Source organism: Peromyscus californicus, unplaced genomic scaffold (assembly GCF_007827085.1).
Source record: "Peromyscus californicus insignis strain IS unplaced genomic scaffold, ASM782708v3 Scaffold_15__1_contigs__length_86483966, whole genome shotgun sequence".
Lineage (NCBI taxonomy): Eukaryota > Metazoa > Chordata > Mammalia > Rodentia > Cricetidae > Peromyscus > Peromyscus californicus.
Genome location: NW_026294447.1, coordinates 151,197 through 222,012, shown reverse-complemented (window position 1 = coordinate 222,012; position 70,816 = coordinate 151,197).

Here is a 70,816-nt window from a genome sequence, read left to right as displayed (position 1 = left end):
CATGCAGTTTCTCGTCCTAGCAGCAAGAGTTGTTTTCTGGTAAGGAGAGTCGCTAGTGAGCTCCCATTGCCATACACAGTACAAATAGCACTCGAATCTGTTCCCACCAATTGCACTGTACTGGAGGAAAGAGAAGGTACTGTTCTTGTCAGTTTCCTAAGCAGAGTTGAACTAGATATCGCCCATGTGTGTAGGAAGCACAGTTCTTTTGTTCTGAGCAAGCTCACTGTTCTAGTCCTATAGGAAACACAGTAGAGTAGAAGAGTGCTCCTTTCTCAAAACCAGAGTGTGTTTCTGGTAAGGTGAGCTAGTCTTTGTTTCCCATTCATAAATGGACTTGAATCACATGCAGTTTCTGGTCCTAGCAGCAAGAGTTGTTTTCTGGTTAGGAGAGTCACTAGTGCGCTCCCATTGCCATACACAGTGAAAATAGCACTGGCGTCTGTTCCCACCAAGTGCAGTGTATTGGCGGGAAGAGAAGCTACTGTTCTTGTCAGTTTCCTAAGCAGAGTTGAACAAGATATGGCCGGTGTGTAGGAAGCACAGTTCTTTTGTTCTGAGCAAGCTCACTGTTCTGGCCCTATAGTAAACCCAGTAGAGTAGAAGAGTGCTCCTTTCTCAAAAGTAGAGTGTGTTTCTTGTAGGACGAGCTAGTGTTGCTTTTCCTTTCATAAAAGCAGTTGAATCACATGCATTTTCTGGTCCTCGCAGCAAGAGTTTTTTTCCTGTAAGGAGAGTCACTAGTGCGCTCCCATTGACATACACAGTGCAAATAGCACTTGCGTCTCTTCCCAACAAGGACAGTGTATTGGAGGGAAGAGAAGCTACTGTTCTTGTCAGTTTCCTAAGTAGAATTGACCTAGAAATGTCCCGTGTGTGTAGGAAGCACAGTTCTTTTGTTCTGAGGAAGCTCACTTTTCTGGACCAATAGTAAACCCAGTAGAGTAGAAGAGTGCTCCTTTCTCTAAATCAGAGTGTGTTTCTTGTAGATCGAGCTACTGTTGCTTTCCCCTTCATAAGCAGAGTTGAATGAAATGCAGATTCTGGTCCTAGTTGCAAGAGTTGTTTTCTGGTAAAGAGAGTCACTAGTGTGCTCCCATTTCCATACACAGTGCAAAAAGCACTCTCGTCTGTTCCCAGCAAGGACTGTTTATTGTAGGGAAGAAAAGCTTCTGTTCTTGTCAGTTTCCTAAGCAGAGTTGAACTAGGTATGGCCCATGTGTGTAGGAATCACAGTCCTTTTGTTCTGAGCAAGCTCACTGTTATGGTACTTTGGAAACCCAGTAGAGTAGAAGAGTTCTCCTTTTTCCAAAGAAGAGTGTGTTTCTTGTAAGGCGAGCTAGTTTTGCTTTCCCCCTTCATAAACGGAGTTGAATCACATGCAGTTTCTGGACCTAGCAGCAGGAGATGTTTTCTCATAAGGAGAGTCCCTAGTGTGCTCCCATTGCCATACACAGTGAAAATAGCACTCGTGTCTGTTCCCAGCAAGGACAGTGTATTGGAAGGAAAAGAAGCTACTGTTCTTGTGAGTTTCCTAAGCAGAGTTGAACTAGATATGGCCCGGGTGTGTAGGAAGCCCAGTTCTTTTGTTCTGAGCAAGCTCACTGTTCTGGCCCTATAGGAAACCCAGTAGAGTAGAAGAGTGCTCCTTTCTCAAAAGCAGAGTGTATCATGTAAGGCGATGTAGTGTTGCTTTCCCCCTCATCAATGGAGTTGAATCCCATGCAGATTCTGGCCCAAGCAGCAAGAGTTGTTTTCTGGTAAGGAGAGTTACTAGTGGGCTCCCATTACCAAACACAGTGCTTATAACACTCGTGTCTGTTCCCAGCAAGGACAGTGTTTTGGACGGAAGAGAAGCTACTGTTCTTGTCAGTTTCCTAAGCAAAGTTGAATTAAATATGGCCCATGTGTAGGAAGCACAATCCTTTTGTTCTGTGGAAGCTCACTGTTCTGGCCCTAAAGAAAACCTAGTAGAGTACAAGAGTGCTCCTCTCTCAAAAGCAGAGTGTGTTTCTTGTAAGGCGAGCTAGTGCTGCTTTGCGCTTCATAAAAGCAGTTGAATCACATGCAGTTTCTGTTCCTAGCAGCAAGTGTTGTTTTATTTAAGGAGATTCACTAGTGAGCTCCCATTGCCATGCACAGTGCAAATAGCACTCGTGTCTGTTAACCAGAAGTTCACTGTATTGGACAGAAGTGAAGCTACAGTTCTTTTCAGTTTCCTAAGCAGAGTTGAACTAGATATGGCCCGTGTGCTGTGGGATGATCTGTATGGCAAATGTGTTAGTAATTAGTCAATAAATAACACTCTGTTTGTCACTTGGCTAGGCAGGAAGTGTAGGCGTGACAAGGAGGAGAATAAAGCTGGCAAGTCGAAGGCTAAGTCACAGAGATATAGCCAGCCGCCAGGATGAAAAACAGCATGTGAAGATGCCGGTAAGCCACGAGCCATGTGGCAAGGTATAGATTAATGGAAATGGATTAATTTAAGCTGTAAGAACAGTTAGCAAGAAGCCTGCCACGGCCATACAGTTTGTAACCAATGTAAGTCTCTGTGTTTACTTGGTCGGGTATGAGCGGCTGTGGGACTGGCAGGTGAAAGTGATTTGTCCTGACTGTGAGACAGGAAAAAAACTCTAGCTACACCTGTGTGTAGGAAGCACAGTTCTTTTGTTCTGAGCAAGCTCACTGTTCTGTCACTCTAGGAAACACAGTAGAGTAGAAGAGTGCTCCTTTCTCCAAATCAGAGTGTGTTTCTTGTAAGGCGAGCTAGTGCTGCTTTCCCCTTCATAAACGGAGTTGAATCACATGCAGTGTTTGGACCTAGCAGCAAGAGTTGTTTTCTGGTAAGGAGAGTCACTAGTGTGCTCCCATTGCCATACACAGTAGAAATAGCACTCGAATCTGTTCCCAGCATGGACAGTGTATTGGAGGAAAAAGAAGCTACTGTTCTTGTCAGTTTCCAAGTCAGAGTAGAACTAGATATGGCCCGTTTGTGTAGGAAGCACAGTTTTTTCGTTCTGAGCAAGCTCACTATTCTGGCCCCATAAGAAACACAGTAGAGTAGAAGAATTCTCCTTTCTCAAAAGCAGAGTGAGTTTCTTATAAGGCGAGCTAGTGTTTGTTTCCCCTTCATAAACGGAGTTGAAGCAAATGCAGTTTCTAGTCCAAGCAGCAAGAGTTGTTTTCTGGTAAGGAGAGTCACTAGTGGCCTCCCATTGACATACACAGTATAATAGCAATCCTGTCTGTTCCAACAAAGTGCAGTGTATTGGAAGGAAGAGAAGCTACTGTTCTTGTCAGTTTCCTAAGCAGAGTTGAACAACATATGGCCCGTGCGTGTAGGAAGCACAGTTCTTTTGTTCTGAGCAAGCTCACTGATCTGGCCCTATAGGAAGCACAGTAGAGTAAAAGAGTCCTCCTTTCTCAAAAGCAGAGTGTGTTTCTGGTAAGGTGAGCTAGTCTTTGTTTCCAATTCATAAATGGAGTTGAATCACATGCAGTTTCTGGTCCTAGCAGCAAGAGTTGTTTTCTGGTTAGGAGAGTCACAAGTGCGCTCCCATTGCCATACACAGTACAAATAGCACTCGAATCTGTTCCCACCAATTGCACTGTACTGGAGGAAAGAGAAACTACTGTTCTTGTCAGTTTCCTAAGCAGAGTTTGAACTAGATATCGCCCATGTGTGTAGGAAGCACAGTTCTTTTGTTCTGAGCAAGCTCACTGTTCTAGTCCTATAGGAAACACAGTAGAATAGAAGAGTGCTCCTTTCTCAAAACCAGAGTGTGTTTCTGGTAAGGTGAGCTAGTCTTTGTTTCCAATTCATAAATGGAGTTGAATCACATGCAGTTTCTGGTCCTAGCAGCAAGAGTTGTTTTCTGGTTAGGAGAGTCACAAGTGAGCTCCCATTGCCATACACAGTGCAAATAGCACTGGCATCTGTTCCCACAAAGTCCAGTGTATTGGAGGGAAGAGAAGCTACTGTTCTTGTCAGTTTCCTAAGCAGAGTTGAACAAGATATGGCCCGTGTGTTTAGGAAGCACAGTTCTTTTGTTCTGAGCAAGCTCACTGTTCTGGCCCTATAGTAAACACCGTAGAGTAGAAGAGTGCTCCTTTCTCAAAAGCAGAGTGTGTTTCTTGTAATGTGAGCTAGTGTTGCTTTCCCCTTCATAAAAGCAGTTGAATCACATGCAGTTTCTGGTCCTCACAGCAAGAGTTCTTTTCTTGTATGGAGATTCACTAGTGAGCTCCCATTGCCATACACAGTGGAAATCGCCCTTGCATCTGTTAACAGCAAATTCAGTGTATTGGACAGAAGAGAAGCTCCTGTTTCTTTCAGTTACCTAAGCAGAGTTGAACTAGATATCGCCCGCGTGCTGTGGGATGTTCTGTATGGCAAATGTGTTGGTAATTAGTCAATAAATAAAACTCTCTTTTGCCATTGGCTATGCAGGAATTGTAGGAGGGACAAGGAGGAGAATAAAGCTCGCAAGGGGATGACTGAGTCACGGAGACACTGGCAGCTGACAGGATGACAAATAGCATGTGAAGTTGCCAGTAAGCAAGAGCCATGTGGCAAGGTATGGATTAATGGAAATGGATTAATTTAAGCTGTAAGAACAGTTAGCAAGAAGCCTGCCACGGCCATACAGTTTGTAACCAATGTAAGTCTCTGTGTTTACTTGGTCGGGTTTGAGCGGCTGTGGGACTGGCAGGTGAAAGTGATTTGTCCTGATTGTGGGACAGGAAAAAAACTCTAGCTAAATCTGTGTGTAGGAAGCACAGTTCTTTTGTTCTGAGCAAGCTCACTGTTCTGTCACTCTAGGAAACACAGTAGAGTAGAAGAGTGCTCCTTTCTCCAAATCGGAGTGTGTTTCTTGTAAGGCAAGCTAGTGTTGCTTTCCCCTTCATAAACGGTGTTGAAACACATGCAGTGTTTGGACCTAGCAGCAAGAGTTGATTTCTGGTAAGGAGAGTCACGAGTGTGCTCCCATTGCCATACACAGTGCAAATAGCACTCGTGTCTGTTCCCAGCAAGGACAGTGTATTGGAGGGAAGAGAAGCTACTGTTCTTGTCAGTTTCCTTAAGAGTTGAACTAGATATGGCCGTTGTGTGTTGGAAACACAGTTCTTTTGTTCTGAGCAAGCTCACAGTTCTGTCTTTCTAGGAAACACAGTAGAGTAATAGAGTGCTCCTTTCTCCAAAGCAGAGTGTGTTTCTTGTAAGGCGAGCTAGTGTTGCTTTCCCCGTCATAAACAGAGTTGAATCACATGCAGTTTCTGGTCCTAGCAGCAAGAGTTGTTTTCTGGTAAGGAGAGTCACTAGTGCGCTCCCATTGCATACACAGTACAAATAACACTCGCTTCTGTTCCCAGCAAGGACAGTAAATTTTAGGGAAGAGAAGCTACTGTTCTTGTCACTTTCCTAAGCAGAGTTGAACTAGATATCGCCCATGTGTGTAGGAAGCACAGTTCTTTTGTTCTGAGCAAATTCACTCAGTTCTGAGCAAGCTCACAGTTCTGTCTTTCTAGGAAAACAGTAGAGTAATAGAGTGCTCCTTTCTCCAAAGCAGAGTGTGTTTCTTGTAAGGCGAGCTAGTGTTGCTTTCCCCGTCATAAACAGAGTTGAATCACATGCAGTTTCTGGTCCTAGCAGCAAGAGTTGTTTTCTGGTAAGGAGAGTCACTAGTGCGCTCCCATTGCATACACAGTACAAATAACACTCGCTTCTGTTCCCAGCAAGGACAGTAGGGAAGAGAAGCTACTGTTCTTGTCACTTTCCTAAGCAGAGTTGAACTAGATATCGCCCATGTGTGTAGGAAGCACAGTTCTTTTGTTCTGAGCAAATTCACTCTTCTGCTATAGGAAAAACAGTAGAGTAGAAGAGTGCTCCTTTCTCAAAAGCAGATAAGGCGAGCTACTGTTGCTTTTCCCTTCATAAGCGGAGTTGAATGACATGCAGATTCTGGTCCTAGTTGCAAGAGTTGTTTTCTGGTAAGGAGAGTCACTAGCGTGCTCCCATTTCCATACACAGTGCAAAAAGCACTCTGGTCTGTTCCCAGCAAGGACTGTGTATTGTAGGGAAGTAAAGCTTCTGTTCTTGTCAGTTTCCTAAGCAGAGTTGAACTAGGTATGGCCCGTGTGTGTAGGAAGCACAGTCCTTTTGTTCTGAGCAAGCTCACTGTTATGGTCCTTTGGAAACCCAGTAGAGTAGAAGAGTGCTCCTTGTTCCAAAGAAGAGTGTGTTTCTTGTAAGGCGAGCTAGTTTTGCTTTCCCCTTCATAAAAGGAGTTGAATCACATGCAGTTTCTGGACCTAGCAGCAAGAGATGTTTTCTCATAAGGAGAGTCCCTAGTGTGCTCCCATTGCCATACACAGTGAAAATAGCACTCGTGTCTGTTCACAGCAAGGACAGTGTATTGGAGGGAAGAGAAGCTACTGTTCTTGTGAGTTTCCTAAGCAGAGTTTAACTCTATATGGCCCGTGTGTGTAGGAAGCCCAGTTCTTTTGTTCTGAGCAAGCTCACTGTTCTGGCCCTATAGGAAACCCAGTAGAGTAGAAGAGTGCTCCTTTCTCAAAAGCAGAGTGTATCATGTAAGGCGATCTAGTGTTGCTTTCACACTCATGAATGGAGTTGAATCCCATGCAGATTCTGGTCCTAGCAGCAAGAGTTGTTTTCTGGTAAGGAGAGTTACTAGTGCTCTCCCATTACCAAACACAGTGCTAATAGCACTCGTGTCTGTTCCCAGCAAGGACAGTGTATTGGACGGAAGAGAAGCTACTGTTCTTGTCAGTTTCCTAAGCAAAGTTGAATTAGATATGGCCCATGTGTAGGAAGTAGAGTCCTTTTGTTCTGTGGAAGCTCACTATTCTGTCCCTAAAGGAAACCTAGTAGAGTAGAAGAGTGCTCCTTTCTCAAAAGCAGAGTGTGTTTCTTGTAAGGCGAGCTAGTGCTGTTTTGCGCTTCATAAAAGCAGTTGAATCACATGCAGTTTCTGTTCCTAGCAGCAAGTGTTGTTTTCTTTTAAGGAGATTCACTAGTGAGCTCCCATTGCCATGCACAGTGCAAATAGCACTCGTGTCTGTTAACAGCATGTTCACTGTATTGGACAGAAATGAAGCTACAGTTCTTTTCAGTTTCCTAAGCAGAGTTGAACTAGATATGGCCCGTGTGCTGTGGGATGATCTGTATGGCAAATGTGTTAGTAATTAGTCAATAAATAACACTCTGTTTGTCACTTGGCTAGGCAGGAAGTGTAGGCGTGACAAGGAGGAGAATAAAGCTGGCAAGTCGAAGGCTAAGTCACAGAGACATAGCCAGCCGCCAGGATGAAAAACAGCATGTGAAGATGCCGGTAAGCCACGAGCCATGTGGCAAAGTATAGATAAATGGAAAGGGATTAATTTAAGCTGTAAGAACAGTTAGCAAGAAGCCTGCCACGGCCATACGGTTTGTAACCAATGTAAGTCTCTGTGTTTACTTGGTCGGGTATGAGCGGCTGTGGGACTGGCAGGTGAAAGTGATTTGTCCTGACTGTGGGACAGGAAAAAAACTCTAGCTACACCTGTGTGTAGGAAGCACAGTTCTTTTGTTCTGAGCAAGCTCACTGTTCTGTCACTCTAGGAAACACAGTAGAGTAGAAGAGTGCTCCTTTCTCCAAATCAGAGTGTGTTTCTTGTAAGGCGAGCTAGTGTTGCTTTCCCCTTCATAAACGGAGTTGAATCACATGCAGTTTCTGGTCCTAGCAGCAAGATTTGTTTTCAGGTTAGGAGAGACACTAGTGCGCTCCCATTGCCATACACAGTGCAAATAGCACTGTTGTCTGTTCCCACCAAGTGCAGTGTATTGGAGGGAAGAGAAGCTACTGTTCTTCTCAGTTTCCTAAGCAGAGTTGAACTAGATATGGCCCGTGTGTGGGAGGCACAGTTCTTTTTTTCTGAGCCAGCTCACTGTTTTGACCCTACAGGAAACCTAGTAGAGTAGAAGAGTGCTCCTTTTTCAAAAGCAGAGTATATTTCTTGTAGGTGAGCTAGTGTTGCTTTGCGCTTCATAAATGGAATTGAATCACAGGAAGTTTCTGGTCCTAGCAACAAGACTTGTTTTCTGTTAAGAAGAGTCAATTGTGCCCTCCCATTGACATACACAGTGCAAATAGCACTCGTGTCTGTTCCCAGCAAGGACAGTGTATTGGACGGAAGAGAAGCTACTGTTCTTGTCAGTTTCCTAAGCAAAGTTGAATTAGATATGGCCCATGTGTAGGAAGCACAGTCCTTTTGTTCTGTTTAAGCTCACTGTTCTGTCCCTAAAGGAAACCTAGTAGAGTAGAAGAGTGCTCCTTTCTCAAAAGCAGAGTGTGTTTCTTGTAAGGCGAGCTAGTGCTGCTTTGCGCTTCATAAAAGCAGTTGAATCACATGCAGTTTCTGTTCCTAGCAGCAAGTGTTGTTTTCTTTTAAGCAGATTCACTAGTGAGCTCCCATTGAAATACACAGTGCAAATAGCACTCGTGTCTGTTAACAGCAAGTTCACTGTATTGGACAGAAGTGAAGCTACAGTTCTTTTCAGTTTCCTAAGCAGAGTTGAACTAGATATGGCCCGTGTGCTGTGGGATGATCTGTATGGCAAATGTGTTAGTAATTAGTCAGTAAATGAAACTCTGTTTGTCACTTGGTTAGGCAGGAAGTGTAGGCGTGACAAGGAGGAGAATAAAGCTGGCAAGTCGAAGGCTAAGTCACAGAGACATAGCCAGCCGCCAGGATGAAAAACAGCATGTGAAGATGCCGGTAAGCCACGAGCCATGTGGCAAGGTATAGATTAATGGAAATGGATTAATTTAAGCTGTAAGAACAGTTAGCAAGAAGCCTGCCACGGCCATACGGTTTGTAACCAATGTAAGTCTCTGTGTTTACTTGGTCGGGTATGAGCGGCTGTTGGACTGGCAGGTGAAAGTGATTTGTCCTGACTGTGGGACAGGAAAAAAACTCTAGCTACACCTGTGTGTAGGAAGCACAGTTCTTTTGTTCTGAGCAAGCTCACTGTTCTGTCACTCTAGGAAACACAGTAGAGTAGAAGAGTGCTCCTTTCTCCAAATCAGAGTGTGTTTCTTGTAAGGCGAGCTAGTGTTGCTTTCCCCTTCATAAACGGAGTTGAATCACATGCAGTTTCTGGTCCTAGCAAGAAGATTTGTTTTCTGGTTAGGAGAGTCACTAGTGCGCTCCCATTGCCATACACAGTGCAAATAGCACTGGCGTCTGTTCCCACCAAGTGCAGTGTATTGGAGGGAAGAGAAGCTACTGTTCTTGTCAGTTTCCTAAGCAGAGTTGAACAAGATATGGCCGTGTGTTTAGGAAGCACAGTTCTTTTGTTCTGAGCAAGCTCACTGTTCTGGCCCTATAGTAAACACCTTAGAGTAGAAGAGTGCTCCTTTCTCAAAAGCAGAGTGTGTTTCTTGTAATGTGAGCTAGTGTTGCTTTCCCCTTCATAAAAGCAGTTGAATCACATGCAGTTTCTGGTCCTCGCAGCAAGAGTTGTTTTCTTGTATGGAGTTTCACTAGTGAGCTCCCATTGCCATACACAGTGGAAATCGCACTCGCATCTGTTCACAGCAAATTCAGTGTATTGGACAGAAGAGAAGCTCCTGTTCCTTTCAGTTACCTAAGCAGAGTTGAACGAGATATGGCCCGTGTGCTGTGGGATGTTCTGTATGGCAAATGTGTTGGTAATTAGTCAATAAATAAAACTCTCTTTGGCCATTGGCTAGGCAGGAAGTGTAGGCGGGACAAGTAGGAGAATGAAGCTGGCAAGGGGATGGCTGAGTCACAGAGACACTGGCAGCTGACAGGATGACAAATAGCATGTGAAGATGCCAGTAAGCAAGAGCCATGTGGCAAGGTATAGATTAATGGAAATGGATTAATTTTAGCTGTAAGAACAGTTAGCAAGAAGGCTGCCACGGCCATACAGTTTGTAACCAATGTAAGTCTCTGTGTTTACTTGGTCGGGTTTGAGCTGCTGTGGGACTGGCAAGTGAAAGTGATTTGTCCTTATTGTGGGACAGGAAAAAAACTCTAGCTAAACCTGTGTGTAGGAAGTACAGTTCTTTTGTTCTGAGCAAGCTCACTGTTCTGTCACTCTTGGAAACACAGTAGAGTAGAAGAGTGCTCCTTTCTCCAAATCAGAGTGTGTTTCTTGTAAGGCGAGCTAGAGTTGCTTTCCCCTTCATAAACGGTGTTGAATCACATGCAGTGTTTGGACCTAGCAGCAAGAGTTGTTTTCTGGTAAGGAGAGTCACTAGTGTGCTCCCATTGCCATACACAGTGCAAATAGCACTCGCGTCTGTTCCCAGCAAGGACAGTGTATTGGAGGGAAGAGAAGCTCCTGTTCTTGTCAGTTTCCTTAAGAGTTGAACTAGATATGGCCCTTGTGTGTTGGAAACACAGTTCTTTTGTTCTGAGCAAGCTCACAGTTCTGTCTTTCTAGGAAACACAGTAGAGTAGAAATGTGCTCCTTTCTCTAAAGCAGAATGTGTTTCTTGTAAGGCGAGCTATGTTGCTTTCCCCTTCATAAACGGAGTTGAATCACATGCAGTTTCTGGTCCTAGCAGCAAGAGTTGTTTTCTGGTAAGGAGAGTCACTAGTGCGCTCTCATTGCCATACACAGTGCAAATAACACTCACTTCTGTTCCCAGCAACGACAGTAAATTTTAGGGAAGAGAAGCTACTGTTCTTGTCACTTTTGTAAGCAGAGTTGAACTAGATATCGCCCATGTGTGTAGGAAGCACAGTTCTTTTGTTCTGAGCAAATTCACTCTTCTGGCCCTATAGGAAAAACAGTAGAGTAGAAGAGTGCTCCTTTCTCAAAAGCAGAGTGTGTTTCTTGTAAGGCGAGCTATGTTGCTTTCCCTTTCATAAACGGAGGTGAATCACATGAAGTTTCTGATCCTAACAGCAAGAGTTGATTTCTGGTAAGGAGATTCAATAGTGTGCTTCCATTGCCATACACAGTGAAAATAGCCCTCGTGTCTATTCCCAGCAAGGACAGTGTATTGGAGGGAAGAGAAGCTACTGTTCTTCTCAGTTTCCTAAGCAGAGTTGAACTAGACATGGCCCGTGTGTAGGAAGCCCAGTTCTTTTGTTCTGAGCAAGCTCACTGTTCTGGCCTTATAGGAAACCTAGTAGAGTAGAAGAGTGCTCCCTTCTCAAAAGCAGAGTGTATCATGTAAGGCGATCTAGTGTTGCTTTCCCCCTCATGAATGGAGTTGAATCCCATGCAGATTCTGGTCCTAGCAGCAAGAGTTGTTTTCTGGTAAGGAGAGTTACTAGTGCGCTCCCATTACCAAACACAGTGCTAATAGCTCTCGCGTCTGTTCCCAGGAATGACAGTATATTGGCAAGGAGAGAAACTATGGTTCTTCTCAGTTTCCTAGGCAGAGTTGAACTAGATATGGCCCATGTGTGGGAGGCACAGTTCTTTTTTTCTGAGCCAGCTCACTGTTTTGAACCTACAGGAAACCTAGTAGAGTAGAAGAGTGCTCCTTTCTCAAAAGCAGAGTATATTTCTTGTCGGTGAGCTAGTGTTTCTTTGCGCTTCATAAATGGAATTGAATCACAGGAAGTTTCTGGTCCAAGCAACAAGACTTGTTTTCTGTTAAGAAGAGTCAATTGTGCCCTCACATTGACATACACAGTGCAAATAGCACTCGTGTCTGTTCCCAGCAAGGACAGTGTATTGGACGGAAGAGAAGCTACTGTTCTTGTCAGTTTCCTAAGCAAAGTTGAATTAGATATGGCCCATGTGTAGGAAGCACAGTGCTTTTGTTCTGTGGAAGCTCACTGTTCTGTCCCTAAAGGAAACCTAGTAGAGTAGAAGAGTGCTCCTTTCTCAAAAGCAGAGTGTGTTTCTTGTAAGGCGAGCTAGTGCTGCTTTGCGCTTCATAAAAGCAGTTGAATCACATGCAGTTTCTGTTCCTAGCAGCAAGTGTTGTTTTCTTTTAAGGAGATTCACTAGTGAGCTCCCATTGCCATACACAGTGCAAATAGCACTCATGTCTGTTAACAGCAAGTTCACTGTATTGGACAGAAGTGAAGCTACAGTTCTTTTCAGTTTCCTAAGCAGAGTTGAACTAGATATGGCCCGTGTGCTGTGGGATGATCTGTATGGCAAATGTGTTAGTAATTAGTCAGTAAATAAAACTCTGTTTGTCACTTGGTTAGGCAGGAAGTGTAGGTGTGACAAGGAGGAGAATAAAGCTGGCAAGTCGAAGGCTAAGTCACAGAGACATAGCCAGCCGCCAGGATGAAAAACAGCATGTGAAGATGCCGGTAAGCCACGAGCCATGTGGCAAGGTATAGATTAATGGAAATGGATTAATTTAAGCTGTAAGAACAGGTAGCAAGAAGCCTGCCACGGCCATACAGTTTGTAACCAATGTCAGTCTCTGTGTTTACTTGGTCGGGTTTGAGTGGTTGTGGGACTGGCAGGTGAAAGTGATTTGTCTGACTGTGGGACAGGAAAAAATCTCTAGCTACACCTGTGTGTAGGAAGCACAGTTCTTTTGTTCTGAGCAAGGTCACTGTTCTGTCACTCTACGAAACACAGTAGAGTAGAACAGTCCTCCTTTCTCAAAAGCAGAGTGTGTTTTTTGTGAGGCAAGCTAGTGTTTGTTTCCCCTTCATAAACGGAGTTGAATCACATGCAGTTTCTCGTCCTAGCAGGAAGAGTTGTTTTCTGGTAAGGAGAGTTCTAGTGTGCTCCCATTGCATACACAGTACAAATAGCACTAGAATCTGTTTCCACCAAGTGCAGTGTATTGGAGGAATGAGAAGCTACTGTTCTTGTGAGTTTCCTAAGCAGAGTTGAACTAGATATGGCCCGTGTGTGTAGGAAGCACAGTTCTTTTGTTCTGAGCAAGCTCACTGTACTCGCACTATAAGAAACAGAGTAAAGTAGAAGAGTGCTCCTTTCTGAAAAGAAGAGTGTGTTTTTTGTAAGGCGAGCTAGTGTTTGTTTCCCCTTCATAAACGGAGTTGAATCACATGCAGTTCCTCATCCTGGCAGCAAGAGTTGTTCTCTGGTAAGGAGAGTCACTAGTGAGCTCCCATTGCCATACACAGTACAAATAACACTCGAATCTGTTCCCACAAATTGCAGTGTACTGGAGGAAAGAGAAGCTACTGTTCTTGTCAGTTTCCTAAGCAGAGTTGAACTAGATATGGCCCGTGTGTGTAGGAAGCACAGTTCTTTTGTTCTGAGCAAGCTCACTGTTCTGGCCCTCTAGGAAACCCAGTAGAGTAGAAGAGTGCTCCTTTCTCAAAAGCAGAGTGTGCTTCTTGTAATGCGAGCTAGTGTTGCTTTCCCCTTCATAAAAGCAGTCGAATCACATGCAGTTTCTGGTCCTAGCCACAAGAGTTGTTTTCTTGTATGGAGATTCACTAGTGAGCTCCCATTGCCATACACAGTGGAAATCACACTCGCATCTGTTCACTGCAAATTCAGTGTATTGGACAGAAGAGAAGCTCCTGTTCTTGTCAGTTAACTAAGCAGAGTTGAACTATATATGACCCGTGTGCTGTGGGATGTTCTGTATGGCAAATGTGTTGGTAATTATTCAATAAATAAAATTCTCTTTGGCCATTGGCTAGGCAGGAAGTGTAGGCGGGACAAGGAGGAGAATAAAGCTGGCAAGGGATGGCTGAGTCAAATAGACACTGCCAGCTGACAGGATGACAAACAGCATGTGAAGACGCCAGTAAGCAAGAGCCATGTGGCAAGGTATAGATTAATGGAAATGGATTAATTTAAGCTGTAAGAACAGTTAGCAAGAAGCCTGCCATGGCCATACAGTTTGTAACCAATGTAAGTCTCTGTGTTTACTTGGTCGGGTTTGAGCTGCTGTGGGACTGGCAGTTGAAAGTGATTTGTCCTGATTGTGGGACAGGAAAAAAACTCTAGCTAAACCTGTGTGTAGGAAGCACAGTTCTTTTGTTCTGAGCAAGCTCACTGTTCTGTCACTCTAGGAAACACAGTAGAGTAGAAGAGTGCTCCTTTCCCCAAATCAGAGTGTGTTTCTTGTAAGGTGAGCTAGAGTTGCTTTCCCCTTCATAAACGGTGTTGAATTACATGCAGTGTTTGGACCTAGCAGCAAGAGTTGTTTTCTGGTAAGGAGAGTCACTAGTGCGCGCCCATTGCCATAGACAGTTCAAATAGCACACGTGTATGTTCCCAGCAAGAGCAGTGTATTGGAGGGAAGAGAAGCTACTGTTCCTGTCAGTTTCCTAAGCAGAGTTAAACTAGTTATGGCCCGTGTGTGTATAAAGCACAGTACTTTTGTTCTGAGTAAGCTCAGTGTTCTGGCCCTTTGTAAACCCAGTAGAGTAGAAGAGTGCTCCTTTCTCAATATCAGAGTGTGTTTCTTGAAAGGCGAGCTAGTTTTGCTTTCCCCTTCATAAACGGAGTTGAATCACATGCAGTTTCTGGACCTAGCAGCAATAGATGTTTTCTCATAAGGAGAGTCCCTAGTGTGCTCCCATTGCCATACACAGTGAAAATAGCACTCGTGTCTGTTCCCAGCAAGGACAGTGTATTGGAGGGAAGAGAAGCTACTGTTCTTGTTAGTTTCCTAAGCAGAGTTGAACTAGATATGGCCCGTGTGTGTAGGAAGCCCAGTTCTTTTGTTCTGAGCAAGCTCACTGTTCTGGCCCTATAGGAAACCCAGTAGAGTAGAAGAGTGCTCCTTTCTCAAAAGCAGAGTGTATCATTTAAGGCGATCTAGTGTTGCTTTCCCCCTCATAAATGGAGTTGAATCCCATGCAGATTTTGGTCCTAGCAGCAAGAGTTGTTTTCTGGTAAGGAGAGTTACTAGTGCGCTCCCATTACCAAACACAGTGCTAATAGCACTCGCGTCTGTTCCCAGGAATGACAGTATATTGGCGAGGAGAGAAGCTACTGTTCTTCTCAGTTTCCTAAGCAGAGTTGAACTAGATATGGCCCGTGTGTGGGAGGCACAGTTCTTTTTTTCTGAGCCAGCTCACTGTTTTGACCCTACAGGAAACCTAGTAGAGTAGAAGAGTGCTCCTTTCTCAAAAGCAGAGTATATTTCTTGTAGGTGAGCTAGTGTGGCTTTGCGCTTCATAAATGGAATTGAATCACAGGAAGTTTCTGGTCCAAGCAACAAGACTTGTTTTCTGTTAAGAAGAGTCAATTGTGCCCTCCCATTGACATACACAGTGCAGATAGCACTCGTGTCTGTTCCCAGCAAGGACAGTGTATTGGACGGAAGAGAAGCTACTGTTCTTGTCAGTTTCCTAAGCAAAGTTGAACTAGATATGGCCCATGTGTAGGAAGCACAGTCCTTTTGTTCTGTGGAAGCTCACTGTTCTGGCCCTAAAGGAAACACAGTAGAGTGGAAGAGTGCTCCTTTCTAAAAAGCAGAGTGTGTTTCTTGTAAGGCGAGCTAGTGCTGCTTTGTGCTTCATAAAAGCATTTGAATCACATGCAGTTTCTGTTCCTAGCAGCAAGTGTTGTTTTCTTTTAAGGAGATTCACTAGTGAGCTCCCATTGCCATACACAGTGCAAAGAGCACTCGTGTCTCTTAACAGCAAGTTCACTGTTTTGGACAGAAGTGAAGCTACAGTTCTTTTCAGTTTTCTAAGCAGAGTTGAACTAGATATGGCCCGTGTGCTGTGGGATGATCTGTATGGCAAATGTGTTAGTAATTAGTCAATAAATAAAACTCTGTTTGTCACTTGGCTAGGCAGGAAGTTTAGGCGTGACAAGGAGGAGAATAAAGCTGGCAAGTTGAAGGCTCAGTAACAGAGACATAGACAGCCTCCAGGATGAAAAACAGCATGTGAAGATGCCGGTAAGCCACGAGCCATGTGGCAAGGTATAGATTAATGGAAATGGATTAATTTAAGCTGTAAGAACAGTTAGCAAGAAGCCTGCCACGGCCATACAGTTTGTTACCAATGTAAGTCTCTGTGTTTACTTGGTCGGGTTTGAGCGGCCGTGGGACTGGCAGGTGAAAGTGATTTGTCTGACTGTGGGACAGGAAAAAAACTCTAGCAACACCTGTGTGTAGGAAGCACAGTTCTTTTTTTCTGAGCAAGCTCACTGTTCTGTCACTCTACGAAACACAGTAGAGTAGAAGAGTGCTCCTTTCTCCAAATCAGAGTGCGTTTTTTGTAAGGCGAGCTAGTGTTGCTTTCCCCTTCATAAACGGAGTTGAATCACATGCAGTGTTTGGACCTAGCAGCAAGAGTTGTTTTCTGGTAAGGAGAGTCACTACTGTGCTCCCATTGCCATACACAGTGCAAATAGCACTCGCGTCTGTTCCCAGCAAGGACAGTGTATTGGAGGAAGAGAAGCTACTGTTCTTGTCAGTTTCCTTAAGTGTTGAACTAGATATGGCCCGTGTGTTGGAAACACAGTTCTTTTGTTCTGAGCAAGCTCACAGTTCTGTCTTTCTAGGACACACAGTAGAGTAGAAGAGTGCTCCTTTCTCCAAAGCAGAGTGTGTTTCTTGTAAGGCGAGCTAGTGTTGCTTTCCCCTTCAAAAACGGAGTTGAATCACATGCAGTTTCTGGTCCTAGCAGCAAGAGTTGTTTTCTGGTGAGGAGAGTCACTAGTGCGCTCCCATTGCCGTACACAGTACAAATAACACTCGCTTCTGTTCCCAGCAAGGACAGTAAATTTTAGGGAAGAGAAGCTACTGTTCTTGTCACTTTCCTAAGCAGAGTTGAACTAGATATCGCCCATGGGTGTAGGAAGCACAGTTCTTTTGTTCTGAGCAAATTCACTCTTCTGGCCCTATAGGAAAAACAGTAGAGTAGAAGAGAGCTCCTTTCTCAAAAGAAAAGTGTGTTTCTTGTAAGGCGAGCTAGTGTTGCTTTCCCCTTCATAAACGGAGGTGAATCACATGAAGTTTCTGGTCCTAACAGCAAGAGTTGTTTTCTCGTAAGGAGATTCAATAGTGTGCTTCCATTGCCATACACAGTGCAAATAGCACTCAAGTCTGTTCCCAGCAAGGACAGTGTATTGGAGGGAAGAGGAGCTACTGTTCTTGTCAGTTTCCTAAGCAGAGCTGAACTGGAAAAGGCATGTGTGTGTAGGAAGCAGAGTTCTTTTGTTCTGAGCAAGCTCACTGTTCTGGCCTTATTGGAAACCCAGTAGAGTAGAAGAGTGCTACTTTCTCAAAAGTAGAGTGTGTTTCTTGTAAGAAGAGCTAGTGTTGCTTTCCCCTTCATAAATGGAGTTGAATCACATGCATTTTCTGGTCCTAGCAGCAAGAGTTGTTTTCTGGTAAGGAGAGTCACTAGTGTGCTCCCATTGCCATAGACAGTGCAAATAGCTCTGGTGTATGTTCCCAGGAAGAACAGTGTATTTAAGGGAAGAGAAGCTACTGTTCTTGTCAGTTTCCTAAGCAGAGTTGAACTAGATATGTCCCGTGTGTGTAGGAAGCACAGTACTTTTGTTCTGAGTAAGCTCATTGTTCTGGCCCTTTGGAAACCCAGTAGAGTAGAAGAGTGCTCCTTTCTCAATATCAGAGTGTGTTTCTTGTAAGGCAAGCTAGTGTTGCTTTCCCCTTCATAAACGGTGTTGAAACACATGCAGTGTTTGGACCTAGCAGCAAGAGTTGATTTCTGGTAAGGAGAGTCACGAGGGTGCTCCCATTGCCATACACAGTGCAAATAGCACTCGCGTCTGTTCCCAGCAAGGACAGTGTATTGGAGGGAAGAGAAGCTACTGTTCTTGTCAGTTTCCTTAAGAGTTGAACTAGATATGGCCCTTGTGTGTTGGAAACACAGTTCTTTTGTTCTGAGCAAGCTCACAGTTCTGTCTTTCTAGGAAACACAGTAGAGTAATAGAGTGCTCCTTTCTCCAAAGCAGAGTGTGTTTCTTGTAAGGCGAGCTAGTGTTGCTTTCCCCGTCATAAACAGAGTTGAATCACATGCAGTTTCTGGTCCTAGCAGCAAGAGTTGTTTTCTGGTAAGGAGAGTCACTAGTGCGCTCCCATTGTATACACAGTACAAATAACACTCGCTTCTGTTCCCAGCAAGGACAGTAAATTTTAGGGAAGAGAAGCTACTGTTCTTGTCACTTTCCTAAGCAGAGTTGAACTAGATATCGCCCATGTGTGTAGGAAGCACAGCTCTTTTGTTCTGAGCAAATTCACTCTTCTGGCCCTATAGGAAAAACAGTAGAGTAGAAGAGTGCTCCTTTCTCTAAAGCAGAGTGTGTTTCTTGTAAGGCGAGCTACTGTTGCTTTTCCCTTCATAAGCGGAGTTGAATGACATGCAGATTCTGGTCCTAGTTGCAAGAGTTGTTTTCTGGTAAGGAGAGTCACTAGTGTGCTCCCATTTCGATACACAGTGTAAAAAGCACTCTCGTCTGTTCCCAGCAAGGACTGTGTATTGTAGGGAAGTAAAGCTTCTGTTCTTGTCAGTTTCCTAAGCAGAGTTGAACTAGGTATGGCCCGTGTGTGTAGGAATCACAGTCCTTTTGTTCTGAGCAAGCTCACTGTTATTTTCCTTTGGAAACCCAGTAGAGTTGAAGAGTGCTCCTTGTTCCAAAGAAGAGTGTGTTTCTTGTAAGGCGAGCTAGTTTTGCTCTCCCCTTCATAAAAGAGTTGAATCACATGCAGTTTCTGGACCTAGCAGCAAGAGATTTTTTCTCATAAGGAGACTCCCTAGTGTGCTCCCATTGCCATACACAGTGAAAATAGCACTCGTGTCTGTTCCCAGCAAGGACAGTGTATTGGACGGAAGAGAAGCTACTGTTCTTGTCAGTTTCCTAAGCAAAGTTGAATTAGATATGGCCCATGTGTAGGAAGCACAGTGCTTTTGTTCTGTGGAAGCTCACTGTTCTGTCCCTAAAGGAAACCTAGTAGAGTAGAAGAGTGCTCCTTTCTCAAAAGCAGAGTGTGTTTCTTGTAAGGCGAGCTAGAGCTGCTTTGTGCTTCATAAAAGAAGTTGAATCACATGCAGTTTCTGTTCCTAGCAGCAAGTGTTGTTTTCTTTTAAGGAGATTCACTAGTGAGCTCCCATTGCCATACACAGTGCAAATAGCACTCGTGTCTGTTAACAGCAAGTTTACTGTATTGGACAGAAGTGAAGCTACAGTTCTTTTCAGTTTCCTAAGCAGAGTTGAACTAGATATGGCCCGTGTGCTGTGGGATGATCTGTATGGCAAATGTGTTAGTAATTAGTCAGTAAATAAAACACTGTTTGTCACTTGGTTAGGCAGGAAGTGTAGGTGTGACAAGGAGGAGAATAAAGCTGGCAAGTCGAAGGCTAAGTCACAGAGACATAGCCAGCCGCTAGGATGAAAAACAGCATGTGAAGATGCCGGTAAGCCACGAGCCATGTGGCAAGGTATAGATTAATGGAAATGGATTAATTTAAGCTGTAAGAACAGTTAGCAAGAAGCCTGCCACGGCCATACAGTTTGTAACCAATGTCAATCTCTGTGTTTACTTGGTCGGGTTTGAGCGGTTGTGGGACTGGCAGGTGAAAGTGATTTGTCTGACTGTGGGACAGGAAAAAAACACTAGCTACACTTGTGTGTAGGAAGCACAGTTCTTTTGTTCTGAGCAAGGTCACTGTTCTGTCACTCTACGAAACACAGTAGAGTAGAACAGTCCTCCTTTCTCAAAAGCAGAGTGTGTTTTTTGTGAGGCAAGCTAGTGTTTGTTTCCCCTTCATAAACGGAGTTGAATCACATGCAGTTTCTCGTCCTAGCAGTTAGAGTTGTTTTCTGGTAAGGAGAGTTCTAGTGTGCTCCCATTGCATACACAGTACAAATAGCACTAGAATCTGTTTCCACCAAGTGCAGTGTATTGGAGGAATGAGAAGCTACTGTTCTTGTGAGTTTCCTAAGCAGAGTTGAACTAGATATGGCCCGTGTGTGTAGGAAGCACAGTTCTTTTGTTCTGAGCAAGCTCACTGTACTCGCACTATAAGAAACAGAGTAAAGTAGAAGAGTGCTCCTTTCTCAAAAGAAGAGTGTGTTTTTTGTAAGGTGAGCTAGTGTTTGTTTCCCCTTCATAAACGGAGTTGAATCACATGCAGTTCCTCATCCTGGCAGCAAGAGTTGTTCTCTGGTAAGGAGAGTCACTAGTGAGCTCCCATTGCCATACACAGTACAAATAACACTCGAATCTGTTCCCACCAATTGCAGTGTACTGGAGGAAAGAGAAGCTACTGTTCTTGTCAGTTTCCTAAGCAGAGTTGAACTAGATATGGCCCGTGTGTGTAGGACGCACAGTTCTTTTGTTCTGAGCAAGCTCACTTTTCTAGTCCTATAGGAAACACAGTAGAGTAGAAGAGTGCTCCTTTCTCAAAAGCAGAGTGTGTTTCTGGTAAGGTGAGCTAGTTTTGTTTCCCATTCATAAATGGAGTTGAATCACATGCAGTTTCTGGTCCTAGCAGCAAGAGTTGTTTTCTGGTTAGGAGAGTCACTAGTGTGTTCCCATTGCCATTCACAGTACAAATAGCACTGGCGTCTGTTCCCACCAAGTGCAGTGTATTGGAGGGAAGAGAAGCTACTGTTCTTGTCAGTTTCCTAATCAGAGTTGAACTAGATATGGCCCGTGTGTGTAGGAAGCACAGTTCTTTTGTTCTGAGCAAGCTCACTGTTCTGGCCCTCTAGGAAACCCAGTAGAGTAGAAGAGTGCTCCTTTCTCAAAAGCAGAGTGTGCTTCTTGTAATGCGAGCTAGTGTTGCTTTCCCCTTCATAAAAGCAGTCGAATCACATGCAGTTTCTGGTCCTAGGCACAAGAGTTGTTTTCTTGTATGGAGATTCTCTAGTGAGCTCCCATTGCCATACACAGTGGAAATCACACTCGCATCTGTTCACTGCAAATTCAGTGTATTGGACAGAAGAGAAGCTCCTGTTCTTGTCAGTTAACTAAGCAGAGTTGAACTAGATATGACCCGTGTGCTGTGGGATGTTCTGTATGGCAAATGTGTTGGTAATTATTCAATAAATAAAATTCTGTTTGGCCATTGGCTAGGCAGGAAGTGTAGGCGGGACAAGGAGGAGAATAAAGCTGGCAAGGGATGGCTGAGTCAAATAGACACTGCCAGCTGACAGGATGACAAACAGCATGTGAATATGCCAGTAAGCAAGAGCCATGTGGCAAGGTATAGATTAATGGAAATGGATTAATTTAAGCTGTAAGAACAGTTAGCAAGAAGCCTGCCATGGCCATACAGTTTGTAACCAATGTAAGTCTCTGTGTTTACTTGGTCGGGTTTGAGCTGCTGTGGGACTGGCAGGTGAAAGTGATTTGTCCTGATTGTGGGACAGGAAAAAAACTCTAGCTAAACCTGTGTGTAGGAAGCACAGTTCTTTTGTTCTGAGTAAGCTCACTGTTTTCTCACTCTAGGAAACACAGTAGAGTAGAAGAGTGCTCCTTTCTCCAAACCAGAGTGTGTTTCTTGTAAGGTGAGATAGAGTTGCTTTCCCCTTCATAAACGGTGTTGAATTACATGCAGTGTTTTGACCTAGCAGCAAGAGTTGTTTTCTGGTAAGGAGAGTCACTAGTGCGCGCCCATTGCCATAGACAGTTCAAATAGCACACGTGTATGTTCCCAGCAAGAGCAGTGTATTGGAGGGAAGAGAAGCTACTGTTCTTGTCAGTTTCCTAAGCAGAGTTAAACTAGTTATGGCCCGTGTGTGTAGGAAGCACAGTACTTTTGTTCTGAGCAAGCTCAATGTTCTGGCCCTTTGTAAACCCAGTAGAGTAGAAGAGTGCTCCTTTCTCAATATCAGAGTGTGTTTCTTGAAAGGCGAGCTAGTTTTGCTTTCCCCTTCATAAACGGAGTTGAATCACATGCAGTTTCTGGACCTAGCAGCAATAGATGTTTTCTCATAAGGAGAGTCCCTATTGTGCTCCCATTTCCATACACAGTGAAAATAGCCCTCGTGTCTGTTCCCAGCAAGGACAGTGTATTGGAGGGAAGAGAAGCTACTGTTCTTGTTAGTTTCCTAAGCAGAGTTGAACTAGATATGGCCCGTGTGTGTAGGAAGCCCAGTTCTTTTGTTCTGAGCAAGCTCACTGTTCTGGCCCTATAGGAAACCCAGTAGAGTAGAAGAGTGCTCCTTTCTCAAAAGCAGAGTATATCATTTAAGGCGATCTAGTGTTGCTTTCCCCCTCATTAATGGAGTTGAATCCCATGCAGATTTTGGTCCTAGCAGCAAGAGTTGTTTTCTGGTAAGGAGAGTTACTAGTGTGCTCCCATTACCAAACACAGTGCTAATAGCACTCGCGTCTGTTCCCAGGAATGACAGTATATTGGCGAGGAGAGAAGCTACTGTTCTTCTCAGTTTCCTAAGCAGAGTTGAACTAGATATGGCCCGTGTGTGGGAGGCACAGTTCTTTTTTTCTGAGCCAGCTCACTGTTTTGGCCCTACAGGAAACCTAGTAGAGTGGAAGAGTGCTCCTTTCTCAAAAGCAGAGTATATTTCTTGTAGGTGAGCTAGTGTTGCTTTGCGCTTCATAAATGGAATTGAATCACAGGAAGTTTCTGGTCCTAGCAACAAGACTTGTTTTCTGTTAAGAAGAGTCAATTGTGCCCTCCCATTGACATACACAGTGCAAATAGCACTCGTGTCTGTTCCCAGCAAGGACAGTGTATTGGACGGAAGAGAAGCTACTGTTCTTGTCAGTTTCCTAAGCAAAGTTGAACTAGATATGGACCATGTGTAGGAAGCACAGTCCTTTTGTTCTGTGGAAGCTCACTGTTCTGGCCCTAAAGGAAACACAGTAGAGTAGAAGAGTGCTCCTTTCTCAAAAGCAGAGTGTGTTTCTTGTAAGGCGAGCTAGTGCTGCTTTGCGCTTCATAAAAGCATTTGAATCACATGCAGTTTCTGTTCCTAGCAGCAAGTGTTGTTTTCTTTTAAGGAGATTCACTAGTGAGCTCCCATTGCCATACACAGTGCAAAGAGCACTCGTGTCTCTTAACAGCAAGTTCACTGTTTTGGACAGAAGTGAAGCTACAGTTCTTTTCAGTTTCCTAAGCAGAGTTGAACTAGATATGGCCCGTGTGCTGTGGGATGATCTGTATGGCAAATGTGTTAGTAATTAGTCAATAAATAAAACTCTGTTTGTCACTTGGCTAGGCAGGAAGTGTAGGCGTGACAAGGAGGAGAATAAAGCTGGCAAGTTGAAGGCTAAGTAACAGAGACATAGCCAGCCTCCAGGATGAAAAACAGCATGTGAAGATGCCGGTAAGCCACGAGCCATGTGGCAAGGTATAGATTAATGGAAATGGATTAATTTAAGCTGTAAGAACAGTTAGCAAGAAGCCTGCCACGGCCATACAGTTTGTTACCAATGTAAGTCTCTGTGTTTACTTGGTCGGGTTTGAGCGGCCGTGGGACTGGCAGGTGAAAGTGATTTGTCTGACTGTGGGACAGGAAAAAACTCTAGCTACACCTGTGTGTAGGAAGCACAGTTCTTTTGTTCTGAGCAAGCTCACTGTTCTGTCACTCTATGAAACACAGTAGAGTAGAAGAGTGCTCCTTTCTCCAAATCAGAGTGCGTTTTTTGTAAGGCGAGCTAGTGTTGCTTTCCCCTTCATAAACGGAGTTGAATCACATGCAGTGTTTGGACCTAGCAGCAAGAGTTGTTTCCTGGTAAGGAGAGTCACTACTGTGCTCCCATTGCCATACACAGTGCAAATAGCACTCGCGTCTGTTCCCAACAAGGACAGTGTATTGGAGGAAGAAAAGCTACTGTTCTTGTCAGTTTCCTTAAGAGTTGAACTAGATATGGCCCGTGTGTTGGAACCACAGTTCTTTTGTTCTGAGCAAGCTCACAGTTCTGTCTTTCTAGGAAACACAGTAGAGTAGAAGAGTGCTCCTTTCTCCAAAGCAGAGTGTGTTTCTTGTAAGGCGAGCTAGTGTTGCTTTCCCCTTCAAAAACGGAGTTGAATCACATGCAGTTTCTGGTCCTAGCAGCAAGAGTTGTTTTCTATTAGGGATTGTCACTAGTGCGCTCCCATTGCCGTACACAGTACAAATAACACTCGCTTCTGTTCCCAGCAAGGACAGTAAATTTTAGGGAAGAGAAGCTACTGTTCTTGTCACTTTCCTAAGCAGAGTTGAACTAGATATCGCCCATGGGTGTAGGAAGCACAGTTCTTTTGTTCTGAGCAAATTCACTCTTCTGGCCCTATAGGAAAAACAGTAGAGTAGAAGAGAGCTCCTTTCTCAAAAGCAAAGTGTGTTTCTTGTAAGGCGAGCTACTGTTGCTTTCCCCTTCATAAACGGAGGTGAATCACATGAAGTTTCTGGTCCTAACAGCAAGAGTTGTTTTCTTGTAAGGAGATTCAATAGTGTGCTTCCATTGCCATACACAGTGCAAATAGCACTCAAGTCTGTTCCCAGCAAGGACAGTGTATTGGAGGGAAGAGGAGCTACTGCTCTTGTCAGTTTCCTAAGCAGAGTTGAACTGGAAAAGGCATGTGTGGGTAGGAAGCAGAGTTCTTTTGTTCTGAGCAAGCTCACTGTTCTGGCCTTATTGGAAACCCAGTAGAGTAGAAGAGTGCTACTTTCTCAAAAGTAGAGTGTGTTTCTTGTAAGAAGAGCTAGTGTTGCTTTCCCCTTCATAAATGGAGTTGAATCACATGCAGTTTCTGGTCCTTGCAGCAAGAGTTGTTTTCCTGTAAGGAGAGTCACTAGTGCGCTCCCATTGACATATACAGTGCAAATAGCACTTGTGTCTGTTCCCAGCAAGGACAGTGTATTGGAGGGAAGAGAAGCTACTGTTCTTGTCAGTTTCCTAAGCAGAGTTGAACTAGACATGGCCCGTGTGTGTAGGAAGCACAGTTGTTTTGTTCTGAGCAAGCTCACTGTTCTGGCCCTATAGTAAACCCAGTAGAGTAGAAGAGTGCTCCTTTTTCCAAAGAAGAGTGTGTTTCTTGTAAGGCGAGCTAGTGTTGCTTTCCCCTTCATAAACGGATTTGAATCACATGTAGTTTCTGGTCCTAGCAGCAAGAATTGTTTTCTGGTAAGGAGAGTCACTAGTGTGCTCCCATTGCCATAGACAGTGCAAATAGCTCTGGCGTATGTTCCCAGGAAGAACAGTGTATTGGAGGGAAGAGAAGCTACTGTTCTTGTCAGTTTCCTAAGCAGAGTTGAACTAGATATGTCCCGTGTGTGTAGGAAGCACAGTACTTTTGTTCTGAGCAAGCTCATTGTTCTGGCCCTTTGGAAACCCAGTAGAGTAGAAGAGTGCTCCTTTCTCAAAAGCTGAGTGTATCATGTAAGACAATCTAGTGTTGCTTTCCCCCTCATGAATGGAGTTGAATCCCATGCAGATTCTGGTCCTAGCAGCAAGAGTTGTTTTCTGGTAAGGAGAGTTACTAGTGCGCTCCCATTACCAAACACAGTGCTAATAGCACTCGCGTCTGTTCCCAGGAATGACAGTATATTGGCGAGGAGAGAAGCTACTGTTCTTCTCAGTTTCCTAAGCAGAGTTGAACTAGATATGGCCCGTGTGTGGGAGGCACAGATCTTTTTTTCTGAGCCAGCTCACTGTTTTGGCCCTACAGGAAACCTAGTAGAGTCGAAGTGTGCTCCTTTCTCAAAAGCAGAGTATATTTCTTGCAGGTGAGCTAGTGTTGCTTTGCGCTTCATAAATGGAATTAAATCACAGGAAGTTTCTGGTCCTAGCAACAAGAATTGTTTTCTGTTAAGAAGAGTCAATTGTGCCCTCCCATTGACATACACAGTGCAAATAGCACTCGTGTCTGTTCCCAGCAAGGACAGTGTATTGGACAGAAGAGAAGCTACTGTTCTTGTCAGTTTCCTAAGCAAAGTTGAACTAGATATGGACCATGTGTAGGAAGCACAGTCCTTTTGTTCTGTGGAAGCTCACTGTTCTGGCCCTAAAGGAAACACAGTAGAGTAGAAGAGTGCTCCTTTCTCAAAAGCAGAGTGTGTTTCTTGTAAGGCGAGCTAGTGCTGCTTTCTTATTCATAAAAGCATTTGAATCACTTGCAGTTTCTGTTCCTAGCAGCAAGTGTTGTTTTCTTTTAAGGAGATTCACTAGTGAGCTCCCATTGCCATACACAGTGCAAATAGCACTCGTGTCTCTTAACAGCAAGTTCACTGTTTTGGACAGAAGTGAAGCTACAGTTCTTTTCAGTTTCCTAAGCAGAGTTGAACTAGATATGGCCCGTGTGCTGTGGGATGATCTGTATGGCAAATGTGTTAGTAATTAGTCAATAAATAAAACTCTGTTTGTCACTTGGCTAGGCAGGAAGTGTAGGTGTGACAAGGAGGAGAATAAATCTGGCATGTCGAAGGCTAAGTCACAGAGACATAGCCAGCCGTCAGGATGAAAAACAGCATGTGAAGATGCCGGTAAGCCACGAGCCATGTGGCAAGGTATAGATTAATGGAAATGGATTAATTTAAGCTGTAAGAACAGGTAGCAAGAAGCCTGACACGGCCATACAGTTTGTAACCAATGTAAGTCTCTGTGTTTACTTGGTCAGGTTTGAGTGGTTGTGGGACTGGCAGGTGAAAGTGATTTGTCTGACTGTGGGACAGGAAAAAAACTCTAGCTACACCTGTGTGTAGGAATCACAGTTCTTTTGTTCTGAGCAAGGTCACTGTTCTGTCACTCTAGGAAACACAGTAGAGTAGAAAAGTGCTCCTTTCTCCAAATCAGAGTGTGTTTCTTGTAAGGCGAACTAGTGTTGCTTTCCACTTCATAAACGGAGTTGAATCACATGCAGTGTTTGGACCTAGCAGCTAGAGTCGTTTTCTGGTAAGGAGAGTCACTAGTGTGCTCGCTTTGCCATACACAGTGCAAATAGCACTCGCGTCTGTTTTCAGCAAGGACAGTGTATTGGAGGAAGAGAAGATACTGTTCTTGTCAGTTTCCTTAAGAGTTGAACTAGATATGGCCCGTGTGTTGGAACCACAGTTCTTTTGTTCTGAGCAAGCTCACAGTTCTGTCTTTCTAGGAAACACAGTAGAGTAGAAGAGTGCTCCTTTCTCCAAAGCAGAGTGTGTTTCTTGTAAGGTGAGCTAGTGTTGCTTTCCCCTTCATAAACGGAGTTGAATCACATGCAGTTTCTGGTCCTAGCAGCAAGAATTGTTTTCTGGTAAGGAGAGTCACTAGTACGCTCCCATTGCTACACACAGTACAAATAGCTCTTGCTTCTGTTCCCAGCAAGGACAGTGAATTGAAGGGAAGAGGAGCTACTGTTCTTGTCACTTTCCTAAACAGAGTTGAACTAGATATCGCCCATGTGTGTAGGAGGCACAGTTCTTTTGTTCTGAGCAAGCTCACTGTTCTTGCCCTATAGGAAACACAGTAGAGTAGAAGAGTGCTCCTTTCTCAAAAGCAGAGTGTGTTTCTTGGAAGGCGAGCTAGTGTTGGTTTTCCCTTCTTAAACGGAGTTGAATCACATGCAGTTTCTAGTCCTAGCAACAAGAGTTGTTTTCTGGTAAGGACAGTCACTAGTGCGCTCCCATTGCCATACACAGTACAAATAGCACTAGAATCTGTTCCCACCAAGTGCAGAGTATTGGAGGAAAGAGAAGCTACTGTTCTTGTCAGTTTCCTTAAGGAAGCACAGTTCTTTTGTTCTGAGGAAGCTCACCGCTCTGACCCTATAGGAAACACAGTAGAGTAGAAGAGTGCTCCTTTCTCAATAGCCGAGTGTGTTTCCTGTAAGGTGAGCTATTCTTGCTTTCCCCTTCATAAACGGAATTGAATGAATTGTAGGTTCTGTTCCTAGCAGCAAGAGTTGTTTTCTGGAAAGGAAAGTCACCTGTTCGCTCCCATTGCCATACACAGTGCAAATAGCAGTCGTATCTGTTCCCAGCCAGGACATTGTATTGGATGGAAGAAAAGCTACTGTTCTTGTCAGTTTCCTAAGCAAAGTTGAGCTAGATATGGCCCTTGTGTGTAGGAAGCACAGTACTTTTGTTCTAAGCAAGATCACTGTTCTGGCCCTTTGGAAACCCAGTAGAGTAGAAGAGTGCTCCTTTCTCAATAGCAGAGTGTGTTTCTTGTATTGCGAGCTAGTGTTGCTTTCCCCTTCATAAATGAAGTTGAATCACAAGCAGTTTCTGGTCCTAGCTTCAATAGTTGTTTTCTGTTAAGGAGAGACACTACTGTGCTCCTATTGCCATACCCATTGCAAATAGCACTCGCGTCTGTTCCCAGGAAGGACAGTGTATTGGAGGGAAGAGAAGCTACAGTTCTTGTCAGTTTCCTAACCAGAGTTGAACTGGATATGGCCCGTGTGTGTAGGAAGCACAGTTCTTTGTTCTGAGCAAGCTCACTGTTCTGGCCCTATAGGAAACCCAGTAGAGTAGAAGAGTGCTCCTTTCTCAAAGCAGAGTGCGTTTCTTGTAAGGCGAGCTATTCTTGCTATCCCCTTCATAAACGGAGTTGAATCACATGCATTTTCTGGTCATAGCAGCAAGAGTTGTTTTCTGGTAAGGAGAGTCACTAGTGCACTCCCATTATCATAAACAGTACAAATAGCACAGGCGTCTGTTCCCAGCAAGGACAATGTATGGGAGGGAAGGGAAGGTACTGTTCTTGTCAGTTTCCTAAGCAGACTTGAACTAGATATGGCCCTTGTGTGTAGGAAGCACAGTTCTTTTGTTCTGAGCAAGCTCACTGTTCTGGCCCTCTGGGAAACCCAGTAGAGTAGAAGAGTGCTCCTTTCAGAACAGCAGAGTGTGTTTTTTGTAAGGTGAGCTAGTGTTCCTTTCCCCTTCATTAACGGAGTTGAACCACATGCAGATTCTGGGCCTAGCAGCAATAGTTGTTTTCTGGTAAGGAGAGTCACTAGTGCGCTACCATATCCAAACAAAGTGCTAATAGCATTCACGTCTGTTCCCAGCAAGGACAGTGTATTGGAGGGATGAGAAGCTACTGTTCTTGTCAGTTTCCAAGCAGAGTTGAACTAGAAATGTCCCATGTGTGTAGGAAGCACATTTCTTTTGTTCTGTGCAAGCTCACTGCTCTGGCCCTATAGGAAACACAGTAGAGTAGAAGAGTGCTTCTTTCTCAAAAGCAGAGTGTGTTTCCTGTAAGGCGAGCTATTCTTACTTTCCACTTCATAAACGGAATTGAATGAATTGCAGGTTCTGTTCCTAGCAGCAAGAGTTGTTTTCTGGAAAGGAGAGTCACCTTTGCGCTCCCATTGCCATACACAGTGAAAATATCACTCGTATCTGTTCCAAGCCAGGACATTGTATTGGATGGAAGAAAAGCTACTGTTCTTGTCAGTTTCCTAAGCAAAGTTGAACTAGATATGGCCCTTGTGTTTAGGAAGCACAGTACTTTTGTTCTGAACAAGCTCACTTTTCTGGCCCTTTGGAAACCCAGTAGAGTAGAAGAGTGCTCCTTTCTCAATAGCAGAGTATGTTTCTTGTAAGTCGAGCTAGTGTTGCTTTCCCCTTCATAAACGGATTTGAATCACATGCAGTTTCTGGTCCTAGCTTCAATAGTTTTTTTCTGTTAAGGAGAGACACTAGTATGCTCCTATTGCCATACCCATTGCAAGTAGCACTCGCGTCTGTTCCCAGCAAGGACAGTGTATTGGAGGGAAGAGAAGCTACAGTTCTTGTCAGTTTCCTAAGCAGAGTTGAACTGGATAGGCCCGTGTGTGTAGGAAGCACAGTTCTTTGTTCCTAGCAAGCTCACTGTTCTGGCCGTATAGGACACCCAGTAGAGGAGAAGAGTGCTCCTTTCTCAAAAGCAGAGTGTGTTTCTTGTAAGGCGAGCTATTCTTGCTATCCTCTTCATAAACGGAGTTGATTCACATGCATTTCCTGGTCATAGCAGCAAGACTTGTTTTCTGGTAAGGAGAGTCACTAGTGAACTCCCATTATCATAAACAGTACAAATAGCACAGGCGTCTGTTCCCAGCAAGGACAATGTATGGGAGTGAAGAGAAGGTACTGTTCTTGTGAGTTTCCTAAGCAGAGTTGAACTACATGGCCCGTGTGTGTAGGAAGCACAGTTCTTTTGTTCTGAGCTAGCTCACTGTTCTGGCCCTATAGGAAACTCAATAGAGTAGAAGAATGCTCCTTTCTTTAAAGCAGAGTGTGTGTCTTGTAAGGCGAGCTAGTGTTGCTTTCCCCTTCATAAACGGAGTTGAATCACATGCAGTTTCTGGTCCTAGCAGCAAGAGTTCTTTTCTGGTGAGGAGAGTCACTAGTGTGCTCCCATTGACATACACAGTGCAAATAGCACTCGCGTCTGTTCACAGCAAATTCAGTGTATTGGACAGAAGAGAAGCTCCTGTTCTTGTCAGTTACCTAAGCAGAGTTGAACTAGATATGGCCCGTGTGCCCTGGGATGTTCTGTATGGCAAATGTGTTGGTAATTAGTCAATAAATAAAACTCTCTTTGGCCATTGGCTAGGCATGAAGTGTAGGTGGGGCAAGGAGGAGAATAAAGCTGGCAAGGGGATGGCTGAGTCACAGAGACAGTGCCAGCTGACAGGATGACAAACAGCATGTGAAGATGCCAGTAAGCAAGAGCCATATGGCAAGGTAAAGATTAATGGAAATGGATTAATTTAAGCTGTAAGAACAATTAGCAAGAAGCCTGCCACGGCCACACAGTTTGTAACCAATGTAAGTCTCTGTGTTTACTTGGTCGGGTTTGAGCGGCTGTGGGACTGGCAAGTGAAAGTGATTTGTCCTGATTGTGGGACAAAAAAACAACTCTAGCTAAACCTGTGTGTAGGAAGCACAGTTCTTTTGTTCTGAGCAAGCTCACTGTTCTGTGACTCTAGGAAACACAGTAGAGTAGCAGAGTGCTCCTTTCTCCAAATCAGAGTGCGTTTCTTATAAGGCGAGCTAGTGTTGCTTTCCCCTTCATAAACGGAGTTGAATCACATGCAGTATTTGGACCTAGCAGCAAGAGTTGTTTTCTGGTAAGGAGAGTCACTAGTGAGCTCCCATTGCCATACACAGTGCAAATAGCACTAGCATATGTTCCCAGCAAGGCCAGTGTATTGGAGGGAACAGAAGCTCCAGTTCTTGTCAGTTTCCTAAGCAGAGTTGAACTAGATATGGCCGTGTGTGTAGGAAGCACAGTAGTTTTGTTCTGAGCAAGCTCACTGTTCTGGACCTTTGGAAACCCAGTCGAGTAGAAGAGTGCTCCTTTCTCAATATCAGAGTGTGTTTCTTGTAATGTGAGCTAGTTTTGCTTTCCCCATCATAAACGGTGTTGAATCACATGCAGTTTCTGGACCTAGCAGCAAGAGTTGTTTTCTGGTAAGGAGAGTCCCTAGTGTGCTCCCATTGCCATACACAGTGAAAATAGCACTCGTGTCTGTTCCCAGCAATGACAGTGTATTGGAGGGAAGAGAAGCTACTGTTCTTGTCAGTTTCCTAAGCAGAGTTGAACTATATATGGCCCGTGTGTGTAGAAAGCACAGTTCTTTTTATTCTGAGCAATCTCACTGTTCTGGCCCTATAGGAAACCCAGTAGAGTAGAAGAGTCCTCCGTTCTCAAAAGCAGATTGTATCTTGTAAGGTGATCTAGTGTTTCTTTCCCCCTCATGAATGGAGTTGAATCCCATGCAGATTCTGGTGCTAGCAGCAAGAGTTGTTTTCTGGTAAGGAGAGTCACTAGTGTTCTCCCATTACCAAACAGTGCTAATAACACTCGTGTCTGTTCCCAGGAAGGACAGTGTATTGGCGGGGAGAGAAATACTGTTCTTCTCAGTTTCATAAGCAGAGTTGAACTACATATGGCCCGTGTGTGGGAGGCACAGTTCTTTTTTTCTGAGCCAGCTCACTGTTCTGGCCCTACAGGAAACCCAGTAAAGTAGAAGAGTGCTCCTTTCTCAAAAGCAGAGTATATTTCTTGTAGGTGAGCTAGTGTTGTTTGTGCTTCATAAATGGAATTGAATCACATGAAGTTTCTGGTCCTAGCATCAAGAGTTGTTGCCTGGTAAGGAGAGTCACTAGTTCGTTCGATTGCCATACACAGTGCATATAGCACTGGTGTATCTTTCCAGCAAGGACAGTGTTTTGGAGGGAAGAGAAGCTACTGTTCTTGTCAGTTTCCTAAGCAGACTTGAACTAGATATGGCCCGTGTGTGTAGGAAGCACAGTTCTTTGTTCTGAGCAAGCTCGCTGTCCTGGCCCTATAGGAAACACAGTAGAGTAGAAGAGTGCTCCTTTCTCAAATGCAGAGTGTGTTTCTTGTAGGGCGAGCTAGTGTTGCTTTCCCCTTCATAAACGGAGTTGAATCACATGCAGGTTCTGGTTCTAGCAGCAAGAGTTGTATTTTTTTTTAAGGAGATTCACTAGTGAGCTCCCATTGCCATACACAGTGCAAATAGCACTCGTGTGTGTTCACAGCATGTTCACTGTATTCGACAGAAGAGAAGCTACTGTTCTTGTCAGTTTCCTAAGCAGTGTTGAACTAGATATGGCCCGTGTGCCCTGGGATGTTCTGTATGGCAAATGTGTTGGTAATTAGTCAATAAATAAAACTCTCTTTGGCCATTGGCTAGGCAGAAATTGTAGGCGGGACAAGGAGGAGAATAAAGCTGGCAAGTGGAAGGCTGATTCACAGAGACAATGCCAGCCACAAGGATGACAAACAGCATGTGAAGATTCCGGTAAGCCATGAGCCATGTGGCAAGGTATAGATTAATGGAAATGGATTAATTTAACCTGTAAGAACAGTTAGCAAGAAGCCTGACAGGGCCATACATTTTGTAACCAATTTAAGTCTCTGTGTTTACTTGGTCGGGTTTGAGCGGCTGTGGTACTGGCAGTAGAAAGAGATTTGTCCTGACTGTGGGACAAGAAAAACACTCTAGCTACACCTGTGTGTAGGAAGCACAGTTCTTTTGTTCTGAGCAAGCTCACGTCTCTGTCTTTCTAGGAAACACAGTAGAGTAGAAGAGTACTCCTTTTTCAAAAACAGAGTGTGTTTCTTGTAAGGCGAGCTAGTGTTGCTTTCCGCTTCATAAACGGAGTTGAATCACATGCAGTTTTTGGACCTACCGGCAAGAGTTGTTTGCTGGTAAGGAGAGTCACTAGTGGGCTTCCATTGCCATACACAATGAAAATAGCACTCGCGTCTGTTCCCAGCAAAGGCAGTGTATTGGAGGGAAGAGAAGCTACTTTTCATGTCAGTTTCCTATGCAAGATGAACTAGATATGGCCCGTGTGTGTAGGAAGCACAGTTCTTTGTTCTGAGCAAGCTCACTGTTCTGGCCCTCTAGGAAACACAGTAGAGTAGAAGACTGCTCCTTTCTCAAAAACAGAGGGTGTTTCTTGTAATGCAAGCTGGTGTTGCTTTCCCCTTCATAAAAGCAGTTGAATCACATGCAGTTTCTGGTCCTCGCAGCAAGAGATGCTTTCTTGTATGGAGATTCACTAGTGAGCTCCCATTGCCATACACAGTGGAAATCGCACTCGCATCTGTTCACAGCAAGTTCAGTGTATTGGACAGAAGAGAAGCTACTGTTCTTGTCAGTTTCTTAAGCAGAGTTGAACTAGATATGGCCCGTGTGCTGTGGGATGTTCTGTATGGCAAATGTGTTGGTAATTAGTCAATAAATAAAACTCTCTTTGGCCATTCGCTGGGCAGGAAGAGTAGGCGGGACAAGGAGGAGAATAAAGCTGGCAAGTGGAAGGCTGAGTCACAGAGACACTGCCAGCCGACAGGATGACAAACAGCATGTGAAGATGCCGGAAAGGAAGAGCCATGTGGCAAGGTAAAGATTAATGGAAATGGATTAATTTAAGCTGTAAGAACAGTTAGCAAGAAGCCTGACACGGTCATACAGTTTGTAATCAGTATAAGTCTCTGTGTTTACTTGGTCGGGTTTGATCGTCTGTGGGATTGGCAGGTGAAAGTGATTTGTCCTGACTGTGGGACAGGAAAAAAACTCTAGCTACACCTGTGTGTAGGAAGCACAGTTCTTTTGTTCTGAGCAAGCTCACTGTTCTGGCCCTCTAGGAAACACAGTAGAGTAGAAGAGTGCTCCATTTTCAAATGCAGAGTGTGTTTCTTGTAAGGCTAGCTAGTGTTGCTTTCCCCTTCATAAGCGGAGTTGAATCACATGCAGTTTCTTGTCCTAGCAACAAGACTTGTTTTCTGGCAGGGAGAGTAAAGACTGCGCTCCCAAGACATACACAGTCCAAAAAGCAATCACGTCTGTTTCCAGCAAGGACAGTGTATTGGAGGGAAGAGAAGTTACTGTTATTGTCAGTTTCCTAAGCAGAGTTTAACTAGATATGGCCCGTGTGTGTAGGAAGCACAGATTTTTGTTCTGTGCAAGCTCACTGCTCTGGCCCTATAGGAAACACAGTAGAGTAGAAGAGTGCTCCTTTCTCAAAAGCAGAGTGTGTTTCCTGTAAGGGGAGCTATGCTTGCTTTCCCGTTCATAAATTGAATTGAATGACTTGCAGGTTCTGTTTCTAGCAGCAAGAGTTGGTTTCTGGAAAGGAGTGTCACCAGTGTGCTCCCATTGCCATACACAGTGCAAATAGCACTCGTATCTCTTCCCAGCAAGGACATTGTATTGGATGGAAGAGAAGCTACTGTTCTTGTCAGTTTCCTAAGCAGAATTGAACTAGATATGGCCCGTGTGTGTAGGAAGCACAGTTCTTTTGTTCTGAGGAAACTCACTGTTCTGGCCCTTTGGAAACCCAGTAGAGTAGAAGAGTGCTCCTTTCTCAAAAGCAGAGTGTGTTTCTTGTAAGGCGAGCTAGTCCTGCTTTCCCCTTCATAAACGGAGTTGAATCACATGCAGGTTCTGGTCCTAGCAGCAAGCGTTGTTTTCTTTTAAGGAGATTCACTAGTGAGCTCCCATTGCCATACACAGTGCAAATAGCACTCGCGTGTGTTCACAGCATGTTCACTGTATTCGACAAAAGAGAAGCTACTGTTCTTGTCAGTTTCCTAAGCAGTGTTGAACTAGATATGGCCCATGTCATCTGGGATGTTATGTATGGCAAATGTGTTGGTAATAGTCAATAAATAAAGCTCTGTTTGGCCATTTACTAGGCAGGAATTGTAGGCTCGACAAGGAGGAGAATAAAGCTGGCAAGTGCAAGGATGATTCACAGAGACACTGCCAGCCACAAGGATGACAAACAGCATGTGAAGATTCTGGTAAGCCACGAGCAATGTAGCAAGGTATAGATTAATGAAAATGGATTAATTTAAGCTGTAAGAACAGTGAGCAAGAAGCCTGACACGGCCATACAGTTTGTAACCAATTTAAGTCTCTGTGTTTACTTGGTCGGGTTTGAGCGGCTGTGGGACTGGCAGGTGAAAGAGATATGTCCTGACTGTGGGACAGGAAAAAAACTCTAGCTACACCTGTGTGTAGGAAGCAGAGTTCTTTTGTTCTGAGCAATCTCACTGTTCTGTCCCTAAAGGAAACACAGTAGAGTAGAAGAGTGCTCCTTTCTCAAAAGCAGAGTGTGTTTCTTGGAAGGCGAGCTAGTGTTGCTTTCCCCTTCATAAACAGAGTTGAATCACATGCAGTTTCAGGTCCAAGCAGCAAGAGTTATTTTCTTGTAAGGAGAGTCACCAGTGCGCTCCCATTTCCATACACAGTGAAAATAGCACTCGCGTCTGTTCCCAGCAAGGACAGTGTATTGGAGGGAAGTGAAGCTACTTTTCATGTCAGTTTCCTGTGCAGAGATGAACTAGATAGGGACCGTGTGTGTAGGAAGCACAGTTCTTTTGTTCTGAACAATCTCACTGTTCTTGCCATAAAGGAAACACAGTAGAGTAGAAGAGTGCTGCTTTCTCAAAAGCAGAGTGTGTTTCATTTAAGGCGAGCTATTCTTGCTTTCCCCTATAAACAGAGTTGAATCACATGCAGTTTGTGGTCCAAGCAGCAAGAGTTATTTTCTTGTAAGGAGAGTCACCAGTGCGCTCCCATTTCCATACGCACTGCAAAAAACACTAGCATTTGTTCCCAGCAAGGACAGTGTATTGGACGGAAGAGATGCTACTGTTCTGGTCAGTTTCCTAAGCAAAGTTGAACTAGATATGGCCTGTGTGTAGGACGCACAGTTCTTTTGTTCTGAGCATGCTCACTGTTCTGTCCCTAAAGGAAACACAGTAGAGTAGAAGTGTGCTCCTTTCTCAAAAGCAGAGTGTGTTTCTTGTAAGGCGAGCTAGTGTTGCTTTCCCCTTCCTAAAAGCAGTTGAATCACATGCAGTTTCTGGTCCCAGCAACAAGAGTTGTTTTCTTTTAAGGAGATTCACTAGTGAGCTCCCATTGCCATACACAGTGCAAATAGAACTCACGAATGTTCACAGCAAGTTCACTGTATTGGACAGAAGTGAAGCTACTGTTCTTGTCAGTTTCCTAAGCACAGTTGAAATAGATATGGCCCGTGTGCACTGGGATGTTCTGTATGGCAAATGTGTTGGTAAATACTCAATAAATAAAACTGTCTTTGGCCATTGGCTAGGCAGGAAGTGTAGGCGGGACAAGGAGGAGAATACAGCTGGCAAGTGGAAGGCTTAGTCACACAGACACTGCCAGCCGCCAGGATGAAAAACAGCATGTGAAGATGTTGGGAAGACAGGAGCCATGTGGCAAGGTATAGATTAATGGAAATGGATTAATTTAAGCTGTAAGAACAGTTAGCAAGAAGCCTGAAACGGCCATACATTTTGTAAACATTATAAGTCTCTGTGTTTACTTGGTCGGGTTTGAGCAGCTGTGGGACTGGCAGGTGAAAGAGATTTGTCCTGACTGTGGGATAGGAAAAAACCTCTAGCTACACCTGTGTGTAGGAAGCACAGTTCTTTTGTTCTGAGCAAGCTCACTATTCTGTCCCTCTAGGAAACACAGTATAGTAGAAGAGTGCTCCATTTTCAAAAGCAGATTGTGTTTCTTGTAAGGTGAGCTAGTGTTGTTTTTCCCTTCATAAACGGAGTTGAATCACATGCAGTTTCTGGTCTTAGCAGCAAGAGTTGTTTTCTGGTAAGGAGAGTCATTAGTGCGCTCCCATTGCCATACACATTGCAAATAGAACTCGTGTCTGTTACCAGCAAGGACAGTGTATTGGAGGGGAGAGAAGCTACTGTTCTTGTCAGTTTCCTAAGCAGAGTTGAACTAGATATGACCCGTGTGCTGTGGGATGTTATGTATGGCAAATGTGTTGGTAATTAGTCAATAAATAAAACTGTCTTTGGCCATTCGCTGGGCAGGAACTGTTGGCGGGACAAGGTGGAGAATAAAGCTGGCAAGTGGAAGGCTGAGTCACAGAGACACTGGCAGCCCACAGGATGACAAACAGCATGTGAAGATGCCGGAAAGGAAGAGCCATGTGGCAAGGTAAAGATTAATGGAAATGGATTAATTTAAGCTGTAAGAACAGTTAGCAAGAAGCCTGACACGGTCATAGAGTTTGTAATCAGTATAAGTCTCTGTGTTTACTTGGTCGGGTTTGAGCATCTGTGGGATTGGCAGGTGAAAGTGATTTGTCCTGACTGTGGGACAGGAAAAAAACTCTAGCTACACCTGTGTGTAGGAAGCACAGTTCTTTTGTTCTGAGCAAGCTCACTGTTCTGGCCCTCTAGGAAACACAGTAGAGTAGAAGAGTGCTCCATTTTCAAATGCAGCGTGTGTTTCTTGTAAGGCGAGCTAGTGTTGCTTTCCCCTTCATAAACGGAGTTGAATCACATGCAGTATTTGGACATACCGCAAGAGTTGTTTGCTGGTAAGGAGAGTCACTAGTGCGCTCTCATTCCCATACACAATGAAAATAGCACTCGCGTCTGTTCCCAGCAAGGACAGTGTATTGGAGGGAAGAGAAGCTACTGTTCTTGTCAGTTTCCTAAGCAGAGTTTAACTAGATATGGCCCGTGTGTGTAGGAATACAGTTCTTTTGTTCTGAGCAAGCTCACTGTTCTGGCTGTATAGGAAACACAGTAGAGTAGAAGAGTGCTCCTTTCCCAAATGCAGAGTGTGTTTCTTGTAAGGCGAGCTACAGTTGCTTTCCCGTTCATAAACGGATTTGAATCACATGTAGTTTCTGGTACTAGCAGCAAGAGTTGTTTTCTGGTAAGGAGAGTTCCTAGTGCACTCCCATTGCCATACACAGTGAAAATAGCAATCGTGTCTGTTCCCAGCAAGGACAGTTTATTGGAGGGAAGAGAAGCTACTGTTCTTGTCAGTTTCCTAAGCAGAGTTTAACTAGATATGGCCCGTGTGTGTAGGAATACAGTTCTTTTGTTCTGAGCTAGCTCACTGTTCTGGCTGTATAGGAAACACAGTAGAGTAGAAGAGTGCTCCTTTCCCAAATGCAGAGTGTGTTTCTTGTAAGGCGAGCTAGTGCTGCTTTCCCCTTCATAAACAGTGTTGAATCACATGCAGTTTCTGGTCCTAGCAGCAAGAGTTACTTTTGGTAAGGAGATTCACTAGTGGGCTCCCATTGCCATACACAGTGCAAATAGCACTCGTGTCTGTTCCCAGCACGTTCAGTATATTGGAGGGTAGAGAAGCTATTGTTCTTGTAAATTTCTTAATCAGAGTTGAAGAAGACAGGGCACGTGTGTGTAGGAGGCACAGTTCTTTTGTTCTGAGCAAGCTCACTGATCTGGCCCTATAGGAAGCACAAGAGTAGAAGAGTTCTCCTCTTTCAAAAGCAGAGTGTGTTTCTTGTAATGTGAGATAGTGTTGCTTTCCCCTTCATAAACGGAGTTGAATCATATTCAGTTTCTGGTCCTAGCAGCAAGAGTTGTTTTCTGGTAAGGAGAGTCACTAGTGTGTTATATTTGCCATTCACAGTGCAAATAGCACTCGCGTCTGTTCCCAGCATGTACATTATATTGGAGTGAAGAGAAGCTTCTGTTCTTGTCAGTTTCCTAAACAGAGTTGAACTAGATATGGCCCGTGTGCTCTGGGATGTTCTGTATGGCAAAGGTGTTGTTAATTAGTCAATAAATAAAACTCTTTTGGCCATTGGCTAGGCAGGAAGTGTAGGCGGGACAAGGAGGAGAATAAAGCTGTCAAGTGGAAGGCTGAGTCACAGAGAAACTGCCAGCCGCCAGGATGAGAAACAGCATGTGAAGATTCCGGTAAGCCATGAGCCATGTGGAAAGGTATAGATTCATGGAAATGGATTAATTTAAGCTGTAAGAACAGTGAGCAAGAAGCCTGCCACTGCCATACAGTTTGTAAACAATATAAGTCTCTGTGTTTACTTGGTCGGGTTTGAGCAGCTGTGGGACTGGCAGGTGAATGAATTCCTTCCTGACTGTGGGACAGGCAGGAAAACTCTAGCTACACCTGTGTGTAGGAAGCACAGTTCTTTTGTTCTGAGCAAGCTCACTGTACTGGCCCTGTAGGAAACACGGTAGAGTAGAAGAGTGCTCCTTTCTCAAAAGCCAAGTGTATTTCTTTTAAGGAGAGCTAGTGTTGCTTTCCCTTCATAAACGGAGTTGAATCACATGCAGTCTCTTGTCCTAGCAGCAAGAGTTGTTTTCTGGTAAGAAGAGTCACTAGTGCGCTCTCATTGCCATACACAGTGCAAATAGCACTCGCGTTTGTTCCCTGCAAGGACAGTGTATTGAAGGGAAGAGAAGCTACTGTTCTTGTCAGTTTCCTAAGCAGAGTTGAACTAGATATGGCCCGTGCGTGTAGGAAGCACAGTTCTTTTGTTCTGAGCAAGCACAATGTTCTGGCCGTATAGGAAACACAGTAGAGTAGAAGAGTGCTCCTTTATCCAAAGAAGAGTGTGTTTTTTGTAAGGCAAGCTAGTGTTGCTTTCCACGTCACAAACGGAGTTGAATCACATGCAGTTTCTGGTCCTAGCAGCAAGAGTTGTTTTCTGTTAAGGAGTGTCACTAGTGTGCTCCCATTGCCATACACAGTGCAAAAAGAACTCGCGTCTGTTACCAGCAAGGACAGTGTATTGGAGGGGAGAGAAGCTACTGTTCTTGTCAGTTTCCTAAGCAGAGTTGAACTAGATATGACCCGTGTGCTGTGGGATGTTCTGTATGGCAAATGTGTTGGTAATTAGTCAATAAATAAAACTGTCTTTCGCCATTCGATGGGCAGGAAGTGTAGGCGGGACAAGGAGGAGAATAAAGCTGGCAAGTGGAAGGCTGAATCACAGAGACACTGCCAGCCGACAGGATGACAAACAGCATGTGAAGATGCCGGAAAGGAAGAGCCATGTGGCAAGGTAAAGATTAATGGAAATGGATTAATTTAAGCTGTAAGAACAGTTAGCAAGAAGCCTGACACGGTCATACAGTTTGTAATCAGTATAAGTCTCTGTGTTTACTTGGTCGGGTTTGATCGTCTGTGGGATTGGCAGGTGAAAGTGATTTGTCCTGACTGTGGGACAGGAAAAAAACTCTAGCTACACCTGTGTGTAGGAAGCACAGTTCTTTTGTTCTGAGCAAGCTCACTGTTCTGGCCCTCTAGGAAACAGAGTAGAGTAGAAGAGTGCTCCATTTTCAAATGCAGAGTGTGTTTCTTGTAAGGCTAGCTAGTGTTGCTTTCCCCTTCAAAAGCGGAGTTGAATCACATGCAGTTTCTGGTCCTAGCAACAAGACTTGTTTTCTGGCAGGGACAGTAAAGACTGTGCTCCCAAGACATACACAGTCCAAAAAGCAATCACGTCTGTTTCCAGCAAGGACAGTGTATTGGAGGGAAGAGAATTTACTGTTTTTGTCAGTTTCCTAAGCAGAGTTGAACTAGATGGCCCGTGTGTGTAGGAAGCACAGATTTTTGTTCTGTGCAAGCTCACTGCTCTGGCCCTATAGGAAACACAGTAGAGTAGAAGAGTGCTCCTTTCTCAAAAGCAGAGTGTGTTTCCTATAAGGGGAGCTATGCTTGCTTTCCCGTTCATAAATTGAATTGAATGACTTGCAGGTTCTGTTTCTAGCAGCAAGAGTTGGTTTCTGGAAAGGAGTGTCACCAGTGTGCTCCCATTGCCATACACAGTGCAAATAGCACTCGTATCTCTTCCCAGCAAGGACATTGTATTGGATGGAAGAGAAGCTACTGTTCTTGTCAGTTTCCTAAGCAGACTTGAACTAGATATGGCCCGTGTGTGTAGGAAGCACAGTTCTTTTGTTCTGAGGAAACTCACTGTTCTGGCCCTTTGGAAACCCAGTAGAGTAGAAGAGTGCTCCTTTCTCAAAAGCAGAGCTTGTTTCTTGTAAGGCGAGCTAGTCCTGCTTTCCCCTTCATAAACGGAGTTGAATCACATGCAGGTTCTGGTCCTAGCAGCAAGCGTTGTTTTCTTTTAAGGAGATTCACTAGTGAGCTCCCATTGCCATACACAGTGCAAATAGCACTCGCGTGTGTTCACAGCATGTTCACTGTATTCGACAAAAGAGAAGCTACTGTTCTTGTCAGTTTCCTAAGCAGTGTTGAACTAGATATGGCCCATGTCATCTGGGATGTTATGTATGGCAAATGTGTTGGTAATTAGTCAATAAATAAAGCTCTGTTTGGCCATTTATTAGGCAGGAATTGTAGGCTCGACAAGGAGGAGAATAAAGCTGGCAAGTGCAAGGCTGATTCACAGAGACACTGCCAGCCACAAGGATGACAAACAGCATGTGAAGATTCTGGTAAGCCACGAGCAATGTAGCAAGGTATAGATTAATGAAAATGGATTAATTTAAGCTGTAAGAACAGTGAGCAAGAAGCCTGACACGGCCATACAGTTTGTAACCAATATAAGTCTCTGTGTTTACTTGGTCGGGTTTGAGCGGCTGTGGGACTGGCAGGTGAAAGAGATATGCCCTGACTGTGGGACAGGAAAAAAACTCTAGCTACACCTGTGTGTAGGAAGCAGAGTTCTTTTGTTCTGAGCAATCTCACTGTTCTGTCCCTAAAGGAAACACAGTAGAGTAGAAGAGTGCTCCTTTCTCAAAAGCAGAGTGTGTTTCTTGTAAGGCGAGCTAGTGTTGCTTTCCCCTTCATAAACAGAGTTGAATCACATGCAGTTTCAGGTCCAAGCAGCAAGAGTTATTTTCTTGTAAGGAGAGTCACCAGTGCGCTCCCATTTCCATACACAGTGAAAATAGCACTCGTGTCTGTTCCCAGCAAGGACAGTGTATTGGAGGGAAGTGAAGCTACTTTTCATGTCAGTTACCTGTGCAGAGATGAACTAGATAGGGACTGTGTGTGTAGGAAGCACAGTTCTTTTGTTCTGAACAAACTCACTGTTCTTGCCATAAAGGAAACACAGTAGAGTAGAAGAGTGCTGCTTTCTCAAAAGCAGAGTGTGTTTCATTTAAGGCGAGCTATTCTTGCTTTCCCCTATAAACAGAGTTGAATCACATGCAGTTTGTGGTCCAAGCAGCAAGAGTTATTTTCTTGTAAGGAGAGTCACCAGTGCGCTCCCATTTCCATACGCACTGCAAAAAACACTAGCATTTGGCCGGGCGGTGGTGGCGCACGCCTTTAATCCCAGCACTCGGGAGGCAGAGCCAGGCGGATCTCTGTGAGTTCGAGGCCAGCCTGGACTACCAAGTGAGTTCCAGGAAAGGCGCAAAGCTACACAGAGAAACCCTGTCTCGAAAAACCAAAAAAAAAAAAAAAAAAAACACTAGCATTTGTTCCCAGCAAGGACAGTGTATTGGACGGAAGAGATGCTACTGTTCTGGTCAGTTTCCTAAGCAAAGTTGAACTAGATATGGCCTGTGTGTAGGACACACAGTTCTTTTGTTCTGAGCATGCTCACTGTTCTGCCCCTAAAGGAAACACAGTAGAGTAGAAGTGTGCTCCTTTCTCAAAAGCAGAGTGTGTTTCTTGTAAGGCGAGCTAGTGTTGCTTTCCCCTTCCTAAAAGCAGTTGAATCACATGCAGTTTCTGGTCCCAGCAGCAAGAGTTGTTTTCTTTTAAGGAGATTCACTAGTGAGCTCCCATTGCCATACACAGTGCAATTAGAACTCACGAATGTTCACAGCAAGTTCACTGTATTGGACAGAAGTGAAGCTACTGTTCTTGTCAGTTTCTTAAGCACAGTTGAAATAGATATGGCCAATGTGCTCTGGGATGTTCTGTATGGCAAATGTGTTGGTAAATACTCAATAAATAAAACTGTCTTTGGCCACTGGCTAGGCAGGAAGTGTAGGCGGGACAAGGAGGAGAATAAAGCTGGCAAGTGGAAGGCTTAGTCACACAGACACTGCCAGCCGCCAGGATGACAAACAGCATGTGAAGATGTTGGGAAGACAGGAGCCATGTGGCAAGGTATAGATTAATGGAAATGGATTAATTTAAGCTGTAAGAACAGTTAGCAAGAAGCCTGAAACGGCCATACATTTTGTAAACAATATAAGTCTCTGTGTTTACTTGGTCGGGTTTGAGCAGCTGTGGGACTGGCAGGTGAAAGAGATTTGTCCTGACTGTGGGACAGGAAAAAACCTCTAGCTACACCTGTGTGTAGGAAGCACAGTTCTTTTGTTCTGAGCAAGCTCACTATTCTGTCCCTCTAGGAAACACAGTATAGTAGAAGAGTGCTCCATTTTCAAAAGCAGATTGTGTTTCTTGTAAGGTGAGCTAGTGTTGCTTTTCCCTTCATAAACGGAGTTGAATCACATGCAGTTTCTGGACCTAACAGCAAGAGTTGTTTTCTGGTAAGGAGAGTCATTAGTGCGCTCCCATTGCCATACACATTGCAAATAGAACTCGCGTCTGTTACCAGCAAGGACAGTGTATTGGAGGGGAGAGAAGCTACTGTTCTTGTCAGTTTCCTAAGCAGAGTTGAACTAGATATGACCCGTGTGCTGTGGGATGTTCTGTATGGCAAATATGTTGGTAATTAGTCAATAAATAAAACTGTCTTTGGCAATTCGCTGGGCAGGAACTGTTGGCGGGACAAGGTGGAGAATAAAGCTGGCAAGTGGAAGGCTGAGTCACAGAGACACTGCCAGCCCACAGGATGACAAAGAGCGTGTGAAGATGCCCGGAAAGGAAGAGCCATGTGGCAAGGTAAAGATTAATGGAAATGGATTAATTTAAGCTGTAAGAACAGTTAGCAAGAAGCCTGACACGGTCATAGAGTTTGTAATCAGTATAAGGCTCTGTGTTTACTTGGTCGGGTTTGAGCATCTGTGGGATTGGCAGGTGAAAGTGATTTGTCCTGACTGTGGGACAGGAAAAAAACTCTAGCTACACCTGTGTGTAGGAAGCACAGTTCTTTTGTTCTGAGCAAGCTCACTGTTCTGGCCCTCTAGGAAACACAGTAGAGTAGAAGAGTGCTCCATTTTCAAATGCAGAGTGTGTTTCTTGTAAGGCGAGCTAGTGTTGCTTTCCCCTTCATAAACGGAGTTGAATCACATGCAGTATTTGGACATACCGCAAGAGTTGTTTTCTGGTAAGGAGAGTCACTAGTGTGCTCACATTGCCATACATAGTGCAAATAGCACTTGCGTCTGTTCCCAGCAAGGACAGTGTATTGGGACGGAAGAGAAGCTTCTGTTCTTGTCAGTTTCCTAAGCAATGTTGAACTAGATATGGCACGTTTGTGTAGAAAGCACAGTTCTTTTGTTCTGAGGAAGCACACTGTTCTGGCCCTAAAGGAAACACAGTAGAGTAGAAGAGTGCACCTTTATCAAAAGCAGAGTGTGTTTCTTGTAAGGCGAGCTAGTGTTGCTTTCCCCTTAATTAAAGGAGTTGAATCACATGCAGTTTCTGGTCCTAGCAGCAAGAGTTGTTTTCTGGTAACGAGATTCACGAGTGAACTCCCATTGCCATACACAGTGGAGATAGCACTGGCCTCTGTTCACAGAAAGTTCAATGTGTTGGACAGAAGAGAAGCTACTGTTCTTGTCAGTTTCCTAAGCAGAGTTGAACTAGATATGGCCCGTGTGCTGTGGGATGTGCTGTTTGGCAAATGTGTTGGTAATAAGTCAATAAATAAAACTCTGTTTGTGGATTGTCTAGGCAGGAAGTGTAGGCGGCACTAGGAGGAGAATAAACCTGGCAAGTGGAAGGCTGGGTCACAGAGACACTGCCAGCCGCCAGGATGACAAACAACATGTGAAGATTCTGGTAAGCCACGAGCCATGTGGCAAGGTATAGACTAATGGAAATGGATTCATTTAAGCTGTAAGTACTGTTAGCAAGAAGCCAGCCATGGCCATACATTTTTGTAACCAATATAAGTCTCTGTGTTTACTTGGTCGCGTTTGAGCGGCTGTGGGACTGGCAGGTGAAAGAGATTTGTCCTCACTGTGGGACAGGCAGGAAAACTCTAGCTACACCTGTGTGTAGGAAGCACAGTTCTTTTGTTCTGAACAAGCTCAATGTTCTGGCCATATAGGAAACACAGTAGAGTAGAAGAGTGCTCCATTTTAAAAAGCAGAGTGTGTTTCTTGTAAGGCGAGCTTGTGTTCCTTTCCCCTTCATTAATGGAGTTGAATCACATGCAGTTTTTGGACCTACCAGCAAGAGTTGTTTTCTGGTAACGAGCGTCACTAGTGTGCTCCCACTAACATACACAGTGCAAATAGCACTCGCATCTGTTCCCAGCAAGGACAGTGTATTGGAGGGAAGAGAAGCTACTGTTCTTGTTAGTTTCCTATTCAGAGTTGAACTAGATATGGCCTGTGTATGTAGGTAGCACAGTTCTTTTGTTGTGAGCATGCTCACTGTTCTTGCCCTATAGGAAACACAGTAGGGTAGAAGACTGCTCCTTTCTCAAAAGCAGAGCGTGTTTCTTGTTAGGCGAGCTAGTGTTGCTTTCCCCTTCATAAACGGAGTTGAATCACATGCAGTTTCTGGTCCTAGCAGCAAGAGTTTTTTTCTGGTAAGGACAGTCACTAGTGTGCTCCCTTTGCGATACACAGTGCAAATAGCACTCGTGTCTGTTCCCAGCAAGGACAGTGTATTGGAAAGAAGAGAAGCTACTGTTCTTGTCAGTTTCCTAAGAAAAGTTTAACTAGATATGGCGTGTACTTTGGAAGCACAATTCTTTTGTTCTGAGGAAGCTCACTCTTCTGGCCCTTATGGAAACACAATAGAGTAGAAGAGTGCTCATTTCTCAAAAGCCGAGTGTGTTTCTTGTAAGGCGAGCTAGTGTTGCTTTCCCCTTCATAAAGGGAGTTGAATCCCGTTCAGTTTCTGGTCCTAGCAGCAAGAGTTGTTTTCTGGTAAGGAGATTTACTAGTGAGCTCCCATTGCCATACACAGTACAAATAGCACTAGCGCCTGTTCACAGCAAGTTCAGTGTTTTGGACATCATAAAGCTACTGTTCTTGTCAGTTTCCTAAGCAGAGTTGAACTAGATATGGCCCGTGTGCTGTGGGATGTTCTGTATGGCAAATGTATTGGTAATTAGTCAATAAATAAAACTCTTTTTGGCCATTGGCTATGCAGGAAGTGTAGGCGGGACAAGTAGGGGAATAAAGCTGGCAAGTGGAAGGCTGAGTCACAGAGACACTCCCAGCTGCCAGGATGACAAACAGCATGTGATGATGCCGGTAAGCCACGAGCCATGTCGCAAGGCATAGATTAATAAAATGGATTAATTTAAGCTGTAAGAACAGTTAACAGGCAGCCTGCCACGGCCATACAGTTTGTAACCAATATAAGTCAATGTGTTTACTTAGTCGGGTTTGTGCAGCTAAGGGACTGACAGGTGAAAGAGATTTATCTTGACTGTGGTACAGACAGGAAAACTCTAGCTACACCTGTGTGTAGTTAGCCCAGCTCTTTGTTCTCAGCAAGCTCACTGTTCTGGCACTATAGGAAGCACAGTAGAGTAGAAGAGGGCTCCTTTCTCAAAAGCAGAGTGTGTTTCTCGTAAGGCTAGCTAGTGTTGCTTTCCCCTTCAGAAACGGAGTTGAATCACATGCAGTTTCTGGTCCTAGCAGCAAGAGTTGTTTTCTATTAGGGATTGTCACTAGTGCGCTCCCATTGTCATACACAGTGTAAATTGCACTCGCGTCTGTTCCCAGCAAGGACAGTGTATTGGAGGGAAGAGAAGCTACTGTTCTTGTCAGGTTCCTACGCAGAGTGGAAGTAGATATGTCCCGTGTGTGTAGGAAGAACAGTTCTTTTGCTCTGAGCAAGCTCACTGTTCGGGACCTATAGGAAACACAGTAGAGTAGAAGAGTGCTCCGTTCTCAAAAGCTGAGTGTGTTTCTTGCAATGCCAGCAAGGGTTTGTTTCCCCTTCATAAACGTAGTAGAATCACATGCAGTTTCTGGTCCTAGCAGCAAGAGTTGTTTTCTGGTAAGAAGAGTCACAAGTGCCCTCCCATTGCCATACACAGTGCAAATAGCACTCGCGTCTGTTCCCAGCAAGTACAGTCTATTGGAGGTAAGAGAAGATACTGTTCTTGTCAGTTTCCTAAGTAGAGTTGAAATAAATATGTCCATGTGTGTAGGAATCACAGTTCTTTTGTTATTAGCAAGCTCATTTTCCGGCCCTATAGGAAACACAGTGGAGTAGATGAGTGCTCCTTTCTCAAAAGCCGAGTGTGTCTTGTAAGGCTAGCTAGTGTTTGTTTCACCTTCATAAACAGAGTTGAATCACATGCACTTTCTGTTCCTAGCAGGAAGAGTTGTTTTCTGGTAAGGAGATTCACTTGTGTGCTCCCATTGCCATACACAGTGCAAACAGCCCTCACGTCTGTCCCAGCATGTACAGTGTAGTGGAGGGAAGAGAAGTGACTGTTCTTGTCATTTTCCTATGCAGAGTTGAAATATATATGGCCCGTGTGTTTAGGAAGCACAGTTATTTTGTTCTGAGCAAGCTCACAGTTCTTCCCCTGTAGGAAACACAGTAGAGTAGAATAATGCTTCTTTCTCATAGGTGGAGTGTGTTTCTTGTAAGGCGAGCTAGTGTTTGTTTCCCCTTCATAAACAGAGTCGAATCATATGCAGTTTCTGGTCCTAACAGCAAGAGTTGTTTTCTGATAAGGAGAGTCACTAGTGCACTCCCATTGTATTACACAGTACAAACAGCACTCGCGTCTGTTCCCAGCATGTACAGGGTATGGAGGGAAGAGAACATACTGTTCATGTCAGTTTGTAAGCAGAGTTGAACTAGATACGACCCATGGGTGTAGGAAGCACAGTTCTTTTGTTTTGAGCAAGCTCACTGTTCTGGCCCTATAGGAAACACAGTAGAGTAGAAGAGCGCTTTTTCTCAGTAGTCGAGGCTGTTTCTTGTAAGGAGAGCTAGTGTTTGTTTCCCCTTCATAAACTGAGTAGATTCACATGCAGGTTCTGTTTCTAGCAGCAATAGTTTTGTTCTGGTAAAGAGAGTAACTAATATGCTCCCAATGCCATACACAGTGAAAATAGCACTCGCGTCTGTTCCCAGCAAGGACAGTGTATTGGAGGGAAGAGAAGATACCGTTCTTGTCAGTTTCCTAAGAAGAGTTGAACTAGATGTGGCCCATGTGTGTAGGAACACAGTTCTTTTGTTCTGAGCAAGCTCACATTCTGGCCCTATAGGAAACACAGTAGATTAGTAGAGTGCTCCTTTCTCAAAGCCGAGTGTGTTTCTTTTAAATCGAGCTAGTGTTAGTTTCCCTTCATAAACGGAGTTGAATCACATGCAGTTTCTGGTCTTAGCAAGAAGAGTTTTTTTCTGGTAAGGAGAGCCATAGTGTGTTCCCATTGCCTTACACAGTGCAAATAGCACTCGTGTCTGTTCCCAGCAAGTACAGTGTATTGGACCGAGGAGAAGATACGGTTCTTGTCAGTTTCCTAAGCAAAGTTGAACTAGACATGGCCCATGTGTGTAGGAAGCACAGTTCTTTTGTTCTGAGCAAGCTCACGGTTCTGGCCCAAAAGAAACACAATAGAGAAGAGGAGTGCTCCTTTCTCAAAAGCAGAGTGTGTTTCTTGTAAGGCGAGCTAGTGTTTGTTTCCCCTTCATAAACAGAGTTGAATCACATGCAGTTTCTGGTCCTAGCAGCAAGAGTTTTTTTCTGGTAAGGAGAGTCACCACTGCGTTCCAATGGCCACACACAGTGCAAATAGCCCTCACGTCTGTTCGAAGGAAGTACAGTGTATTGTAGGGAAGAGAAGATACTGTTCTTGTCAGTTTCCTAAGCAGAGTTGAACTACATATGGTCCATGTGTGTAGGAAGCACAGTACTTTTGTTCTGAGCAAGCTCACAGTTCTGGCCCTTTGGAAACCCAGTGGAGTAGAAGAGTGCTCCTTTCTCAGAAGCCATGTTTGTTTTTTGTAAGGCGAGCTAGTGTTTGTTTACCCTTCATAAATGGAGTTGAATCACATGCAGTTTCTGGTCCTAGCAGCAAGAGTTGTTTTCTGTTAAGGAGTGTCACTGGTACGCTCCCATTGCCATACACAGTGCAATTAGCACACCCGTTTGTTCCCAGCAAGGACAGTTTATTGGGGAATTGAAGCTACTGTTCTTTTCGGTTCCTAAGCAGAGTTGAACTAGATATGGCCCGTGTGTGTAGGAAGCACAGTTCTTTTGTTCTGAGCAAATTCACTGTTCTGGCAATAAAGGAAACACAATAGAGTAGAAGAGTGCTCCTTTCTCAAAAGCAGAGTGTGTTTCTTGTGATCGGGCTAGTGTTGCTTTCTACTTCATAAACGGAGTTTAATCACATGCAGTTTCTGGTCCTAGCAGCAAGAGTTGTTTTCTGGTAAGGAGAGTCACTATTGCCCTCCCATTGCAATATACAGTGCAAATAGCCCTTGTGATAGTTCCCAGGAAGTACAGTGTATTGGACAGAAGTGAAGCTACTGTTCTTGTCAGTGTCCTAAGCAGAGTTGAACTACATATGGCCCGTGTGAGTTGGAAGCACAGTTCTTTTTTTCTGAGCAAGCTCATTGTTCAGGGCCTATAGGATACGCAGTAGAGTAGAAGAGTGCTCCTTTATCAAAAACAGAGTGTGTTCCTTGTAAGGCGAGCAAGTGTTGCTTTCCCCTTCATAAATGAAGTTGAATCACATGCATTTACTTGTCCTAGCAGCAAGAGTTGTTTTCTGGTAAGGAGAGTCACTACTAGGCCTCCAATTCCATACACAGTGCAAATAACACTCGTGTCTCTTTTCTGCAATTACAGTATATTGGACGGAAGAGAAGCTAGTATTCTTGTCAGTTTTCTAAGCAGAGTGGAACTAGATATGGGCCATCTGTTTAGGAAGCACAGTTTTTTTTTCTGAGCAAGCTCACTGTTCTGGCCGTATAGGAAACACAGTAGCCTAGAAATGTGCCCCTTTCTCAAAAGCAGAGTGTGTTTCTTGTAAGGCGAGCTAGTGTTGCGTTCCGCTTCACAAACGGAGTTGAATCACATGCAGTTTCTGTTCCTAGCAGCAATAGTTGTTTTCTGGTAAGGAGAGTCACTTTTGTGGACCTATTGTCTTACACAGTGCAAATAGAACTCCTGTCTATTCCCAGCAAGTACAGTGTATTGGATGGAAGAGAAGCTACTGTTCTTGTCAGTTTCCTAAGCAGAGTTGAAATAGATACGGCCTGTGAGTGTAGGAAGCACAGTTATTTTGTTCTGAGCAATCTCACTGTTCTGCCCGTATAGGAAACACAGTAGAGTAGAAGAGTGCTCCTTTTTCAAAAGCAGAGTGTATTTCTTTAAGGCAAGCTAGTGTTGCTATCTCTTCATAAACGGAACTGAATCACATGCATTTTCTAGTCCTAGCAGCAAGAGTTGTTTTCTGTTAAGAAGTGTCACTAGTGTGCCTCCATTGCCATACATGGTGCAAATAGCTCTTGCGTCTATTCCCAGCAATTATAGTGTATTGGACAGAAGAGAAGTTACTGTTCTGGTCACTTTTCTAAGCAGAGTTGAACTACATATGGACCGTGTGAGTAGGAAGCACATTTCTTTTGTTCTGAGCACGCTCACTGTTCAGAGCCTATAGGATATGCAGTAGAGTACAAGAGTGCTCCTTTCTCAAAAGCAGAGTGTGTTTCTTGTAAGGCGAGCAAGTGTTGCTTTCCCGTTCATAAACGGAGTTGAATCACATGCAGTTTCTGGTCCTAGCAGGAAGTGTTTTTTTTCTGGAAAGTAGAGTCACTAGTGTGTTCCCATTGTCATATACAGTACAAATAGCCTTCATGTCTGTTCACAGCAAGTACAATGTATTGGATGGAAGAGAAGCTACTGTTCTTGTCAGTTTCCTAAGCAGAGTTGAACTATGTATGGACCGTGTGTGTAGGAAGCACAGTTCTTTGTTGTGAGCAAACTCACTGTTCTTGTCCTAAAGGAAACACAGTAGAGTAGAAGAGTGCTCCTTTCTCAAAAGCAGATTGTGCTTCTTGTAAGGTGAGCTAGTGTTGCTTTGTCCTTCATAAACGGAGTTGAATCACATGCATTTTCTGGTCCTAGCAACAAGAGTTTTTTTCTGGTAAGGAGAGTCACTACTAGGCTCCCATTTCCATACACAGTGCAAAAAGCACTCGTGTCTGTTTTCAGCAATTACAGTATATTGGACAGAGGAGAATCTACTGTTCTTGTCAGTTTTCTAAGCAGAGTTGAACTAGATATGGCCTGTCTGTTTAGGAAGCACAGTTCTTTTGTTCTGAGCAAGCTCACTGTTCTGGCCCTATAGGAAACACAGCAGAGTATAAGAGTGCGCCTTTGTCAAAAGCACAGTGTGTTTCTTGTAAGGCGAACTAGTGTTCATTTCCCATTAATAACCTGAATTGAATCACATGCAGTTTCTGGTCCTAGCAGCAAGAGTTGTTTTCTGGTAAGTAGAGTCACTTGTGTGCTCCCATTGTCAAACACAGTGCAAATAGCACTCGCGACTGTTCCCAGCAATTACAGTGTATCGGACTGAAGAGAAACTACAGCTATTGTCAGTTTCCTAAGAAGAGTTGAATTAGATATAGCCCATGTGTTTAGGAAGCACAGTTCTTTTGTTCTGAACTAGGTCACTGTTCTTTCCCTATAGGAAACACAGTAGAGTAGAAGAGTGCTCCTTTGTCAAAAGCAGAGTGTGTTTCTGGAAAGGCAGTCTAGTGTTGCTTCCTCCTTCATAAACGGAGTTAAATCCCATGCAGTTACTGGTTCTAGCAGCAAGAGTTGCTTTCTGGAAAATAGAGTCACTAGTGGGCTCCCATTGTAATACACATACTAATAGCAATCACGTCGGTTCTCAGCAATTACAGGGTATTGGAAAGAAAAGAAGCTACTGTTCTTGTCAGTTTCCTAAGCAGAGTTGAACTGTATATGGCCCATGTTTGTAGGCAGCACAGTTCTTTTCTTCTGAGCAAGCTCACTGTTCTGGCCATATAGGAAACACAGTAGAGTAGACTAGTGTGCCTTTCTCAAAATCAGAGTGTGTTTCTTGTAAGGCGAGCTAGTGTTGCTTTCTCCTTCGTAAATGGAGTTGATTCACATACAATTTCTGGCCCTAGCACAAAGAGTTGCTTTCTGGTATGGAGAGTCACTAGTGCGCTCCCATTCCCATACTCAGAGCAAATAGCACTCGCATCTGTTCCCAACTAGTGCAGCGTATTTCAGAAGAGAAGCTACTGTTCTTGTCAGTTTTCTAAGCAGAGTTGAACTAGGTATGTCCCGTGTGTGTAGGATGCACAGTTCTTTTGTTCTGAGCAAGCTCACTGTTCTGGCCATTTGGAAACTCAGTAGAGTAGAAGAGTGCTCCTTTCTCAATATCAGAGTGTGTTTCTTGAAAGGCAAGCTAGTTTTGCTTTCCCCTTCATAAAGGGAGTTGAATCACATGCAGTTTTTGGACCTAGCAGCAAGAGATGTTTTCTCATAAGGAGAGTCCCTAGTGCGCTCCCATTGCCATGCACAGTGAAAATAGCACTCGTATCTGTTCCCAGCAAGGACAGTGTATTGGAGGGAAGAGAAGCTTCTGTTCTTGTGAGTTTCCTAAGCAGAGTTGAACTAAATATGGCCCGAGTGTGCAGGAAGCTAAGTTCTTTTGTTCTGAGCAAGCTCACTGTTCTGGCCCTATAGGAAACCCAGTAGAGTAGAAGAGTGCTCCTTTCTCAAAAGCAGAGTGTATCATGTAAGGCGATCTAGTGTTGTTTTCCCCCTCATGAATGGAGTTGAATCCCATGCAGATTCTGTTCCTAGCAGCAAGAGTTGTTTTCTGGTAAGGAGAGATACTAGTGCGCTCCCATTACCAAACACAGTGCTAATAGCACTCGCATCTGTTCCCAGGAAGGACAGTATATTGTCCAGGAAAGAAGCTACTGTTCTTCTCAGTATCCTAAGCAGAGTTGAACTAGATATGGCCCGTGTGTGGGAGGCACAGTTTTTTTTTCTGAGCCAGCTCACTGTTCTGGGCCTACAGGAAACCTAGTAGAGTAGAAGAGTGCTCCTTTCTCAAAAGCAGAGTATATTTCTTGTAGGTGAGCTAGTGTTGCTTTGCGCTTCATAAATGGAATTGAATCACATGAAGTTTCTGGTTCTAGCAGCAAGTGTTGTTTTCTGGTAAGGAGAGACACTAGTTCGTTACCATTGCCATACACAGTGCAAATAGCACTGGTGTCTCTTCCCAGCAAAGACAGTGTTTTGGAGGGAAGAGAATCTCCTTTTCTTGTCACTTTCCTAACCAGAGTTGAACTAGATATTGCCCATGTGTGGAGGAAGCACAGTACTTTTGTTCTGAGCAAATTCACTCTTCTGGCCCTATAGGAAAAACAGTAGAGTAGAATAGAGCTCCTTTCTCAAAAGCAAAGTGTGTTTCTTGTAAGGCGAGCTAGTGTTGCATTCCCCTTCATAAACGGAGGTGAATCACATGAAGTTTCTGGTCGTAACGGCAAGAATTGTTTTCTGGTAAGGAGATTCAATAGTGTGCTTCCATTGCCATACACAGTGCAAATAGCACTCACGTCAGTTCCCAGCAAGGACAGTGTATTGGAGGGAAGAGAAGCTGCTGTTCTTGTGAGTTTCCTAAGCAGAGTTGAACTAGAAAAGGCCTGTGTGTGTAGGAAGCAGAGTTCTTTTTTTCTGAGCAAGCTCACTGTTCTGGCCTTATAGGAAACCCAGTAGAGTATAAGAGTGCTCCTTTCTCCAAAGAAGAGTGTGTTTCTTTTAAGGCGAGCTAGTGTTGCTTTCCCCTTCATAAACAGATTTGAATCACATCTAGTTTCTGGTCCTAGTAGCAAGAGTTGTTTTCTGGAAAGGAGAGTCCCTAGTGCGCTCCCATTGGCATAGACAGTGCAAATACACTCGCGTATGTTTCCAGCAAGGACAGTGTATTGGAGGGAAGAGAAGCTACTGTTCTTGTCAGTTTCCTAAGCAGAGTTGAACTAGATAAGGTCCGTGTGTGTAGGAAGCACAGTACTTTTGTTCTGAGTAAGCTCACTGTTCTGGCCCCTGGAAACCCAGTAGAGTAGAAGAGTGCTCCTTTCTCAATATCAGAGTGTGTTTTTTGAAAGGCGAGCTAGTTTTGGTTTCCCCTTCATAAATGGAGTTGAATCACATGCAGTTTCTGGACCTAGCAGCAAGAAATGTTTTCTCATAAGGAGAGTCCCTAGTGCGCTCCCATTGCCATACACAGTGAAAATAGCACTCGTTTCTGTTCCCAGCAAGGACAGTGTATTGGAGGGAAGAGAAGCTACTGTTCTTGTCAGTTTCCTAAGCAAAGTTCAACTAGATATGGACCTTCTGTGTGAGGCACAGTTCTTTTTTTCTGAGCCAGCTCACTGTTCTGGCCCTACAGGAAACCTAGTAGAGTAGAAGAGTGCTCCTTTCTCAAAAGCAGAGTATATTACTTGTAGGTGTGCTAGTGTTGCTTTGTGCTTCATAAATGGAATTGAATCATATGAAGTTTCTGGTCCTAGCAGCAAGAGTTGTTTTCTGGTAAGGAGAGACACTAGTTCGTTTCCATTGCCATACACAGTGCAAATAGCACTGGTGTCTCTTCCCAGCAAGTACAGTGTTTTGGAGGGAAGAGAAGCTCCTGTTCTTTTCTGTTTCTTAAGGAGAGTTTAACTAGATATGGACCATGTGTGTAGGAAGAACAGTTCTTTGTGCTGAGCAAGCTCGCTGACTTGGCCCTATAGGAAACACAGTAGAGTAGAACAGTGCTCCTTTCTCAAATGCAGAGTGTGTTTCTTGTAATGAGAGCTAGTGTTGCTTTCCCCTTCATAAACAGAGATGAATCTCATGCAGTGTTTGGACCTAGCAGCAACAGTTGTTTTCTGGTAAGGAGAGTCACTAGTGTGCTCCCATAGCCATACACATTGCAAATAGCACTCGCGTCTGTTACCAGCAAGGAGAGTGTATTGGAGGGGAGAGAAGCTACTATTCTTGTCAGTTTCCTAAGCAGAGTTGAACAAGATATGGCCCGTGTGTGTAGGAAGCACAATTCTTTTGTTCTGAGGAAGCTCACTGTTCTGGCCTTAAAGGAAACACAGTAGAGTAGAAGAGTGCTCCTTTCTCAAAAGCAGAGTGTGTTTCTTGTATGGCGAGCTAGTGTTGCTTTACCCTTCATAAAAGCAGTTGAATCACATGCAGTTTCTGGTCCTAGCAGCAAGAGATGTTTTCTTTTAAGGAGATTAATTAGTGAGCTCCCATTGCCATACACAGTGCAAATAGCACTCGAGTCTGTTCACAGCAATTTCACTGTATTGGACAGAAGAGAAGCTTCTGTTCTTGTCAGTTTCCTAAGCAGAGTTGAACTACATATGACCCGTGTGCTGTGGAATGATCTGTGTGGCAAATGTGTTTGTAATTAGTCAATAAATAAAACTCTCTTTGGCCATTGGCTAGGCAGGAAGTGTAGGTGGGACAAGGAATAGAATAAAGCTGGCAAGTGGAAGGCTGAGTCACAGAGACACTGCCAGCTGACAGGATGACAAAAAGCATGTGAAGATGCCGGTAAGCCACGAGCCTGTGGCAAGGTATAGATTAATGGAAATGGATTAATTTAAGCTGTAAGAACAGTTAGCAAGAAGCCTGCCATGGCCATACAGTTTGTAATCAATATAAGTCTCTCTGTTTAGTTGGTCGGGTTTGAGCGGCTGTGGGACTGGAAGGTGAAAGAGATTTTTCCTGACTGTGGGCCAGGCAGGAAAACTCTAGCTACACCTGTGTGTAGGAAGCACAGTTCTTTTGTTCTGTCCAAGCTCACTGCTCTGGCCCTTTAGGAAACACAGTAGTGTAGAAGAGTGCTCCTTTCTCACTAGCAGAGTGTGTTTCCTGTAAGGAGAGCTATTCTCTCTTTCCCCTTCATAAACGGAATTGAATGAATTGCAGGTTCTGTTCCTAGCAGCAAGAGTTGTTTTCTGGAAAGGAAAGTCACCTGTGCGCTCCCATTGCCATACACAGTGCAAATACCACTCGTATCTGTTCCCAGCCAGGACATTGTATTGGATGCAAGAAAAGCTACTGTTCTTGTCAGTTTCCTAAGCAGAGTTGAACTAGATATGGCCCTTGTGTGTAGGAAGCACAGTACTTTTGTTCTGAGCAAGCTCACTGTTCTGGCCATTTGGAAACCTAGTAGAGTAGAAGAGTGCTCCTTTCTCAATAGCAGAGTGTGCTTCTTGTAAGGCGAGCTAGTGTTGCTTTCCCCTTCATAAATGAAGTTGAAACACATGCAGTTTCTGGTCCTAGCTTCAATAGTTGTTTTCTGTTAAGGAGAGACACTAGTGTGCTCCTATTGCCATACCCATTGCAAATAGCACTCGCGTCTGTTCCCAGGAAGGACAGTGTATTGGAGGGAAGAGAAGCTACAGTTCTTGTCAGTTTCCTAAGCAGAGTTGAACTGGATATGGCCCATGTGTGTAGGAAGCACAGTTCTTTGTTCTGATCAAGCTCACTGTTCTGGCCCTATAGGAAACCCAGTAGAGTAGAAGAGTGCTCCTTTCTCAAAGCAGAGTGCGTTTCTTGTAAGACGAGCTATTCTTGCTATCCCCTTCATAAACGGAGTTGAATCACATGCATTTTCTGGTCATAGCAGCAAGAGTTGTTTTCTGGTAAGGAGAGTCACTAGTGCACTCCCATTATCATAAACAGTACAAATAGCACAGGCGTCTGTTCCCAGCAAGGACAATGTTAGGGAGGGAAGAGAAGGTACTGTTCTTGTCAGTTTCCTAAGCAGAGTTGAACTAGATGGCCCATGTGTGTAGGAAGCACAGTTCTTTTGTTCTGAGAAAGCTCACTGTTCTGGCCTTATAGGAAACCCAATAGAGTAGAAGAATGCTCCTTTCTTTAAAGCAAAGTGTGTGTCTTGTAAGGCGAGCTAGTGTTGCTTTCCCATTCATAAATGGAGTTGAATCACATGCACTTTCTGGTCCTAGCAGCAAGAGTTCTTTTCTGGTAAGGAGAGTCACTATTGTGCTCCCATTGCCATACACAGTGCAAATAGCACTCGCGTCTCTTCCCAGCAAGGACAGTGTATTGGAGGGAAGAAAAGCTACTGTTCTTGTAAGTTTCCTAAGCAGACTTGAACTAGATATGGCCCGTGTGTGTAGGAAGCACATTTCTTTTTTTCTGAGCAAACTCACTGTTCTGGCCCTATAGGAAACCCAGTAGAGTAGAAGAGTGCTCCTTTCAGAATAGCAGAGTGTGTTTTTTGTAAGGTGAGCTAGTGTTCCTTTCCCCTTCATTAACGGAGTTGAAACACATGCAGATTCTGGTCCTAGCAGCAATAGTTGTTTTCTGGTAAGGAGAGTCAATAGTGCGCTACCATTTCCAAACAAAGTGCTAATAGCATTCGCGTCTGTTCCCAGCAAGGACAGTTTATTGGACGGAAGAGAAGCTACTGTTCTGGTCAGTTTCCTAAGCAGAGTTGAATTAGATAAGGCCCTTGTGTAGGAAGCACAGTTCTTTTGTTCTGAGCAAGCTCACTGTTGTGGCCCTATAGGAAACAGTAGAGAAGAAGAGTGTTCCTTTCTCCAAAGCAGAGTGTGTTTCTTGTAAGACGAGCTAGTGTTGCTTTCCCCTTCATAAACGGAGTTGAATCACATGCAGGTTCTGGTCCTAGCAGGAAGAGATATTTTCTGTAAGGAGAATTACTAGTGTGCTCCCTTTGCCATACACAGTGCAAGTAGAACTCGCGTCTGTTCCCAGCAAGTACAGTTTATTGGAGGTAAGAGAAACTACTGTTTTTGTCAATTTCCTTAGCGGAGTTGAACTACGTATGGCCTGTGTGTAGCAAGCACATTTCTTTTGTTCTGAGCAGGCTAACAGTTCTGGCCCTATAGGAAACACAGTAGAGTAGAAGAGTGCTCCTTTCTCAAAAGAAGAGTGTGTTTCTTGTAAGGAGAGCTAGTATTGCTTTCCCCCTTCATAAACGCAGTTGAATCACATACAGTCTCTGGTCCTAGCAGCATGAGTTGATTTCTGGTAAGGAGAGTCACTTGTGTATTCCCATTGCCATACAAAGTGCAAATAGCCCTCAAGTCTGTTCCCAGCAAGTACAGTGTATTGGACGGAATAGAAGCTACTGTTTTTGTCAGTTTCCTAAGCAGAGTTGAAGTAGATATGGCCCCTGTGTGTAGGAAGCACAGTGCTTTTGTTCTGAACATGCTCACTGTTCTGGCCCCATAGGAAACCCAGTAGAGTAGAAGAGTGGGCCTTTCTCAAGAGAGATTGCGTTGCTTATAAGGCATGCTAGTGCTGCCTTCCCCTTCATAAATGGTGTGGAATCACATGCAGTTTCTGGTCCTAGCAACAAGAGATTTTTTCTGGTAAGGAGAGTCACCAGTGCGCTCCAATTGCCATACACAGTGCAAATAGCACTCGTGTCTGTTCCCAGCAAATACAACGTTTTGGACGGAAGAGAAGGTACTGTTCCTTTCAGTTTCCTAAGCAGAGTTGAACTAAATATGGCATGTTTGTGTTGGAAGCACAATTCTTTTTTTCTGAGCAAGTTCACTGGTCTGGCCCTATAATAAACACAACAGAGTAGATGAGTGCGCGTTTCTTAAAAGCAGAGTGTGTTTCTTGTAAGGCGAGCTAGTGTTGCTTTCCCCTTCATAAACGGAGTTGAATCCCATGCAGTTTCAGGTCCCAGCAGAAAGAGATGTTTTCTGGTAAGGAGAGTCACTAGTGTGATCCCATTGCCAAACATAGTTCAAAGAGCACTCGCGTCTGTTCCCAGCTAATACAGTGCATTGGTCAGAAGAGAGGCTACAGTTCTTGTCAGTTTCCTAAGCAGATTTCACTGAGATATCACCCCTGTGTATAGGAAACACAGTTGTTTTGTTGTGAGCGAGCTCACTGTTCTGGCCCTATAGGAAACACAGTAGAGAGGAAGAGTATTCCTTTCTCAAAAGCAGAGGGTGTTTCTTGTAAGGCCATCTAGTGTTGCTCTCCCATTCATAAACGGAGTTGAATCACATGCAGTTTCTGATCATAGCAGCAAAGGTTGTTTTCCTATAAGGAGAGTCACTAGTGTGCTCCCATTGCCATACAGAGTTCAAATCGCACTCACGTCTATTCCCAGCTAGTGCAGTGTATTGGTCGGAAGAGAAGCCACTGTTCTTGTCAGTTTCATAAGCAGAGTTGACCTAGATATCCCGTGTGTGTGCAAGAAGCACAGTTTTGGTTCTGAGCAAGCTCAGTGTTCTGGCCCTTTAGGAAACACAGTACTGTAGAAGAGTGCTCCTTTCTCAAAAGCAGAGTGTGTTTCTTGTATGGCGAGATAGTGTTGCTTTCCCCTTCATAAACGGAGTTGAATCACATGCAGTTTCTGGTCCTAACAGCAAGAGTTGTTTTCAGGTAAGGAGAGTCACTAGTGCGCTCCCATGCCATGCAGAGTGCAAATAGCGCATGCGTCTGTTCCCAGCAATGACAGCGTATTGGAGGGAAGAGAAGGTACTGTTTTTTTGTGTTTCTGAAGCAGAGTTTAACTAGATTTGGCCCGTGTGTGTAGGAAGCACAGTTCTTTTGTTCTGAGCAAGCTCACTGTTGTGGCCCTATAGGAAACAGTAGAGAAGAAGAGTGTTACTTTCTCCAAAGCAGAGTGTGTTTCTTGTAAGGCGAGCTAGTGTTGCTTTCCCCTTCATAAACTGAGTTGAATCACATGCAGTTTCTGGTCCTAGCAGCAAGAGATGTTTTCTGTAAAGAGATTTACTAGTGTGCTCCCTTTGCCATACACAGTGCAAGTAGAACTCGCATCTGTTCCCAGCAAGTACAGTTTATTGGAGGGAAGAGAAACTACTGTTTTTGTCAGTTTCCTTAGCGGAGTTGAACTACATATGGCCCATGTGTTGGGAAGTACATTTCTTTTGTTCTGAGCAGGCTAACTGTTCTGGCCCTATAGGAAACACACTAGAGTAGAAGAGTGCTCCTTTCTCAAAAGCAGAGTGTGTTTCTTGTAAGGAGAGCTAGTATTGCTTTCCCCCTTCATGAACGCAGTTGAATCACATACAGTCTCTGGTCCTAGCAGCATGAGTTGTTTTCTGGTAAGGAGAGTCACTTGTGTATTCCCATTGCCATACAAAGTGCAAATAGCCCTCAAGTCTGTTCCCAGCAATACAGTGTATTGGACGGAATAGAAGCTACTGTTCTTGTCAGTTTCCTAAGCAGAGTTGAAGTAGATATGGCCCCTGTGTGTAGGAAGCACAGTGCTTTTGTTCTGAACATGCTCACTGTTCTGGCCCCATAGGAAACCCAGTAGAGTAGAAGAGTGCGCCTTTCTCAAGAGAGATTGCGTTGCTTGTAAGGCATGCTAGTGCTACCTTCCCCTTCATAAATGGTGTGGAATCACATGCAGTTTCTGGTCCTAACAACAAGAGATGTTTTCTGGTAAGGAGAGTCACTAGTGTGCTCCCATTGCCATACACAGTGCAAATAGCACTCGTGTCTGTTCCCAGCAAATACAACGTTTTGGACGGAAGAGAAGGTACTGTTCCTTTCAATTTCCTAAGCAGAGTTGAACTAAATATGGCATGTTCGTGTAGGAAGCACAATTCTTTTTTTCTGAGCAAGCTCACTGCTCTAGCCCTATAATAAACACAACAGAGTAGAAGAGTGCGCGTTTCTTAAAAGCAGAGTGTGTTTCTTGTAAGGCAAGCTAGTGTTGCTTTCCCCTTCATAAACGGAGTTGAATCACATGCAGTTTCTGGGCCTAGCAGCAAGAGATGTTTTCTGGTAAGGAGAGTCACTATGTGATCCTATTGCCATACATAGTTCAAAGAGCACTCGCGTCTGTTCCCAGCTAATACAGTGCATTGGTCAGAAGAGAGGCTACAGTTCTTGTCAGTTTCCTAAGCAGAGTTCACTGAGATATCACCCATGTGTGTAGGAAACACAGTTGTTTTGTTGTGAGCGAGCTCACTGTTCTGGCCCTATAGGAAACACAGTAGAGAGGAAGAGTAATCCTTTCTCAAAAGCAGAGTGTGTTTCTTGTAAGGCCATCTAGTGTTGCTTTCCCATTCATCAACAGAGTTGAATCACATGCAGTTTCTGGTCCTAGCAGCAAGAGTTGTTTTTTGGTATGGAGAGTCTCTATTGTGCTAGCATTGAAATAAAGAGTGCAAGTAGCACTCGCGTCTGTTGCCAGCAAGTAGAGTGTAATGGACGGAAGAGAAGCTACTGTTCTGATCAGTTTCCTAAGCAGAGTTGAATTAGATAAGGCCCTTGTGTAGGAAGCACAGTTCTTTTGTTCTGAGCAAGCTCACTGTTCTGGCCCTTATGGAAACACTGTAGAGTAGAAGAGTGCTCCTTTCTCACAAGCAGAGTGTGTTTCTTGTAAGACAAGCTAGTGTGTCTTTCCCCTTAATAAACAGAGTTGAATCACATCCAGTTTCTGATCCTAGCAGAAAGAGTTGTTTTCTGGTAAGGAGAGTCAGTAGTGCTCTCCCATTGCCCTACACACTGCATATAGCACTCGCGTCTGTTCCGAGCAAGTACAGTGTATTGGATGAAGAGAAGCTAATGTTCTTGTCAGTTTCTTAAGCAGAGTTGAACGAGATATGGCCCGTGTGTGTAGGAAGCACAGTTCTTTTGTTCTGAGCAAGCTCACTGTTGTGGCCGTATAGGAAACACAGTAGAATAGAAGAGTGCTCCTGTCTCCTAAGCAGAGTGTGTTTCTTGTAAGGCGAGCTAGTGTTGCTTTCCCCTTCATAAACCGAGTTAAACCACATGCAGTTTCTGTTCCTAGCAGCAAGAGTTGTTTTCTAGTAAGGAGTGTCACTAGTGTGCTCCCTTTGAAATACACAGTGCAAATAGCACTTGTGTCCGTTCCCAGCAATGGCAGTGTATTGGAGGGAAGAGAAGCTACTGTTTTTGTCAGTTTCCTAATCAGAGTTGAACTAGATATGTCCCATGTGTGTAGGAAGCACAGTTCTTTTGTTCTGAGCAAGCTCACTGTTGTGGCCCTATAGGAAACACAGTAGAGTAGAGGAGTGCTCCTTTCTCCAAAGCAGAGTGTGTTTCTTGTAAGGCGAGCTAATGTTGCTTTCACCTTCATAAACATAGTTGAATCTCAAGCAGTTTCTGGTTCTAGCAACAAGAGTTGTTTTCTGGTAAATAGAGTCACTAGTGTTCTCCCATTGCCATACACAATGCAAATAGCACTCGCATCTGTTCTCAGCAAGGACAGTGTATTGGAGGGAAGAGAAGCTACTCTTCTTGTTAGTTTCCTAAGCTGAGTTGAGCTAGATATGGCCCGTGTGTATAGGACGCTCAGTTCTTTTTGTCTGAGCAAGCTCACTGTTGTGCCACTATAGGAAACACGGTAGAGTAGAAGAGTGCTCCTTTGTCAAAAGCAGAGTGTGTTTCTTGTAAGGCAAGCTAGTGTTGCTTTCCCCTTCATAAACGGAGTTGAATCACATTCAGTTTCTGGTCCTAGCTGCAAGAGTTGTTTTCTATTAAGGAAAGTCATTAGTGTGCTCCCATTGCCCTACCCAGTGCAAATAGCACTCGTGTCTGTTCCCAGCAAGTTCAGTGTATTGGATGGAAGAGAAGGTCCTGTTTTTGTCAGTTTCCTAAGGGGAGTTGAACTAGATATGGCCCATGTATGATGATATTTTATTTGTATTAAAATGTTATTTGTATGTTAATAAATAAAGTTGCCCGGGGGTCAAAGCTATTAGCAAGCCATAGGAAAGCAAGGCAGTGGTAGTGTATGCTTGTAATTCCAGCACTTGTTAGGCAGAGCTGGGTAAGTCTCTGTGTGTTCAGGGATACAGCCATTATTGGATACACATGCCTTTAATCTTAACACCAATCATGGAAAACCTGGAGGCCTATACAGACAGGCTGTGAGGAGGCAGTCATGTGGTTGTGTTTACAACCAATGAGAAGGCAGGACAGGAACTCTATATAAAGACTTTAACACAGGGGTAGCTCTGGTTCGGAAAGGTAGGACCACCGCAGGAGGAAGGGTAAGGTTTTAGCTCTTAGCTCTGACCTCTTGGCTTTCTTCTTTGCATTGGTTCTGTGTTTCTTATTTAATAAGAAGGTTGGATACATCTTCATTTGGCGCCCAACGTGACAAGAATTCATTAAAAACCGCTTGGCTTGGCTTGGCGGCAGGTCCGTTTTCCGGCCTGGGCGGCCTGGCTGCCTAGCTTGGGCCTGAATGACCCACAGCTGGAGCTACTTGCAACTGCTACAAACAACTCAGGCCTGCCCTGCTGAATAGGACACCTGCCTGTAAAGCCAAGGCTTGACTCGGCACAATCGGTTATGCTTTCTGTCTCTCTCTCTCTCTCTCTCTCTCTCTCTCTCTCTCTCTCTCTCTCTCGCTCTCGCTCTCGCTCTTGCTGGATTCACACCTCGAACACCAGGTTGCTGCGAAATTCCCTGGGATTCTACTGTTCTACCCAGATTTGGTAAGTCAACTAACATATGTATTTAAAAGAGAATTTTTTTCTACATTAAAAAAATGGGCTTTATGTGTACATTGGGAGAAATTTGGGCTTTGTTTGAAATTTTAGGCACTCTGACAATGGAACAACTATATGAAAAGATTAATATTGATCGAATTATTCAGTTTATTACTTTTCTTATCCCCATTTTACTATTTAAAATGATCATCAACTTAAGTGCCAGGATAACAGTCTTAGAAAAACTTGTTAAACCGGTAAAAATGAATTATAGAGAAATTCAAATTCAGACAGAAGAAATAAATAGTGAAGTTGTTTCAAAATTGGATCATAAGGTTACAGTAAGAAGCCAGTTTTCACACAATCACCCTTAATTTATCCAGTAGCCATACAGCAGCTACCTGAGGAAGAGAATGAGCAAAATACTTGGGTTCCAGTTGAAATGTTAGACTTACGAAGATTTAAGGAGCCAATAGCATCTTATGGCATGCACTCCCCATATGTAAAGCAAATGTTAAATACCTGGTCAACTTGTAATAGGATTCTACCAAAGGACTGGCGGGAATTGGCACAGGCTGTTCTTGAACCCGGACAAAATCTCCAGTGGAAAATGTGGTTCAGTAATGAGGCTAAAAATATAGAAAGACAATGGAGGGATAGCGGAATACAAGTCTGCCAGGATCAGCTTATTGGAGAAGGCCAATATGCTTCAGTAGAAACACAATGTTCATATGATGTCCAAACCCTAGTTCTATGTTGAACGGCAGCTTTGAATGCATGGGACAGAGTTGAAGAACCAGGAAAAAAAACTGAGTCATTTACAAAGGTTATACAGGGCCCCAAAGAATCTTTCACAGATTTCTTACAAAGATTGACTTCAGCAGTACAAAAAATGGTCCCGATTTCAGAGGCTAGTCAGATAATAATTGAATCTTTAGCCTTTGAGAATGCAAATGCAGCGTGCAAAAGAATAATCAGGCCGTTAAAGGCAAGATCTGCACCTTTGGAAGATTGGATTAGAGATACAGTTAATGTAGAGGCTTATGACCATGATGATATGTGGGTAGGAAAAGCAATTTCAAAAGGTTTGAGCAATGTTAGTTGTTTTGGATGTGGAAAGCAAGGACATTTGAAAAGGGATTGTAAACAGGTCATTCCTAGAAATAATGTTTCTTCAAGGAACACTGGCAACAGAATGCCCCTTCCTTCTGGAGTATGCAGAAGGTGTGGTAAGGGAAAACACTGGACCAACGAATGTAGATCAACAAGGGACAGACAGGGTAACCCTCTGCCTCGAGCTTCGGGAAACTCCCAGAGGGGCCTCAGGCAGGCCCCCACAGTAAATCCAGGTCAAACCTTTCCTGCAGTTGTAGAGGAAACCCCTACTCAAAGCAACTAAATAACCAAATGTCTATTGGAATAAATCATGTTAGTCGAGATGATGAAACAGAGAAAATAGGAAATACAGGAAAAAAACATAAAGAAAATTTTTTGGCAGACTTCTATTAATGAACAAAGACCAAAACTAACAATAAAAATAAATGGTGTTTTGTTGTCTGGTCTGGTAGACACAGGTGCTGACATTACCATAATTGCACCAGAATTTTGGCATCCAACTTGGCCTCTTCAGGAGGTAAACATTCAACTCTTAGGAATTGGGACATTATCTAGAGTGAAACAAAGTGTAAGATGTCTTGAATGTATAGGTCCAGAAGCACAGAAAGGAAAATTAAAACCATATATGGCTAACATAGCTATGAACCTGTGGGGTCGAGACTTGTTACAGCAATGGAATACTCAGATTAATATCCCTCCAATCTCAGAAACAAATCATAAATTAGTAAATGTTTCTGAGAGAAATATTAAAGATATTATTCTAATGAGTGCTCACCAGCCATCCATGTCATACAAGAACAGGGCAGAACAACTGATAATCTTCCCAAAACACTAACAGCTCTACCTTTAGAATGGTCAACAGACAAGCCTGTATGGGTTCAGCAATGGCCTTTAACAACAGAGAAACTCCAGGCTTTACAAGAGCTGGTGGAAGAACGGTTAAATGCTCATCATATTGAAGAATCAACCAGCCCTTGGAATTCTCCTGTATTTGTTATAAAAAAAAATCTGGTAAATGGAGAATGGTAACAGACCTTAGAGCAATTAACAAAGTAATTCAGCCAATGGGCTCTTTACAATCTGGAATTCCTTTGCCTACTCTGTTACCAAAAGGATGGCCTCTCATAGTTATTGATTTAAAAGACTGTTTCTTTTCCATACCCTTACAAGAAAAAGACAGAGAAAGATTTGCTTTCACAGTGCCTACTTATAATAATTCTCAACCGGTTAAAAGATTTCAATGGAGGGTTCTCTCACAGGGAATGTTGAATAGCCCAACTTTGTGCCAATAGTTTGTAAAACAGCCATTAGAAGTGATACGTAAAAAATTTCCTAAATCTATAATTTATCATTATATGGATGACATTTTATTAGCTGATTCAAATGCAGATACTTTAGAAAGAATGTTTGAAAAAGTAAAGAAAATTTTGGCTTGCTGGGGATTACAAATTGCTTCAGAAAAGTTACAAAGAGGAGATTCTATTAATTATTTAGGATACAAAATAGAACTTCAAAAAATTAGACCTCAAAAGGTGCAAATTAGGAGAGATTGACTACAGACTCTTAATGACTTTCAAAGATTATTTGGAGACATTTCTCATCTAAGAACTATTGTTGGGGTAAAAAATGATGAACTGAATAATTTGTATAAAACCTTAGAAGGTGATAAGGACTTAAATAGTCCAAGAGAATTATCACCTGAAGCTGAGAAAGAATTGGCCTTGGTAGAAAAGAAAGTACATGAAGGGCATGTAGATCGTATTGATCCAAAGCTGGATTGCATTTTGGTTATTTTACCTTCTAGGCATTCCCCAACAGGAATATTAATGCAAAGGGAAGATATTATATTGGAGAGGATATTTTTAATAAATAAACCAAATAAAAAATTAAACACTTATGTGGAAAAAATCTCTGACTTGATTTGGAAAGGAAAATTGAGACTTCATCAATTAGCAGGAATAGACCCAGTAGAAATTGTCGTACCTTTAACTAAGGAGGACATTGAAAAATTATGGATAGAAAATGAAGCTTGGCAAAAAGCTTGTAGTAATTTTTTGGGAGAAATTAACAGCAAATATCTCAAAAGCAATAGAATTGATCTTATAAAGAGAGCTGATTGGATCTTGCCTCGAATTGTGAGGAAAAAACCCATAACTGGAGTTTGTACATTTTATACAAATGCCAACAAACAAGGAAAGGCAGGTTACAAATCAGAAAATTTAAGTAAAGTGGTTCAAAGTCCTTATAATTCAGTTCAAAAATCAGAATTGTATGCTATTCTGTTGGTATTAATGGATTTTTCAGAACCTCTCAATATAGTAACTGACTCTCAGTATGCTGAAAGAGTAGTATTACATATTGAGACTGCAGAACTTATCCACGATGCTTCAGAATTAACTTCATTATTTATTCAATTACAAGATACAATCAGAAAAAGGAGTCATCCTTTATATATAACTCACATCTGATCCCATACTGGTCTGCCAGGCCCTCTAGCACAAGGCAATGATGAGATTGATAAATTATTGATAGGAAATGTGCTGGAGGCCTCAGAATTTCATAAAAAACATCATGTAAATAGTAAAGGCTTAAAAAAGGATTTTTCCATAACCTGGCAACAAACCAAAGAAATAGTAAAGAAATGTCCTACTTGTTCCTTCTACAATCAAACACCATTACCAGCAGGATGTAACCCAAAGGGTACTCAGAGGAATGAAATCTGGCAGATGGACATGTTTCACTTTGCAGAATTTGGAAAACTGAAATATGTACACCACACTATCGATACTTATTCAGGATTTCAATGGGCAACTGCTTTGAGTTCTGAAAAAGCTGATTCTGTAATCACTCATTTGCTAGAAGTTATGGCCATTATGGGTATACCTGCACAAATCAAAACTGATAATTCTCCATCATATGTCTCTGTTAAAATGAAACAGTTTTTTGCTTATTATAAACCATGTTACAGGTATACCACATAATCCTACAGGTCAAGCAGTTATAGAAAGATCAAACAGAACTCTAAAGGATATGCTAAATAAACAAAAAGGAGTAACAAAAACCCCCAGAAATAGACTACATAATGCTCTATTAACTTTGAATTTTCTCAGTGCCAATGAGAAAGGAACAACAGCTGCAGAGAGACATTGGATAATAGAAAAAACTACAGAATTAAATCAACCTATATACTTTAAGGATGTGCTGACCTCAGAATGGAAACCAGGATATGTGTTACATTGGGGATGAGGTTTTGCTTTTGCTTCTACAGGAGAAGATAAGCTGTGGGTACCATCAAAATTGATAAAGGTTCGATTTGAACAAGAGAGACCTCTTAATTAGAGGAGGTGATAGTTCATCAACTATCGTAAACATCCAATTTAAACTAACTTACACCAGTAACACATGCCTTTTCATTTAATCAGTTAACTTGTCAAAAAGGAACATCCCCAAAAAACCTTGGGGAAAGGTTTTTGTTTTTGTCTTTTAGGAGAATGAAGGTTAAGGAATTTGAAGAACACTGGACAAATGAGACAACTGAAGAAAAGGGACAAATCATCTATCCTAAGAAAAAGAGTGAAATGGCGTATGGGTATGTTGTCTGAAAAAATGTTATGTCTTTCTAAATGTTTGTTTCTGCTTTTCTTTAAAGATTTAACACTATTTAATTTCTACTAGTCCCAGTTCAATTAAAATTTAAAGCTGACTTTGGAGTTGGAGAATGGCTCTCTCCTTCTTTAAACTCAAGCATGTTGTTAAAAGGAAAATGCAAACTCCCTGTATCATGCCAGAAGAAAAGAGCCATCTTCTGCTATGGGGCAGGAGAAAAGCCAAATTAATTAAGGGACTATTCTATTACGAATCTCAACTCTTTGATTCTATTCTGATTCTTTAAACTTTTCTTAAAGTATGAATTTTATGTCAAAATTTACAAGATCAATATATATAGATATATATACATTTTAAACTTTCTTAAGATATAAATGGTCATATAGAGTACTAACTAATTCTAAAAAGTCGCATATATAGTCTTTGTGTTCGAGTCTCTTATCAGTTTTTTGCAGGAAATCACAGTTAGGCCTAACATCAACTGAAGTCTCCAGGAAGAAGATGGGGCCCCACAACAACAACAATTCCATGTGGACAATAATAACATCACTAAGCTGACAAACATCATCTACAGATCAGCTTTGAACTACAAAGTACTCAGAGCAATTTTGAGAGAGCTAGCTGAGATGATCCAGTCTCAAAGACTACTTGAATAAGGATTTGAGATAAACCCTGAATTTTGGCATTATACACAGACTGGATAATGAAGGATATATTTACCTTTCCTAGAATTTGACAATTAACCTAAAATTTTTCTTTCAGGATAAAGATACCTTCTCCCATACCCAGCAGGAAGCAATTTCAAGAATATGACGCCCACATTCCCAAAGAGGTGGTGTGGGACAGTTGGTTTTTTTGGTCTTTTAATGGGTTTTGGGTCTAGGATAATTTTCATTGATTAGTGGGGTTGGTTACAAGTTGTTGTCAAGGGTTAGGAAAAAGGCTAAGCAAAGGAGATTAGATTTAAGGTTCTTATTAAAAAAAAGAAAGAAGCCGGGCGGTGGTGGCGCACACCTTTAATCCCAGCACTCGGGAGGCAGAGGCAGGCGGATCTCTGTGAGTTCGAGGCCAACCTGTTCTACAGAGCGAGATCCAGGAAAGGCGCAAAGCTACACAGAGAAACCCTGTCTCGAAAAACCAAAAAAAAAAAAAAAAAGAAAAGAAAAATGTAAATACTTTACATTGGATTGGATTGTTTTGTATTGTATACAAATTATATATATTGAAATTGATATTGTTAGAAAATGTTATATATATTTTTCTAATTGTACCGTTCATCTAACAATGTAATGCAATTTTCTGATCCTTGAATGTTATTACCAACTATTAGGATATAAAGAAATGAAAGTTAGTAGTTAGACATTATAATAGAACTTGTTATATTAGGTATGTTTTCAAGATTGAGTAGATATATTTTAGATAGACAGGTTATCTTCACACCCTTCAGAGATCTACAGAATATGGCATTTAAAATGTTTTAATAGCTTAGAAAATGTTTCTTTTTTGTTATGACTATGAGACATGTCGGCTCCTGGCAGTACCAATCTACTTCAGAGAAAATATGGGCATTGAAGAAACTGCATATGGAGTTAACTTTCATTGTGGCAGAAGTTAGCCACTGGACAACGAAGTATCCTCGAATCAACAGAACAAAATGGACAGACAGGACATAAAACAAAGGATTACTGATTCTTGCCAAAACAAGTGTGGTTATGGCTTTATCAAAAGGCATCTTCAGAGGCCAGGACAATGTGGCACCATCCCTGAAGTGGCCTTCACAATTCGGAAAAGGTACAGTGCCCTTTTCTTCGAAGGCAGCTGAACAGGCAGTGGGCCGATGGCCTCTGATGTGCAATGGAACAGCAGCTGAAACAGTTATTCTTGAAGAGTAACTAAGCTCACGCCTCTCAATAGTAGACTGGCATTTGATAGAGGGATATGGAGAAGAATGGGATGCTGAGATGAAGCCATATATACACAGCCAAGAAGAATGGACAGCTGAATTAAAAAACCATCAACAATTTCCAGAATTTAAAATCCTGAATCATGACATGACACTAGTGGAATTCAGGTGTTTCTGGTACATGGACTACTCTCACTCAGTGTGAGGTTGAACTGTTGACCTTGTGTACATCCTACTTCACAAATGAGTCTGTCAGATATGCTAAGCCTATAGGCTGAAGAAGATGCCCCAGCACTTCGGAGAAACCTCAGGTGACTGTCCAGACAGCGGGCTGTTTCTGTCAACTCAAAAATTTTTTGGAAGTTGCTTGCATGCACTTCCTGTTTTTATTTTGTTAGCTAATATTATTTCCTTTTGGGTCTCTGAGGGAGTTGAAAATTAGTTAGTTATAGTTGAAGGTTAGTTAGTTAGAGTTGAAGATTAATTAGGATACATTTTGGACATACCAAAATAGGATAGATAATG